This window comes from Martes martes (assembly GCF_963455335.1).
Source record: "Martes martes genome assembly, contig: scaffold_236, whole genome shotgun sequence".
NCBI classification, from domain to species: Eukaryota; Metazoa; Chordata; class Mammalia; order Carnivora; family Mustelidae; genus Martes; species Martes martes.
In genome coordinates, this window is record NW_027666273.1 from 20,038 (window position 1) to 82,772 (window position 62,735).

General features: G+C 35.6%; 1 protein-coding gene across 1 annotated transcript; it reads right to left on the reverse strand.

Moving 5' to 3' along the window:
• Positions 1 to 10,034: 10,034 nt before the first annotated feature.
• Positions 10,035 to 60,494, reverse strand: LOC308338097 (adhesion G protein-coupled receptor L3-like; the record flags this gene model as incomplete). The annotated part of the gene is made up of 3 exons (XM_080831658.1): positions 60,486 to 60,494; positions 57,510 to 58,310; positions 10,035 to 10,115 (listed from the first exon to the last, which is right to left on the reverse strand). Coding segments are annotated over exons 2-3 (763 nt in total), but the record flags the coding sequence as incomplete, so codon positions are not given.
• Positions 60,495 to 62,735: the final 2,241 nt, after the last annotated feature.

Consider the following 62,735-nt stretch of genomic DNA (forward strand, 5'->3'; position numbering starts at 1 on the left):
TACTGATCTTAGCATGTATGAGCTACACTGAGTCTTAGACTGGAACAATAAAGATTGCTGCTATATTATACTAAGCAATATTTACATAGCATTTTATATGGTAAGAAAGCACTTTCACATATAATATCATATTTAGTATTTGTTACTTAAACAAATTTGGGAAATAGGTTTTTGTTGTGGTGGCAATGAGATTTTTCCGTGATCATATAGTTAGCCACCTGGGGTGGAGTTAGCAGATTAAATGCAAGCATTAGTATTTAAACTGCATACTTTCGTGTGATTTCATCTAAGAGAATGTGGTGCCAAATTTAACAGGAGCACCTGCTCCAGTGAGGGAAATTGTTTTTTCCTGGATTCTTAAGAACTGGAAGTAACTGGGGTGCCTGGGTGGCTGTCAGAGTGGCTGTTTTCAGCTCAGGTCGTGGTCTCGGGGTCCTGGCATCAAGGCCCGCGTCGAGCTCCTCGTTCAGTGGGGAGCCTGCATTCCTCTCTCCCACTAACCCTGGTTGTGTTCTCTCTGTCAAATAAATGGGTAAAATCTTAAAAATAAAAAAAGAACTGGAAGTAATTGCTAGACCCACAGATACAACTAACAAAGAAAAAAGTGCTTCTCAGTACACATTGAGGGAGCTGAGTGCCTCTTAGTGTGAAGGTAATACCATTTGGGGTGTTATAGGATGAATAATTGCCAAAGTCAACACTTCCCATAGAGAAGAATACACTTTTTAGCCGCTGAGGAAACAAGATCCTCATTCACCAATAGTGGTGTGTAAGGGAATGTTATGTTGGTAATAGTCCCAACCCTTACTGTCCTTACTGTCAGGCATATAAATGTATCTTTAGAGAAAATAGATCTTTATCTAATCTTAGGCAATTGACTTTAAGAGTAAAAGATACTCTAAAATTTAAGGATTTATCCTATATAAATTTTATCATGCTGTCTTTTAAATCGATTACGAAGTAAGAATAATTACATTAAAGATACTCCTGAGAGGCATGGGTGTGTGCATGAGTGCACATGTGTATGAGTACAACGAAGAATTAGAACTTCACAGCTGTGACTATTCGGTAGGTGGGGATAAGGGTGATTATTCCATTTGGAAGTCAAAACCTCCTCCGTCACCCCACCCCAGGCTTTGGTAGTAGCAGTCAACACATTTATCAGCTGGCTGTCTCCTCCAGGCAATAAGATAGTTGATTTTTAGTATACTGATATAAAATTATTTTCTGGTGATTACACAAATAATAACCATTTGTGGGAGAGAATATTGAAAACTACAGAAATGGGATATTTTACCACAATGCCTGACTTCTTTTTTTATGGTGTGATTTTCCACACTTCTTTTGAGAGAAACAATAAGGTATTTTATGAAAAGAGTAAAAAGTAATAGTGTAACAGTACAACGAAGGTATTCTATTTTATGGAAGAAGATAATGGACACACAAAAAACTCATGGTTTTGGTCACTGTGTAGTAAATAGTAAAGTGTTCACACTACTTGTGCCCTATTGTTTTCTTGAGATGACTAATAGAGATGGTGAGGAATTTTCTTTAAAATACTATACTATAAAAAAAATAAAATAAGATACTATACTATGGATAGTTAGATCTCCCAATCCCTTGTTGATAATATGTTTCATTAATAATTACATGCTATAGTATATTGTTTTAGAAATTAAATATGATTCCTACTGTATAAATGAAAAAGTGACAAAGTAGAATTTTTACAGATTTCTGGGTTTGAATCCTGGGTCCAATGTGTAATACTTAATCTGACCTTTATGAAGTTAAAGAAACTTTCTACGGCTCAGTTTTTTCATTCACAAAATTATAATAATACTACCTGCTTCATGGGATTCAGGAAATTAATAAAATTAATAATCCATATCATGTACTTCAAAAAGAACCAGGCACAAATGTTAATTATAAATACTGAATGTTCATACCATGTCCACTCAAAAGTAACGTGTTTATTGGAATATCCAGAAGAATATTATGATTGGTTTCTACCATAATTGGGAGAAAAAGGATCATGTGGGTAAATTTCAGTTTGAATGTATGATTTAAAGATAAATGTTCACTATTATAATTATAATTATTATTATTATTATTATCACTAACTACCACTAGCTCACTATAAAAAGTTGTGGCATTCAAAAAATGCTAAATATTTTCTCTCTGAGCAAGATAAAGCAAATACACTCCCATCTTTCCAAATACAAATAAAAGTCACGAAAAACAAAGAGTAATCAGTCCTGGAACTTAAAGAAGCAATCTTAGGAGAGCTGAGCCAGGGAGCAATCTCTGGTGGGCAGAGGGTGCTGGGAATGGGGGGTGGGTGGGGAGGTGTGAAGTTCAAAGAACTGAACCCTGGTCAGAGGTGCTTAGACCCATCCTACTTCCAGGCTCCACGGAGGAAATGTCATACTCAAGTCAAGGATCATTATCACTGGATCTACCATCAGCCACCCTGCACCTGAAAGAGGTTGTTCAGATCACAATAGTATCAAGTCCCTATTTAATGTCCTCTAAGTACTACGAATATAATTCTGTGAGCCAATGTGGAAGTAGAATTCAAACAAACTCTATCTTCCTTCTCATTCAGGTTCATTGAGAGGCTACCAGGACAAGATGACCAAGAACCTACTGTAAAAAACTACCAGGTCAGGTTACTTTCTGGAATAATTCTTCTCAACATATGAATTATATACCACAAGGGACCTGCAGGATTGTGCTACATTGTTTTAAATGATAAATGTTGGCTTTTAAACAATGACTTTTATTTGTAAATTATATTATAATTTACAAAGCCTTCATACTTATCCCTAGCAATACTGAATAAAAAATATATTTTACCATTAAGTTTAGAATTTAATTCCAATTAAATCCAACCCAATTTCATGTATTACTATAGAGAAGTATGCCTGATGCTAGAAATACAATGATGATGACCAGTAAGTCTAAATGAAAAAGTGGTAGGATCCTTGTAAAATGAAATGAGACAATGCATATAAAATAGTTTTTCCTGTGTCTGACACAAGATATGTACTTAATGAATGGGAATGATATTTACCATTAATATTAACAAGTTCTATCTTGCAGGTGTTCTCAGTATACTTTAAACACAGTAAAAAAATGTTTGGCATTTAAAAGTGTAGAAAAAGCATGTTTATTTAACATGGTCAAAGCAATCTGTTATATGCAAGTTTCATTTTTATTCCCTTGGGTTAAGGGTGGATAAAACTAGGAAATTATGTTCTACCATATAATGTCTGCTAATAAGATAAGTTAGAAAAATACTGCCATAGATTACTAAAAAACAGGCCTAGAGACTCCTCAATAAGAATGCCAGATGTCTTGTTCTTATTTTATTTTAATCAATTTCAAATGTTTTTACATTCCACTCGATAGTGTCATGTGCTAATGTCTCTAATTTGTGATGCTAAATCTTTGGTACAGCCTATTTTTAATATAGACACACCAGGCAGGACCATCTGTTTATTTTGAACTTTAAAAAATATTTTCAATGTGGATTTGCTGAATGTAATTCAATTTGCACATGAAACTTAATGCCTGGCATTATTCTAGTTCATTGATTATGTGCCAATGGAACCATATTTATATTATTCAGTTTATTATAGCAAATAAAAAAAGACCTAAAAAAATAGATGTAATTTTTCAAATGTGCCCAAATATTTTAGCTTTTCCCCCCTGAGTATAAATTGTAACTGTTAACAAATTAGCAAAGGCATAAATTAGTATTTAGCATCAGGCTTCTAATTAAATGTAAGATCTTACCTAAAGAAAGATTATACAAAATAAATACAAACTGTTTTCACCAGCATTATTACTAGTGGTTTACTACATTGGAAGGTGGAGAGTATCGGTAACAGTTAAACTTTTTATGCAGCAGACCATCATAAATATCATTCTTAGTAATATAAATGGAGGACAGTCTTCAGAAGAGAATATATTTTTGTGGGTTATTGATAGGAATTTATTTAACTTGGAAGGATTCCTAGGTTGGGTTCCATAATTGCTAAGGCTGTCACAAAATTATACAGGAAAAAGAATGAAGCAAAACAACATCAAAAACAAAACTATATATAAAGTCTCAACTCAAGGGTATGCCTCAATTGATACACTGGAGTCTCAAATAATATATACTTCTGCTTAGGATTCTGATTCAGCTCCCAACGCAAATTCCCACCCAACCACCTTCACTGAGTCAGTCTGCCTGTAATATAGACATAACACTGGGGGAAGGGGTTTTGCATTTGAGTAGTTAGGAGGCAAAATAAAGGTCAGGGAGAAAATATAGTTGGTGAGAACACACAACCTTCAGAACTGTAACTCTTAACGAGTCTTGCTAAGAACTCCAATGTGCTTACTTACAAATCTGTTACAAAACTACCAAAAACTAGTTTCTCATTTCCCAATTATAATTTTAAAAATGGGAAATATGTCTCAAAAGCTTGTAACATATTTGCATACAGAAATATATAATCAATTCCATTAAACGAACTAGAAAATTATAGCAAACTTGTTTTAATAATGAAAGGTTTAAAAATAATGGTGGTTCAAGATGAGGGTATTTTTTTTTAAAGTTCTGATTAATGAGACATATGGCAAGAAAAATTACTATAATGGTGAATGCTGATTCAGGATCTTATTTTTATTAAGTAGTTTATAGTGAGGGCTGTGACTATTTTTCTATTTATAGTGGCAGCTCTGGTTAATTACCTTGTAATGTATTGTGACATTAATGCACCAGTAAACTATTGGAATTTATACCCCTATTCAGTAATAAAATCTGTAAATTGAAGAATGCATATAAAGCTATCACAGGCATAAATTATGTAACCAAATGCCATGTATGATCACATTAGATTTAAAGAATAGAATCTCTCAAATTTACTCATCAGTGGGTAAGTTCCACAGAATTTATAAACTGCTGCTACTTTGAAATGCAGATTACAAATTTTTTTCAAGGCTATTTGGTAAACTGCTACTACATTTTCTATATGGTTACTAAGAGCATGATGGTCTAGAATTAAAATGCACAGTACTAAAGAAGAAATATGTTATGACAAACAAATGCATCAATGTCATATGTTTACCCTAAAAAAAGAATAGAAAATGAAAGAAGTCAAGACAATAGAAAGGAGGGAGAATAGTGACATGTGGATTAAAATCAAAATGATTCATAGGTGATAAAGAATTTGAGGGGGCAAAAAAAAAGAGAAAATTTGACAAAAAATGTGATTTTTTGGAAATATGTTTGCTTAATTATTTTTCAGAATTGAGTTTTACAACACAATTCCAATGTTACCAATAATTAGTTCACTATCTCAAATACTCAAAGGATAATCAGTGTATATATGTGTGTATATATATATATACGTGTGTGTGTATGTTTAAATATATATAAAATATATATAAAATATATATAAAAGTACCAACTTTAATCCAAAATATTTCAGATTAGAACAGAATAAAATGGCAAAATATCTGAAGCAATCTGATGTGTTACTGTATGTTAGATAGTTAATATTTTCTATTGGTAAGTTCCCTGTGCTAATATTGGTAACTATATTGATAACATTTTAAATGTCGTTGTTTTGTATTGCTACTTGGATGAATGTCAGAAAATTAAATATGATTTTCCTATTAAAGTACAGGTCTATAAAATGCATGAGGAATTAATGTGTAAAGCGGTAATTCCTAAAACATTAACACACATGGAGACTAGTAGAAATTGGTACAGAAAGAGAAAGTAAGAAAATACATATAGAGAGAGAGACATAGTAATATCTAGACAAATCTTTCATATTCTCAATATGTATATAATTACAAGAGAAAAAGAAAAAGGAAAGCTGAAATGGTTAGCTAATGTTAATTCTTAGGGAGTTCAAAGTACATTGTTCTATATCTCACAAAAAAGCAATAACTGGAGCTAGAATTCCATTTTATTTAAAGAACTTGATGTATTATTTTATAAATTCATATAAAAATATAACATACATGAGAAATTCTCTGTTTATAGATATAGACATATGTAGAGTTCGTTTATACAATTTGCATATAAGTATAAGCAGCAGTATTCAGTAAAATTATAAATAGCAAATGAAGATCGAGGGTGACGGTTGAAAGTTGAAAGGAAATACTCAGTGGTTGCAAAGTAATGCTATTATTATGACAACTCTATCCCATTTCCAATATTTGTTTTTAATGAAATATTAAATAGTTTTAAGAAAAAAAAGCAAAAGATTTTTTTTCAATGTTATGGTGATTTATATAAACCTCTTTACCTTTATTTAACGGTTCTCTGAATATTTCAGAATTGTGGCACATAAGCGAGTAACTATAACTGTAATTGCATTAATCACAGAGCAGTTAAAGAAGAGTTCCGGGTCAATGTATGCAGAGGGATGCTATGAGAACTAGAAGTTACCAAGACAATCATTCTAAAGTAGAGAGCACTATCTGAAGCCGATATCAAGCAGAGATGACTGCTGGATTCTAGTAATTCATTCTTTACCAGGTCAATACCATCATTATTTTGACCAAGATAATAATCATTTTACAGTGGAGCTCTTAATAATGCCTACTTACCTTCTAACTCTTCAGGGTCTTGTTATGTTACATATTTGCCAGGAACTTGGCACTTATTGTTGTAATTATCCTAATAAACTTATTGGGGTGACATTATTATCCTTGATTTACAGAGGACAGAGAGAAGCTGCCCAAGGTCATACAGGTCTGCCTGGCTTCAAAGTCCAATTTCCTTCCCTGTGGCACAACGGTGAGCCCAAAAGTAGGGAGGGATAGCCACATTGTATCTAGGGCCTACCAGATGCCGGATTCTATTCTGTATTACTCTTAATCCTCACAAAGACACTGTGAAGTTCTTATTTCTGGTCATCTGTGTACTGGTTGGGGAGACTAATGATAAAATAGGTCTGGAACTCCCAAGTTTAAGTTAATTGGCTCTAAATTCCTTTATTATCAGCCAATTTTTGTCTCACTTCATTTTACCCTTTTTCTGACTTGCTATGATAGTTTGAAATGACCCAATTCCTCTTTTTTCTGTATTCATGGTCCTTTGGATTGTGGTCCCTCGTTCTAGCATTAAGAATCCTTTTCTCCCGGGTGCCTGGGTGGCTCAGTGGGTTAAAGCCTCTGTCTTCAGTTCAGGTCATGATCTCAGGGTCCTGGGATTGAGCCCCGCATCGGGCTCTCTGTTCCGCAGGGAACCTGCTTCCCCCTCTCTCTCTCTCTGCCTGCCTCTCTGCCTACTTGTGATTTCTGTCTGTCAAATAAATAAATAAAATCTTTAAAAAAAAAAAAAAAAGAATCCCTTTCTCCCTTTTAAGTCTGGGATTGGCTATGTGACTTGCTTTGATCAATGAGACATAGCAAACAGGATATAAGCAGAGTCTTGAAAAATAGTTGAGCTCTGGGACTTGTCTACCTATTGTTGGGAATCCTGTCATAATAGGAATGAGCCTGTGCTAGACTGCTGGATGTGACTCATATGACCATCAACCCAGATGACATTAAGGTGGCTACTAAGCATGTGGACTGAGTTTCCTCCCCTGCAAAATCAACCAGCTTGCTAGCTACTAAACATCTAAGTCAACACACATACAACTCAACCAACTCTAAGAGCTATAATAAATGTTTCTTGTTATAAGCCACTAACTTTCGAAGTGTATTGTTACACTACCCTACTACCCGTGACCTGACAGGACTCTTCTCAAATCAATCCAAGATGATGTCAGAAGAAATGAATTATATTAAAGTCACCTGTGTGCAAAAACAGACCTCCATCTTGGATAAGAACAATATTGTACCAAGGATTAAATGTCTTAAAAAACCGTCAATGTAAAATTCATCTATTCCTCATGATAAGGGATTATGTCACAAGCATCTAAGCAGATGATAGATATAGAAATCTTAGAGACATTTCTGTTCCCTCTCCCTGTTATCGGTTCAGTCAAATGCCATGTCTCTTTAAATATTTCTTAGGCCTAGAGGCCTGGGTGGCTCAGAGGGTTGGGACCCAACTCTTGATTTTGGCCCAGGTCATGATGTTGGGGTTGAGGGATTGAGCCCCAGGTCAGGCTCAATGAGCTCAGTGCAGAGTCTGCTTGAGAGCCTCTCTCCTTCTCCCTCTGCCTGCCCCTAGGCTCACACGCAATCTCTAAATAAATAAATAAATAAAATCTTTCAAAAAATATTTCTCAGACCCTGCCCTTATAGTGGACATACTTCAAACTAACTAACTAAACAAATAAAATCTTTAAAAAACAAAAAAACAAAAAAAGACTCAGACCTTGCCATTTTAGTGGACATACTTTATGCTAATTTCCCAGTCATCTTTTACCTAGATTATTGAAACAGCCTCCTTCTGTTAATCTCTCCTCATCTATACTGCCATCAGAGATATTTTTTTCTTATATCAAGAACATAATGTTACAATGAAAAATCTCACGAACTTAGAAAAACATTTTTAAAAAAGATTTATTTATTTATTTGAGAGAGAGAGAGGGGTGGGGGGAGGGGCAGCACGAGAGGAAGAGAGAAACTTAATCAGACTCCAGGCTGAATGCAGAGCCCCACCCAGGGCTCCATCTGAGGACTCTGAGATCACAAGCTGAGCCAAAACCAAAAGCTGGTCCCTTAACCAACTGTGCCTCCCACGTGCCCCTAGAAAAACAATTTTTAAAAAATTAAAATATTTCATGACCTTTTTTTCCCCCCTAGGGTAAAATACAAACCTCTTTCCATGTGCTAGAGAATCCTTCCCAATCTGCCTCATTACATCTTGTCAGTCTCGTCCTCTAGAACTGCTCTCACATTCCTGTGCACCCAGCACATTTTCTTAAAAAATGTCACAACTTTCACAGATCCATGTTTTGGTTCATTCTGCTTCCATTTCATGGATTTCATTGTCATCCCTGCTTCCTTTTTGTCTTGAAAAAGGAGGCTGCATCCTTCAGAACCTACGTGGTCACCTTTCCTTTTTGTTACTTAGAAACCACTGTATGAGTTCCTACTATGTGCCAAGCATAGACCGGTGGCTGGAGGAGAAAGGGAAATATGCAGACAGTGTCTCAAACGTTAATAACTGAGGCAAGCACGGGGGACATGTGGAGAACAGACACATGTTCTCTCCTCCTCCACAGTGCATAGGCAGGGAAGCCTTTACAGAGGAACTGAAGATAAAGCTGAGCCTTCAAACATTGGTAGAAACCCACCGGAGGAGGAAATAGCATCTACAGAAAACATGCTTATAGAAGGCAGACTAATGACTTCTATTGTATCAAGTGATTAATACTACTGGAGATATTAGAAAATATCCTGCATCACTTAACTCTTAAAAAAATAACCTTAGAATATTTGGTATTTATAAAAATAAAAAAGAAAACATGTCTATGTCACATCAGCTTTGAGCATTAAAATACATTTTGAAAATAATAAGTATTTCTTTAAAAGTGGAAAGACAAATTCTACAGATTATAAAAAAATAAATGTTACTTTTAATTTTTGTTTTGTATGACTAGTTATTTTAAAAGAATCTTTAAACAGATGGCATCAATTTAAAGTAATTTTAATTTATATATTTTTAAAACCAAATGATCATATTAATACTAAGAAGACTTTAAAAATGAAATATAAAATACCACTTTGAAAGGAAATAAATCTGTCAGTATGCCTTAGGTTAAGATATATTAATTTATTTTTAAAAAGATAGGAGAAGAAAAAAACTATAATTAAAAAGTAATGGTTATCTGCTAATCTCTGAATCTAAGTTGGTTTTCAACTAGTCCTCCACTAGTCGAATCATTATCTATCCCTATTTCTTATTTTGTTTACAAATATTTCTCAGAACAGTATTTCATATTTTAGGTTATAAATAAGATTTCCTCTTTCTGTTATCAGATTGAATTGTCTTCATCAAAAAGAATGAATAGAGTTTCTTTTTCTTTAAATAATAATGATGATAATTTTAATAATAATCAACTCACCTCTAACAGGAGGTCTTTCTAGCTCAGAGTCAAGGTGAATTGGTGGAGAGATGTAGGACACCTGCCCGTGATGCGCCTGCCCTGTGGACCCAAAAATAAATGTTAAGCAGACATTACAGTTATGTCTCTTTACACTTTTTTGTTTGTTTTTAATGATGCAATATTATCTTTCTTCACACTGAATTAATTTCCCTTATATCACGTCGACAGATGTATTCAAACACAGGAGCATTATGCATCATCCAAACATCAAGCAATTAAATCAGTCCTTCTTAAGCTATTTTTTTATTATTAAATTACACATTTATTGTGGAATGACACTTTTAAAAATACAGTGAAAATGATTTACAAGAAAGATAAAATGGAAGGAAGAAAGACAGAAACAACACAAGTCCACATTTTTTACTGTCAGATTAAACCAACAAGTAGTCTCTCAATTTGCAGTGTTTCTAAACACTTATTCTCGATTTATACACTTCTTTCATTGTCCCAGACCAGTAATATGCAGTCTGCAGACTGTCATCAATGGCAAATAACACACAAGCAGCAGCTACTTGGATAACTTTATAACTCTGGTTAATTTCTTTTTAGTTTTTAGAATTTGTTTCTATTATTTGAATAGAAAGCTACTCCTACCTGCTTAGTGTATTTTATGGAAGAACAATAAGTAGCCAGGATATAAAATGTAGGTAGATGAATTCATTTTCTATTCCTTGCAAGCCATGCTACCAGCTCACACATTATTTGTAACAGACTTTCTGTTTTGTGAGTTAAGGTGCTGATTCGAAGGCCAAGACGCTGCTTGGAAAAACTGCTAGGTTAAGAACAAACAAAAAAATTTCTTATGTTCAAAGTAGCTATGCTTTGTATACTGATGATTCAGTAAGCAATTAGAATTTCGAGACAAGAAGGCATAGTCACAGAGTCAGTTCAATTTCTAAAGCTACTTTTTAAAACTATTTCTAAAAAAAAAAAAAAAAAAAAGGTTTGGGTAGAAGCAGAGGACTCACCAATTTCTTTCTACAACGGGAATATGCAGTTATATTTTAGACATTTACTATAGCAATTTACAGGGTTGTTAATCTCTTTTCCTAAACAAGGAAAGTTAATGATACATAGATTATGATAACAGCTAGAGTAACCTTCCCGTTTCAAGTAATATTCGACTTGTAATAAACTCTGCTGATTCCTCTTATGAGGCACATTTCAAATAATTAATATGGCTCCCTGTTGATAGTAGCTGCTGTTGCTCCCAGCATTTTTCTAGCTAACAGCAGACACAGTGGAGACGTTGTAATATACAGAGCCCCTCATAATGGTAACTAAGAATATTGTGCATTCACTGGCCATGTTTCAATGGAACACTAAAAGCACTATTATAAAAGAAGTAAGACAGTGAGTGTGCACTTGCAGCAGTCCATGTGTAATGCAGCTTATTAAAAACTTTAAATTATCTTAATGATGAAAACGCCTACTGTTTACCTATGTTACATACTTGATTGCAAAATCATTTTTTGTTTTCAAGGTCCTGTGTTATTACCAATGAACTGGTTTGAAACGCTACCGATTACGTAAAGGAAAATAAAAATCTTCGACTTTATATTGGTTCAGAATAATCTCGGCATATAAAGTAATATCGAGTTCGTGTCTAATCAAGGATCGTGACTTTTACCACATATAATAATTAACATGCATTCGTGCATACATGATCTCCATTTAGACAACCATGTCACTATGGGGATTGAAAGGTAGGTACTATGCCAATATACTCATATTTTTAAATCAAAGAAACAAGCAGAGGAGACTGTAACTTGCTCGAGCACATGCAGCTAGTAAATAGCAAGGCCAGGGGCATTTTGACTCCAAATGTGAAGTGTTTTCAAGTATATCAGAATATTTTTCTCAAAGAAGTTCTCCATATACTAACGCCGGAAAAAAAAAAAAAAAGTGTATGGATTTTAGTGATTAAACTCTGACAAGTAACTGCTTGTGGAACTGTCACCCCTACATTTGGCTTGAAGTAAAAAGTCCCTTTAAATGTCACACGTGCCTCTGTTCTTGGGATAAGCACGTAACTTCAAGAGTGCTCAGTAGGGATACTTTAGGGAGCATGAGATCACAGTGTGTATGTCCCTAAGGGGGACTGGCGATAATCAAAGAGGCAGCAGAGTGGGATGAGGATATTGACAGTCAAGTCCTGAACTTGGTTTGTCAAAATGTCCATTCTCCCTCCAATGAGAACTCCAGCAAACTGCAGGACGAGGGGTGGCCGGGAGAGCTCCCGTAACAGGAGTTGACAGACTCTCAGCCTTAGAGAATGTCAGAAATGCGGTGAAAGATTTCAATTTGCTGAGATTTCCGATCCACAGAATAAAAACTAGAAATCATGGAGGCTGCTGTTGATTAAGTACATTAATCAAATACATTAAAAAAAAAGTCAGCTTCACTTTAGAGCAGTGGTACTCACACATTTGTCTCCACAAAAACACATCAGAGATAATAAAACCTATTCTAATCTGTGGTTAACTAAGGCAATGAATCTCAGGGAGATAACTGCTCTTCATCAGGGAGAGCATTATAGAACATGGAGAGTTACAGTTTGAAGAAAACCCCAGTGACTATCAAATATCCACCCCCCTCACTGAGAATTACGGCAAGATAATAGTAATAATAAACTGTGGCAAAACCCATAAATAACTTCCATGTATAATTCTTCTAGACATTACGATGTATAATACGCATCCAAAAATGTGATCCGTTCAAAAAGAGCTTAGGAAGATACAAAGTGTGGTGAATGCAGACGTTTTTATTTTATTTTTAAATTTTTATATATTTTTAAAGATTCAGGAGAGACAAAGAGAGTTGGTGGGGGGAGGGTCAGAGGAAGAGGGAGAGAGAATCTCCAGCAGACTCCTCGCTGAGGCGAAGCCTTAAGCAGGGCTCTTATCTCATGACCCTCAGATTGTTACCTGAGCCAAGATACAAGAGACGAATGCTCAATGGACGGAGCCACCAAACACATACTGTTTTCAAAGATTTGACTAGAATACTTTTAGATAGGGACCATACCTGCTCTCTCATTTATCACTTTGTCTACCATGCTCTCCTGCCTTTCCTGGTCCATATAACAGAAGTTTTATACGCCCAAGTGTGAAACGTGCTGCTCTATTTTTTCCCTTACTTTTCCAAGTTAAAAAGATACAGATTTGTTTATTTATTTCTCCTGAATTTTGTTTTCTTTTTTATTGGATTTTCTTTTTTTTTTCTTTTTGGTTTTTTTTTTTTTTTTTAAGATTTTATTTATTTGAGAGAGAGAGCAAGAAAGAGAACGGAGTGAGAGAGAGAAAGTATGAGCTGGGGGGAAGGACAGAGGGAGAAGCAGACTCTCCGCTGAGCAGGGAGCCTGATGTGGGGCTTGATCCCAGGACCCTGGGATCATGACCGAGCTGAAGGCAGGCGCTTAACTGACTGAGCCACTCACGTGCCCCTTTTTTCCGGATTTTAAAGCCAAAAAATCATACTGACATTTTGATTAGAATCGCACTAATTCTTTAAATTAATTTGGAAGATAAGCATTTAAAATATTTTGTCTTCATTTTCTTTTAAATGGATCTCTACTGTTTGTTGTTAAATAAGTTGGAATAAATTAATTTTTTAAATTGCTTATATTTTGGTTATAAGAATATTTCATTATTTATGTATTCTATTTTCCTTATTTAAATGAAATTTTAAAACTCTCTTGATAACTTTCATTGAACTTTTTTGATGGTTATTATTGGAATTATTAGTTACCAACTTTGTCTCTCTTAGCCCCTTAGAGCTAAATACATGACTGATACTAAAGTTTAGTTGTTTTCTGTGATCTTTCTTTTTTTTTTTTAAGATTTTATTTATTTATTTGACAGAGAGACATAGCGAGAGAGGGAACACAAGTGGGAGGAGTGGGAGAGGGATAAGTGGGCTTCCCCGCAGAGCAGGAGCCTGATGTGGGACTTGATCCTAGGACCCTGGGATCATGACCTGGGCCAAAGGCAGATGCTTAACAACTGACCCACTCAAGCGCCCCTGTGATGTTTATTTCTTAGATGAAATATATTCCCAAGTTAAGAGTCATCTATATACTCTTTTATTTAATTATTTTGTGCTGTAGAATTTAAATTTTAAAAATTGATTTTATAGGACATGAAATTTAGAGGACAGAGTTTCCTGCTGATGTTATTCACCTGTCAATTTGCCTTAAGTTCCTACAAAGTATTTACCAGAGGAATAAACAACACTGAATGACAGGTTTCATAAAAGAATTAAAAGAGAGAGAGAAAAAATGCTTCATGGTTTATTGTTAAAGGTTTATTGTTAAGGAATCAAGGAAAAGAATGGTAGTCGGGTAGCTTATAAGATTTCATTCATTTTTGTCTAGGGAAGATGATAACATTTGTGTGAAGATGCATTTAAGTGAAAAATTTATGCAATAAATCTATATTGACATAAAATTTGCATACCAAACAATTCACCCATTTAAAACATAGTGTTTTCAGTATATTCACAGAGTTGTGCAACCAGCATCATAATCAATTTGAGACCATTTTCATTGCTACAAAAAGAAAGCCCAGGCCCATTATCAGTCTCTCTTCATTTCCTCCCAACTCATCCCTGTCTTGGGCAACCACTCATTTACTTTCCATCTCTCTATATCTGCCTATTCTGAACATTTCATATAAATGAATTACACAAATATGTGGTCTTTTGCGATCAGCATTGTTCATTCAATATAGGTTTTCAAGGTTCACCCATGTGGTAGAATAATCAGCACTTCGTTCCTCTTTGTCGTCAAATAATATTCCATTGCATAGACATTCTACATTTGATTTAATCACTCCTCAGGTCATGGACATTTGGGTCATTTCCACTTTTCCATTATTATGAATACTACTGTTATGAACCTATGTGCACAAATTTTTGTGTGGACACGTTTGCATTTTTCTTGAATATATATATACCCAGGAGTGGAATTGGTGAGTCATAGAGTAAATCTACATGTAAATTTTTGAAGTCTGATTTCTGAAGGGGCTGTACCCTTCTAGTTCTCATTAGTAATGCATGAGGGTTCCAATATCATGGAAATGTTTTTCAGGGTTTTTTCCTATTTATTTATTTATATATTTATTTGTTTATTTGTTTATAGGTGGTAGTGTAGTTAAGTCAGAGCTGATCGTACTTAATATTAAGATAATTGTAAAACCTGGGAAGACACTAATCTCCCCAAGTGGATATAGAAAGATAAAACAGTATTTGATTCAGAAGTTGTATAGTTCACCCACATTGTGAAAGTAAGGGAAAAAATGACCCAGCATAAAAAAAAGGCGGGGGGGGGCAGCTTACATCAAACACTGAAACACTGTAAAATGAAAATGTGTGGACTATCCAGTGTCAGGTATGCCAAAGATATAGAAATTTTAAGGGTGGTGGTCAACAGAATTCCCTACTACAGCAAAAACCCAAAGACTGTTAAGTATTCTGGAAAATACATTATGAAATGTATTATGTATTATATAATAATTATGTATTATATGTATTATAAATGTATTATGAAATGAAAATACTTCACTTTTTTTTAATCTTCCATCTCTTCTTCAACTTTTATCTAATTTCTATTTTATCAAAGAACCCTGCACAGTTTCTATTAAAGGTAAAATGCAGGAAAGCCTTGACTAGCATTAGGTACAAGAAAATTTTTTTTTTCTTTCCATTGTCAATACTTTACCTGCAGAACAGAGCACAGAAATAATTTAGAAACACAGAATTTGGAGGGAGAAAGGCATTTGATAGCGTAGAGTCCCCGGTCCACATTTTAGAATGAGGAAACACATCTTGAGAAATTTGTGGCTTTCAAAAGTCAAATCAAGGTGGTAGTTGTCAAGCTGGATATCAGGGACAGTAAGAAAGGGGATGTTTTATACCTCGCCTTCAGAAAACTAACACATCCACGTTCTCTCTTAACTCTGAAGCCTTCTTTCGTTGGCCATAATTTTCAAGGTGTGTGGGACCTAATCTTTCAGGTGTGTTGAGAGGTTAAAAAGCTTGAGAACTATTTATTTATGAAATACATACGTTTTTTCCCCCATAAGGCTATGCCTAAAAACTAAAGGCAGTTTGTCATAACAGATAATATCATGCCCTGGGAACAGAACTATATGTGTTGTTATCTGGACCCCGCCACTTTCTAACCATACAACCGTTAGTCATATAGCTAATTAGCCAGCAGCCATCAAGTTGTTTAACTTCCATGTGCTTCAATTTCCTCATTTGTATAATGGAGATTATAGTAACACTTACATCATAGGGGTGTATTGAAGGTTAAATGAACTTATGCATATATAGTAATTAGAACTGTACTTGTTACATGGTAAAGTACTTAGAATTTTTAGTTATTATTATTATTATTATTATTATTACAAGTTCATTATTTAATTCATTGATTCATCAACCAGTATTAGTTGAGTACCTAATACATGACAAGTACCTTTCAAGCTACTTGGCATATATCACACAACAAAATAAATAATAATGTGCAATCTTATGTAAGGGGAGACAGACTGTAAGAAATTAACAAAATCAATAGGTCAATAATATTGCATGTACGAGATGAGAAGGCTAATGGAAATAAATTAAAACAGGCTAAAGGGGATCGGAGTGGAAGGGCAGGTTGTAATTTTAAACAGAATGATGACGGAAAGCCTCATATCATTTCCATGAATAGCATTTGAAGATTCAAGAGAAAAAAAGAGATAATATCTGATTTTGATAGGAAATTAAAAAGATTAAAGTACAGATAAGAGCACAAATCTACTTTTAATAATTAAGAATGAAAGAAACAACTTAATGTGCTGTATCAGATGCTTTTTCCTCATGCATTTATTTCACATTTTACACATATTCATAGACATATAATGCCATTACCAATGACCAATGAGTAAAAGAAGACAGAAATAAAATGAGATAATCGGGAAATGAACACAACTTTCCTCCTAAAGCAAATACACATTTACTACTGTAAAGTCCCCATTGGTTTCTCCAGTTACACCATCTTTCAGTTCAAATTTCTCTCATTTTCTATATAGTGCTGTAAACAAGTTTAATAGTTTATGGCCCTCTAGGCAGATTTCATGCCTTTCTTTTGTTTGTTTGCTTTAAACTTTCAACTGCTGATCTTGATTATTTCCTCTGGAGGTACGACATTTCTCTTCCTTAAAAACAATAAAATGGATTTCACATTTTTGCCCCTGGGGTTTTAAATAATTTTATCATTTCCCTTTTACAACGTTTAGGATGATACAAAGTTACATCTCTGAACTTCATTTTCCTACTTCAATAATGATTTCATGTAGAATGTGGGAACCTATACTAAACTACATTTAAGAATGGCATATGGAATTTTTCTAAGTTTTTCAAATACTCTGAAAGCAGCTAAGCCTCCTTTCTCAGAGGGAAAAAAAAATAAAGTTTAATTTCTTGTTGAAAATAATCTCAGCTACTGATAAAAAGATATCAGAGGTCAATATGTTGTTTGTGCTGTTGGAAAACTAGGTGTGCCTAGCATTATAACATCTTTCTTTTTGTCTTCAAATCCCAGTCTGGCTATAACCATCTGGCATTTATAAAGTCAGCTTTCAGGTAAAGATGTAAACACCAATTGAAAGTAATCATCAAAGAAAAGGGCTGTAAAGTTGCCAATTTGACACTTATCTTTTTTCACTCTGGCTTCCTTTTCCCCTTTCATATTATTACTCATACTAATTTTCAGTGAATTTAGTCAAATATGAGGTAGCAAAGAAACAACTACATGCTTGACTTATTGAAGATAAAAGTCATTGATGGAGGCACAAAGGTCACTGATGGCCTTATCTCCAGTGGATTTTACTAGCACGCAGAAAACGGAGTAATTTGAAGCAGAAGTAACTTTCCTGTTTGTGTGTATATGTGTGCATTTCATTCAGCAAATAATTTTTCAGTATTCACTCCCTTTAGTGGCCAACCTTCCCAATACCAAATAAACAAGATAAGATGCTCCCTCCACAAAGAGATTCCAGTTTAGATGCAAGATTAAACAACCACAGTGAAGAATAATATGTATTTTGACAGCGATGAGAGAGAAGAGCTTGACAATAGCATCTAACTGAACTGAGGGATGAACAGTACCTAGAGAAAACAAGTGGTAGTCTAGGAAAAGCCAACGGCGGGGATAGGGAAACAGAAGGAACATCACGAGTGGATGTTTATAGGTCATATGACTTAAAGGGATAGGAGACAGGCAACCGCAGGTAGAAGGCAGACAAAGAAGAAGATGATTAAAAAAATAATAAAAACTTTCAGAAATGTACCCCTCGAGGGGCACCTCAGTAGCCCAGTAGGTTAAGTGTGGACTCCTGGTTTTGGCTCAGTTCATGATCTCAACCTCATGAGACTGAGTCCCGTGTCAGGCTCTGAGCTCGGGGCGGAGCCTGCTTGAGATTCTCTTTCCCTCTCCCTATCCTCCTCCCACTCATTCTCTCCCGCTCTCAAATAAATAAGTAAATAAAAAGAAAAGAAATGTACTCCCCCAAAAGAATAAATAATTCATGCCCATTACCCAGCTTTAGCAATGGTCAAGTCAGGGCCTATATTGTCTCATCTCTCTCCTTCAGTGTCCTCTAAATTTAAACCCAGAATGTTTTGAGGCAAATTCTAGACAATATAATTTCACTTGTACATTATTGGAGTGTGTATCGATGAAATATAAGGGCTTTTAAAAAACCTGTAATATCATTATGATACCTAAATATTAAGAAGCTATATCATAAAAAAATCAATTTAATGTCAAATTCAGAAAAGCAATTGTCTGCAAGAAATCAACAAGTCTTAAAGAAATGAATTCTGTTAGCCTGCAAAACATCCCATTCGTTCTGGTGTGGAAATTGTGTGGGACTGAGGAATGCTTTATACTTATGATGAATTTCAGGTACTCACAGATATAAAGGGGAATGTATTTTATAAAACCAGACAAATACACTTCTCTCTTGCCCAAGCATGAAAAAACGATTTGGTAGTTAAATGACAAACACTGAATTCTAGAGGCACCACTTCAAAAATTATTCCATGAAGTCTCAAAAACCTATTGTAACAAGCATTACAACAACAAACTAAAAAAAGAAAAAGAAAAAGAAATCAGGGCATTTATCTTCTCTTAATTTCTACTTTTTTTATAATCCTCTAAAAATAAACAGGAATGAACACACTAAAAAAAAAGAAGATCATGTTAATAAAAACAGTTATTTTCTAAGAGCCTAATACTAAGAAGCTCTATGTGAGGTAAATATTGTTTCCTATTTTTAAAGTGTGAAATCTAAAGCTCAGTAAGGTTAAATGTATTTTCAAAGGTTACACAATAGTGTGTGTGGGAATCAGGTTTCAAAGCCGGAGACCATGTTCTTACTCTATAGCTCACTGCCTTCACATCCTATAAATATACCAACGGGGGTGGAGAGAGAAGGCAAATATACTATAATTTCTGAAACATTAGAAATTTTTAGTTCCCTATTTTCAGACTACCTCAAATTAAGTGTTTATATTACTAAAGGGCTAAATCATAGAATAGTCAGGATTATAAAATTCCTTTTCTCAGACAATGAGTAAAACATTACACTCTATTTAACAGGAGGGACTTAACATTCTACTTAACAAATAGCCCTCTCCTGGCTTTTTTTTTTTTTTTTTAATGGATGCCTTAAAAAAGGGTTAGGGTTCAATAAAACAGATCTCTTTGAATCACTGTGATTTCCAAAACCTGGAAAAAAGATCTGAAGCAGACTTCAACCTCCTTCCCTCCAAAATACTCACACACAACTTTCCTATTCTTTCCTAATTTTTATCACCATTGTACTGAGCTCACGTTCACATATAGTAGAGTAAGAAGAAAATCTTTAACTATCCAAGCACTTAATATTCAGGTCTACAAAATTAAGGGTATGAGTGTTCAGGGTGGGGAGCTGTGACAAGCTAGATTAGAAAAGTCAGATTTTGAGCAACATAGGCAAACCTCATCAGCAGAACTGTGATGTTAGCATGAACTCAGGGATCAATAATTCCAGCTGGTTGATTAATGAAGGACACTCAAAAGGCTGTCTGTTCCTAAGCCTGCTTCACTGCCAGAACAATTCGGATTTAATTGAGTATCTGAATTAAAGTCACCTCCGATATGTTGCTTACAACCTGTATTGGGTAGAGTAATGGTCCCCCAAAGACGCCCACTTCCTAAATCTCAGAATCTGCGACTGTTATATTATGTGGCAGAAGTGATTTTGCAGATATGATTAAGGTTGAGATGGGAGATTATCCTAGCTAACTGTGTTAGTTCTTGAAAGTGGAAAAGGGAGGCAGAGGATTAAGAGTGATACAATGCAAGAAAGACAGGTCAAGCCATGGATGACTTAGAAGAAAGAGGATGTGGACCAGAACAAAGGAATGATGGTTCCTTCTAGAAGCTTAAGCAGACAAGGATGCTTCCCAGAGTCTACAGAAAGAACTGATTTTAGCCTAGTGAGACCTGTGTTTAAATTTGTTCTAGAAAAATGTTAAGATGATAAATTTTGATAAATTTGATAAATTTAAGATTCAAAGTTTGTAGTAATTTGTTCCAATGTACAACTTAAGAACTGGTATTTACTTTAACTCTAAAAAATCCTATTATTCAATGTATTAATTACTTGAATAGATATTATATGTACATGATACATATTCAACAAAATGGTAACATCTAATCTACCTAACGACTCTCCATAGGCGAAATCTCTTACAGCACTTTGTATATCTTTCTGGAGTTATTCTCTACCTTTACCACACACACACACATGCACACACAATAATTACATATATATACTTATTTATTTGAATCATTACCCCTGTTAAAGCACACTGATGTTCTGCATTTTTGTCAAGCTTGATCTAAAAGGTATTTTAAAGATTCAATTGTTTAACCACAATTTGCTAATGCATATAGAGCCCTACACTGCATTAAGAATGCACCAATCGCATAGAGTACATGACATTTTTTTAATAAGAAATAGAACATTTCATAAGGCAATATAGTAACCTGATGACTGCAACTAAATGATAAGCATAAAACACAACTGATAATGATGAGATGGTTAATCAGACAAAACAAAAAATCAAAGTGATGGAATGGCTTCTTTAGAAATTACCTAACCTAACTGCTGTAATTTACAGAGGAGGAAATAGGCTGCGATAAGATACAGGACACAACTAAGGTCACTCTCTATTTAAGGGCAGAGGTTGATACAGGATAATAGTCAAACAACTCAGCTATGGGCTCTGTCCTCTATACTATACTGTCTCTTTATCCTTTCTTTTTTACTTTTTTCTTTTTTTAATTAAGACTTTTTTTTTTTTTTAACACTACAGTTTAAAATTCACAGCAATATTAAGAGGAAGGTACAGTGATTTGGCATATATCCCCAGCCTCCCTGTACACATAGCCATCATCAGCAACCTCCTTAAGATTGATACATTTGTTACACCGATGAACCCACATTGACAGGTCATCATTGCCCAAAGTCCATAGCTTACATTAGAGTTCATTTTTAGTGTTGTACATCCTATGGGTTTGCACAAATGAGTAATGACATATGTCCATCACTATGGTCTCATTCAGAGTATTTTCACTGACCTAAAAATGCTCTGTACGACACCCATTCATCCCTCCCCCTCCTCCTTCCTTTATCTTTTTGCTTCTACAATAGTAAAGAGAGAAAGTATAGAAACTTGCTGGGCTAACAAAATGGGGCTAGGAATGCTGCAAATAGGAAAATAAAATTTTATATAAAATAAGTCAATCTACTATTTTGAAATTATCTAGGTCATAGATTTACAGTGAGAATTTTATAAATATCTGTGTGACTGAGACTAGATATTCAATAAATACTTATTATTTCTCTTTTGTCTCTAAGGAAGACAAAAGTAACCTTGATAACCAAGAAATAAAATCTTGTGGGGTCACTCAGGAAAGGCTGGGGAAGGAATAAGCAGGAGGAGGATGTTGGCACTTGGTAAGACTGAAGTCATTTGTTATGTTTACTCTCCTAATTCTCTTGTAATATTTAGAAATATGATTCACCATATTACAAAGTGTTACTGAAGAGAGAAAAAAAGATGAGGTGTTTCTGTGGTATTTTACATATGGTAAAATTTACATTAGAGGGCACAGTCTATGAATTTCTCGAACCTATATTTTTTTTTTTTTTTTTTTTTTTTAAAGATTTTATTTATTTATTTGACAGACAGAGATCACAAGTAGGCAGAGAGGCAGGCAGAGAGAGAGGAGAAAGCAAGCTCTCCACAGAGCAGAGAGCCCGATGCGGGGCTCGATCCCAGGACACTGGGATCATGACCTGAGCCGAAGGCAGAGGCTTTAACCCACTGAGCCACCCAGGCGCCCCTCGAACCTATATTTTTAACATATTCAATTTACCTATCATACCATTTCAAAAGAAGATACCAATTATTTTCTCTTTTCAATATGCAGCCTAGATATCAAATTCCGGGAAAACAAAAAAAAGTGAAATAGGTTTCAGATTCATTTGCTTTGTTATGAAAATTTATATGATGGTTAAAACGTGTGTTCTCCAGAAACTGTGTCCTACATGGAAAAACGTAAATGGCAAGCATGTGTGTACACATATAATTGTATTTATATTCACATACATATGCACAAATGCTTTGGCCACTATCAAATTATTCCAGGATTTCTTAAACTTGTTTTAACATCTGCTATAATTTTGTAAGTAATGAAACTGAAACATCCTTTCAGTTTTCTGATCTGCTTTAATTGGAAGAGTCATCTAAATGTACACATTTAGTGAAGACTTTGTAGAGGACAATTCAGGTATAAAATTCTATGAGGCGGCCACCTGGGAGGTTCAGTCAGTTATGTAACTGACTCTCGATTTCAGCTCTGGTCATGACGTCTGGGTCCTAAGATTGAGCCCTGAGTTCGGATCTGCTCTCAGCGGAGACTACTTGAGATTCTCTCCTTCCCTCTCCCGTCGCCCCTCCCCCTGCTCATGCTCTCTTTCTCTCTGAAAATAAATAAATAAGTACAATCTTAAAAACAAACAAACAAAACAAAACAATAACAACAACAACAAAGAAAACCTCTATGAGGATTGGAGGCATATGAGGTACAGTTTCTGTGTCTTCTCTGTCACCCTGGGACCCACTCAAATGTTTTAGACATTGTAAGACTCCAGTGTATTCCTGGTGAAATGTCACGTTAATGATATGAAAGAAATTAAGATGACTATTAAAGTTGCTATACTTCAAATCACACACAAAGCAAAGAGTAAATCTCTGGGAAATTTTCTTTCAAAACTGGAGACAAATTCACAGTGCGACCAATTTTGTTTAATTGAGAAATGTTACAAAATTGATAAATACATTAACTCCCTCAGCCAGTTCATTTATTTATTTATTTATTTTTAAAAGATAATTTATTTATTTATTTGAGGGAAAGAGAGAGAGAGATCACAAGCAGGCAGAGAGGCAGGCAGAGAGGGGGGAAGCAGGCTCCCCGCCGAGCACAGAGCCCGACATGGGGCTCGATCCCAGGACCCTGAGACCATAACCCAAGCCGAAGGCGGAGACTCAACCCACTGAGCCACCCAGGCGCCCCAGCCGGTTCATTTCTAACAGAAAACATTCATGGCAGTTTTTGAAAAGGTCTTTGCCAAAGGAGATGCATACCAATTCCCCAAATATAGATTTTGTTTCAGTGTATTTATGTAAAGTAGATCTTTTAGGAAATACTCTTTTAGCAAGCATTTAAAGAAGAGTTGATATCTGTTCTACAAAACATCCACTAATGTACTTTCATTGATTTTATTTTCCCCAATAAAATTATTATGTAGATGGCAATGATGTCATTATGATAAACTGGGAAAAACCTGGATAAACTGACACCGTATTTCAATTATTTATCTGTATTTAAGAGAATTGAAAATAGTTGACGCTATTAAAGGAAAGACTGAATTTCTGTATTCAGGAGGAAGGGTTATGGTGCCTGAAAAGTGATATTAATATTACTTCAAAGGAAAACTAGCAGGTGAAAATTTGCTTCTAGACCCACTGAAGCAAGCAGCAAGAGAAAAAATATAGACCAGGGTATTTACAACAAAGAAATTTGTTCCCTAGAGTACAGAGCTGGGAAGCTGGCCTGCTGTGTTTATGTTTTTAAAGTTCTGCTTCAAAGACTATCCCAGCATGCTAAGAAAAACATAAAATGTTAAATTTTCCTGTCCTCCCTGCTGATAGATCAGAAAACATCAAGTAACACTAACTCAAAAAGAGGAATGATAACACAAGCTAAAGGTACGTGAAACAAGGCTCGTAGGTGGATAGCAACAAAATGGTAACACTTCCTCTGCAGACACCTCCCCCCTCCCCGGTCCAAGGAAGGGTACGAGATAGTAGCAGCAGCCTGGATTTAATGGAATAACTGTTATAAATGGAGACATATGATGATACAGATCTCAGATTAAAGCTGCTCACCAAAGGCTACTCTCAAATGATGCCCATCAGGCATTTTTTCTCTTAGCTACTAAGTCAGTAAAACTTAGAGAACGCAAATGTATAGGAGGATTAGAATGAGCTGGGGGAAATGGGAGGGGGAGACAAACCATGAGAGACTGTGGACTTTGAGAAACAAACTGAGGGTTTTGGAGGGGAGGGGAGTGGGCGTTGGGTGAGCCTGGTGGTGGGTATTAAGGAGGACACGTATTGCATGGAGCACTGGGTGTGGTATATAAACAATGAATTTTGGAACACTGAAAAAAAAAAAACATTGAAAAAAAAAAAGGATGATACCTGTGAATATCAGTCATAGTAAATTAAATGTGCCTCAACTTACTCTGGAGAAGACTAGAAAAATTCAAATATATTCATAGGTTCAGTGTTCAAATTTCTTTATATGTATAATGATAAAATGAGGCAAGATAATGAAAGATCTGAGGAGGTTTTTACAAGAATATATGTAAGGTTTGTGAAATTAACTGTTCTTCTAAAGAAAAGAGACAGGGATACACTTATTTTCCCCACAATTAGGTCAGAATCTGTCCTTCCTTTTTATGAATCCATGATATCTGGGAGAAAAATCTCTCAAAACACAGCCCAGCAGGACTTGCTAGTATGGTCAGTTAGTTGATTGAGATCAATATGGCCCCAAACACCTGAATTCAGAAAACTCTACACCAAAGTATCGCATGCATGTGCTCACAAACATGAGGTAAGAATGACCCAAGCATAATAAGACCAGATTGGCACACAGAGAAATAAAAGGATATGGATATTCTCTTAGGATGATGACAGTAAAATTTACCACCCAATTCTTTTTAATAAACTCAAAAATACATCGTTGCATAGAACAAAACTGCCTGTAGTGAAATTTTGACAACTCCCCTCTGTGTGCTAAAACGCCGTCAGCTGAAAAATCTGAACTCTTTGCGAAAATTGTTCATTTTTGACAGATTTATCCAACTTCCATGTTTGCAGTCTTAATCATAGGAATTTGAAAAATTAGAATTTAGCTTTACACTCAAAGAACTGGAAGCTCTATTAGCATAATTTAGAGGTACTAAGTATTTATATTAGAGTTATCTATAAAAGCCAAAAACTTGTGAAAATATTTATTAAGCAAAGTACTGAGCTGGACTGATTTTAAGATGCTGTATATATATATATATATATATATATATATATATATATATATATATATAAATATATATATATATATAAATAAATATAAAATACACAGACACACAGGCTGTTTGTTTCATTCCTTGGCTCACTGTTACTAAGTGGATAAGAAGGTTGGTCTTTGCTGGACCAGACAAGGCTTAGCTGAGATAGATGCGTTTTGCTAACTGTAATCAAAGTCATATATTTCAGGACACATGGGTGTCAGTGGTGGAGCCGTGTCGTGTCATAGTTAAGAATACAGGTTTTAGGGGCGCCTGGGTGGCTCAGTGGGTTAAAGCCTCTGCCTAGGGCTCAGGTCATGATCCCAGGGTCCTGGGATCGAGCCCTGCATCAGCAGGGAGCCTGCTTCCTCCTTTTTCTCTCTCTGCCTGCCTCTCTGCCTACTTGTGATCTCTGTCTGTCAAATAAATAAATAAAATTAAAAAAAAAAAAGAACACAGGTTTTAGAGACACAAGACCTGTGTGTTCTCATTGCAGTTGTTACATCACCCACTGTGATGCCCTTGGTCATATTCATCCAACATTGTCAGTTCCTTCATCTCTAAAAAGCAAACAATAACAATCCTATTTCACAGCATTCCGGTAAGGGTTTTCCAAAAAATAAATAAATAAATAAATAAAAGCCACACGTATGAAGCAGAGTGCCTGCCACATAACCACCTAATTGTTGAACTACCGTCATTGCCCTTGCTTATACTGTCACTATCTCACACTTGCTTCTTCTGACACAAACAAGACTACGCCAGTACAGCTAACCCAAATCCCTCTCAACACAGGGTTCCTTGGGTTGGTGGAAAGGAGATGGTATTTGGAGATGATATTCTTAGCTGAGGATCAAAGCACTGTTTTTAACTGGAGCCGGTTGGTTAACCTCTTGGAGGTTCCATTTCTCCATCCATAACCTAGGAACCGTCAGAGGGATTTCACAGAGCAAGGGCACAGTCAAACTACGGTCCATAGGCCAGATTTATCGGCTCCTGCCGGATTTTGGATGACCTGTGTTCTAGAACTGTTTCTCAATTTTTAAAAGATTAGAAGAAGAAACATGAGCAGAAGGAGGAGAAACGGAGGAGGCAGAGAAGGAGGAGGAGGAAGGTCACCACCCATAGCAGCAGTACCAGAGACCAGGTGTAACCTGCAAAATCCGAAATGTTTACTCTCTGGGCCTTTACGGAAAATGCTTGCTAATCCCTGTCTTTGAATTACTGTGAATGCTAAAGGAGCCAATATATGAAATATACCAAGTGGAGGACTCGGTATCATTGTATTCTCTTACTGGTAACATTTTAAAACTTCACCTGCACAGTAAACGAAGCAGTAATCCTCCTTGTGCCGCCTTTAACTGCTACTGCAGAAATATCTGATATTCTAAACTCGTTAGAAGGAACCTCTCAACAGGATCCCTTCTCTGGTTAAAGAAGTACGCTAAATAAGGCAGAGGCAGATGCACCGTATTATCTCTGGCAGGAATTATTTGGCAAAGATAGTTTAGACCATTTTGTTTCACGCAGCTGCATTTAATGGAAGCGAGTCCTACGTCAAAGATCTCCATTCTGAGACACACACACATGCACACACACACACACACACACACACACACGAAGTATTATGGGTGCTGCTTTGTGTGTATCTATTGTTCACTCAGTGCTATCATAGGGGAAGGTCACATACTACAGGACTCAGAAATGAGAAAAATTTCCAGTGTGATTTGGTATGATTTTAGCTCTGAGAAATTTTTAAACCTAGTAGTAGTTGACTGCCCCCGTTCTTATTTTATTATTGATCGGTATAACATAACAACAAGTGGGGGTTCGTTGCTTCAGAAAATGTATGCTCCAGATTTTGTCCATAAGATGCAAGGGTAGAAATGAAGCAGAGTGTGCAGAATAGAGATTGAGATATATTTTCTATTCATTGTTTGATCTTCTTAAACCTCCCATTTGTCAAATGTAATAGAAGAATATGCCTTCCTGTATTAATAGAGAGGGGTGATCCACTGACTTCTCTAAAGTCACAAAGAAGTCCACAGGTAGGCATAAAAATAAAATAGCTAACAAGAATGACAACACATTAAAAAAAAAAAAAAAAGAATGACAACACATTAATTACTTAACTAATGATGACATGGCTCCTGATAAGGCAAGTTGAACATGAAAGAGAAGATTAATCCACCTGTTAAAGAATTGAGAATTCAAGTACATGGTAGTCAAAAGTCATCTAAAAAGGAATATGTATTCATGTTTTTTAACCACATGAACATTTGGTTATACATGGCGACTTTTTCTTGATTTATCAATTGGTTTATATAAAGATAAAACTGTTTTAAGATGATACGAAAATGAGGAGAATGATAATGTTGAGGATATTTGTTGAATATTTAACTCTGCTAAATTGTGTTAAGTATTTTATAATCTCATCTTGATCCTCACAATAAATCAGAGGTAGTTGCTATTATTATCCCTGTTTAGCCAATGAGGAAACAAAACATACTCTACCTCAAATCTGTGGCAATTTCAGAGGAAATAAGATCCCTCAAATTAATCCTAAGGACTCTGATTTAGAAATACCCTTTTGAAGGCAACTTAATTTCCATATTCATCTAAAATTAAATGATTATTTTGAAACATTAGTCATGTGTCATAAAGTCTGAATATCCTTCTTAGATGCCAGAGTTTTAACCCAAATTCTGATTTTCTTATGTTATAAACTTACATTGCTTAACTTCTCTGTGGATGCAAAGCTATCAGAGAATCTAAAGAAGGAAAGTATCACCAAATTTCGTTTGAATTGGTCATGTAAAGAAAAAAAACATAAGGGCACCTTGGTGGCTCAGTTGGTTGAGTGTCTGCCTTTGGCTCAGGTCATGGTCTTCGAGTACCCGGATGGCACCTCCTGTCAGCGGGGAGCCTGCTTCTCCCTCTGCCCCTCACCCAGCTCATACTATCTCTCTCACTCTTTCTTTCCCAAATAAATAAATACAAACTTAAAAAAAAAAAAAAGGCAAAAGCTTCTGAGATCTCTTTCATTCTTTGGAGAAGCAAAGAGGTGTTATTCTTGAGAAGCAAAGGTAGAACCAGCTTAAGAGAAGAGAAAACAAAAGGGAAGACTGTAAATGATGAACTTGAACAAGTCTAAAGAAAAGGGGAAAACAGCTCTACCACAAAATCACAGTGTTTAATTACAAAACCTAAAACATAAAAGAGGCAAAAACTGCTCTTTTTTTTCCTGTTTTGCGTTAGATATCTGTTCCTATTTGTTAGAGTGAGACCCATTAATTTTAAACTATTCTAAGGAAAAATTTAAAATCATATGTGGCAAATAACTAACAATAAAACTAAACCACAACAAAACTAAACTAACACAGCTAACTTAAACAACAATACTAAATACAACCACAAATACAAAAAAGGGAGAGACATTCAGACCTAGCATGAAAAAATTGAGGTAAAGGAAATCAGTACTGTGCCATAAATAATTTTATTATTAGAATCGGTAACTCTTATTAATTCATCAGCAAATATTTATTAAAGGCATATAATATGCTAAACTAATGACTGTATAGCCTCATCTCCCTCAGAATCACCTTCAGGGCATTTTCGCATTTTATGAGCTCTGACTTCAGTTTCTGATTCGATCCCTCTATCTTTAATCCGGGGAGAGACAATCTTTCCATCTCCACCAAGAATTATTCTTGTAATGAGGCACAGACACTGATGAGAGCAGGAAGTCCCTCAAATACGCTGGGGTGGAAAAACACTGTGAAGAAAGTATGATGAGGATTCAGCGTGATTAGGGCATAAGAACCTGCCTTAAAAGATCCCTTCTGACGGGGGAAACAGGCAGGTACCCAGACGGTACATTCACAATGTGTTAAGTGCCACAAGAGGTAAAACAGCAACAAAAATAGGAAACAAGCATCTCTGTTTTGGGAGAAATCATCACAGAAGAGATAAGGCTCCAGATGCTGTGAAGAAATGTGACCATATGATTCTCCCGACACCTACATTCAGACTTCCTGCTTGATAGCTCCCCTTTTCCTTCTCAAGTGTCCCAACTTGGATGATAAATCTTCACTGCAATCTTTTTTTTTTTTTTTTTTAGCGAGACCATGTAGGCTCACAGGGTGGGTGGGTAGGGAGGGGGCAGAGGGAGAGGGAGAGTATCTTAAGCAAGCTCCATGCCCAGCACAGAGTCGAATATGGGGCTCGATTCCAGAACCCTGAGATGATGACTTGAGCTGAAATCAAGAGTCAGGCTCTTTACCGACTGAACCACCCAGGTGCCCGTCGTCCCTCCAATCTTAAAAGGTCCAGAGGAGTTTGCTTCCTGAGTGAGGAGAGGCAGCAACAAGGTAGCATCCTGGGGGGAGGTTCATTTGCATGAAAACCCAGAGGGACCCCAAGAGTTGAATGTGTTGAGGTGCAAACTGCTAGGAGTAAGGAGTGGGACAGGAGATAGATGCAAGCAGGATAAGGTTATCTTTGTATTTTCCAACATAGCTGCAGAGTAATTGTTTGGGGGTGTGAAATAAAAAAATAAATAAATACCCATTTTTCAAAAAAGAGTAGTTCCTTTGGGTTGCTCTCTGAATCTTCCAAGAAACAATGGAAGCTCTCATGAGTAGTTGAAAAGTGCTCCTTTGAAGAGGGTAGTTGATAAATTGGACAGGTGACTTGTCCTGTTCTTTACATATTTTGTTTTCAAAATTTGCATAATATAGGTGCCCTCCAGCCATCGTTAAACAGAGATGAGTTCAAATGAGTTCCTCAAGGTCACATATGAACCGAAGGGATGAAACTCAAGAATTCTAGCCAGTAGCCACTCCCTAATCATTCTTGATCTGTCCTTTTTTAAATCTAGGGTGAACTCTGATTTTTTTTTTCATTTTTTAAGAGAATAGTTATTATTATTTCTATTTGATTCAGAGAAAAACCCAATGGATAGCTCTTTGATTTCTCCTCAGTGTCCTGAGATAAAACTATTCGTGTAAAACGCATTTATTGCACAGGAATTTTTTGAGCTGCTTAGGCATGCAAAGAGGTTAAGAGATAAAAAGTTGTTTATGTGGAAGTAACTGTGAAAGCAACAGCAATAAGTGACTTTCTTAGAATAATTTGCAGTTAAGATCTATGCTCAAAATGGTCATTAGTTCACAAGCAAACATGACAGAAAACTGAAGGAGCCATCACCTCATGTTTCCCTCATTTGGGCTCTGCGATTTACAAATGAGCAAGTGCCTCTTACAACTCTGCTAACTTATTCTTTAAGTCAGTCAATCATTGCGAAGTATATTTGAGTTCCTCTTCACGAAGAATATCTCCACAGGCAAAGTGAACAATCACTTGTCTTTCCTTTCCAGGAACCTCAATAACAGGAAGCTTTTATTTGTTGCAAATTGGGAGAAATAGACAACCAGAAATGAATCACGGCTACTCAGATTAGCGTTATCTCTTAAACCGAACCCACGAGAAAACATCACAGTCATTATTTAAGAAGAGACAGGTGTTCTCTTTTTAGAATAACTGGTTTAAAAACCAACCAATTTGGTCTTTTCAGAAAGTATTACAAGCAGAAATTTCCTTCCTGTTTTGAATACGTTAGTAAAGGACATCACAAAGGTATAAACTCCTGCAGTAGAAAAATACTAAGGACATAATCATGCAATAATTCATCCACTTATGTCCTTACCTTGTGAAGAGAAAATTATCCCCTGACTAATGTTCAGGTATCAGTGACCTCTCTTTCCCCCAAAATTTATAAGTGAAGGAAATGGTGAAATGACATTTTGTGTGAGTATTATCAACTAAACTAGGTCACATGTTCAAGACTCTTTTAACTACAAATATCAATATGATCTTGCTGGTTCTCTTAAGGCAATAACTTTATCAAGTATGACTGTATCTGTAAGTTATGACATCATGAAGATGACCTGAGCATCTATTTTTGTAAAACAGATTTCCTATGATTCAGCATGCAGATCATAGAATATATTAGGAATTTATTCTACCTTCTCGAGCTCTTTAATGTATTTAAAATCTATTTTTAAATTTAAACTTAATGTTGTTCTTTTTCAACATTAGACAAATAGAACGCTTTCTCATTTATAGTATAAAACTAAGTGAAATTGTGACTGCACATGTTTATGGTATAGACTTTGTGTTAAGGTCATATTTCTCATGATAGATTCTTAGAGTTTATCATAAAACAATAGGGAGTCAAGAAAATAAACTATAGGATTTAAATTATTGTTCTGAGTTTAGGAACTATCTGGTAGCTGTAGGCAGGACAAACTGAGAGTGGAAAGGAAGGTGGAGAGGACTATCTGAGATTAGAAGGAGTTAAATAAATTGTTGCAAGAGGATAGGGAGTGATGCTGGGAGCCTCAAACAGCTTTCCTGCCTTTCAGCCTCCAATACTTAAAGGAAATGCACTTCCATTGGAAACAGTGACACATAACAGTCATTCTCAACAAGTGAAACTCTGGATATGTATTCAGGAAATTACAATAACTTAATCCGTCCTCTCACCCCACCTGAACAGAGAATCAGCCAGTGGAACTAATGGGAGTAGAAAAGGAGATTCCAGGATTAAGTCACTAAAAAGAAATAAATCTTGATTACTAGAATTTGAAGTGAATGGATCCAAGTGAGGTGTTATGACTGTGTCAACACTGTTCTATTTCCTGTTCTTTACTATTTTAAATGATGTGACAAATGCATTATTTCAGAATAATCAGAGTACTTTATGATTACATAAATAGATGTACAGCCAACTATTGTCAGAGGAGCTGTGCGATAGTCCCAAAGTTTAATTTGAATTGTAAACGTTTATAACAAATATATGTTCTAAGTCATGGGCACTTAATTTTCCACAAAGTCATAGCAAAAAAACAAACAAACAAAAAACAAACAAATAAACAAAAAAAACCCAAAACAAAAAACTGTTTGTTTTGAAATGGAGTATTTAAATATGAAAAATGTAGGACAGGTCCAAACCTACAATCATAATGACCTGGAGTGACTAAGAAAAAGTTAAAAGTTAAATTAAGTCGGCTTTGCCAAAGAAAAAAAGTGTCATGTAAAGATTTTAGAGAGGATCGTTCCAAAATGATTAAAATGTGTCTTAAATGTGTTAGTGCTTAAACATTCTCATTTAGATGGAAAATTCAGCTATTCAGGATGACTCATTTTCTGAGGGATTCAAATAGGAAAACTTTCATTCTATTTTTAATAATAGGTGCTGAGAAAAGGGCATGGTTCATTCATGCATTTGAAATTTACATTGTACATTCCGGTGTTAATTATGCAACACTTTTTCAGTATCTTTTTGAAACCTTCAGCAATTGAGTTATATAATGTATGTTCTAGTGTATGAACATACTTTGGAAAAATGAAACTAATTAAAAATTAATTACATCTTGCTGGTAATGAAGACTTGTTTCATTCCTTAGAGAATTCTTTGAAAGTGGACTATCAGTCATTTTTATTATGAAGTGCCAATTAAATACTTAAAGTTCAAACTTGTCAATTAAAAAGAAGCTTAGTATGCTATTATTTAGCAATGATATCTCATGCATAATTAGAAAACTTAAACAAACAATGATACATTTTAAATTATGAAGAAGCAAGTAAAGTTTTAAATGAGTAAAATTCTTGTATATAATTGCCCACATATTTGATAAACCTTAGAAAAGAATCTGAGATCTTCCTTTAGCAAACCACAAAGCAATTGCTTTCCTCAGCAAATTTGATAATTAATTGATCTGTTTTTAAGTATGTCATATAAAGCCCTCATAGGACATTTCTAATCCCTGAATTTCTTCTTTGTTAATAAAGACCAACTTATATCTATGTTTTACCTGTATTATTCAGTGTAAATTGTGCCCAGAAAATATATACTTTTCATTTCAATAATAGATCTGTTCTGAAGTTTAAGGTATCTTTATTTTAACAAAAAATATTCTGAAAATAAGTGAAAAAGTGAACAGTATAAATAGCATACCTTCAATTCATGTGTTGATGCCATAAATGCATACATTTCTAATATCATGGCTCCTATATTAATTTATTCAAATGTTTCCTATTCTCTACTTAAATTTTCAAAGTGAAGAACTGACTTCATATAAGATTCCATATTTAGAATGAATTTAAGTTTTAAAATATGGAACATATATTATTTGTCTGTGTGTATATATATGCACATACACATTTGTAGGGGGAAACATAGTTTGATATTTCATATAAAGAAGTCATGGTTTGGAAAATTCTAGTTGGTTTTCTTTTTCTTTTTTTTCAGATTTATTTATTTTGAGAAGTGGGGGGAGAGGGAGAGAAACTCAAGCAGACTCCACGATGAGCATGGAACCCAATGTGGGGCTCAATCCCATGACCTTCAGATGATGATCTGAGCCAAAATCAAGAGTAAGATGCTCAAGTGACTGAGCCACCCAGACAAGCCTCTAGTTGGTTTTCTTAACCTTAAACTTATCATAAATCAATAGAAGGATACAGATGCTTGAACTTTAACTTATTCGTTTTCTATATTAAAATAGTTTAGTATTCTATTCAAAATCAGATGTAGGTTAAAATCTTGGCCCCTAGACTTATTAGCTATGTTATCATGGAGATATAGTTAAACCTTTGCAACTCCCAGTTTATTTGTAAAATGAGAAAAATAAACAGTTTAATTGTAAAATGAGAAAAATAAAAACTCACAGTTAATTGAAAGGCTCAATAAATTTTACTGGTTACTGTTGATAAGAGTCAAACCACCTTTATTATGATTACATTGTATCTCTATGTTGTGCCTAGTTTGAGAATGGAAAGAAAAGAAAAAGGAAGTTAAGAGGTCTCGGGAACCATGTCATGAAGATACGTGGTTGAATAGGAAGGATGTTCAGACTGGAAAGGAAAAGACGAAAAAGGGACAATTATTAAATTTGTGATAGGCTATGACATATTTTTTAAACTGCTGATTTACTGCATCTTGGTCCAAAGGGAGGTGGGGTGGGAAAAACTTACTATGCTGGAATAGTAAAATCAATTCTCAGCAGCAGAATCCAATCTCAAAAACAGAACCCATGTCATACAAAGAAGAAAGAGGATAACCACAGAAATTACACAGGTATTTCAGTATAGAGAGAAAAGATATAGAGAGTATAGAGTACAGAGAGAAAAGATGGATACAATAACATCTCATTATTGTTTCAACTCTAGCACTTGTTAACTGTTTTTATATATGTATATATACATACATATATGTATATATACATATATACATATATAATTATATTGTATATAATATAATTATATTATATTTATATATGTATATATACATATATGTATGTATATATACATATATAAAAACAGTTAACAAGTGCTAGAGTTAACTGTTTATTATATTATATTATATACAATATAATTATATATAATATAATAAATATAAATATATTATATATTATATATATAAATATAAATTTTATTTATGTTTGTTTATAATATACACACACACATAATTTTTTTTAAAAATCCTGTTCTCATTTATAGAAACAGATCCTTACCATCACAATTATGACCAAATATCAGGTTATATAGTATACATTTTCAGTGTCATTACTTACTTCCCTTTATTTTCTTATTTTTTCTTAGTCTTTTTCAGTTTTAATTTAAGTGCTCTCATTCTGTTTTATGTGCCAAACAAGCCATCTTAATCTTTTTCTGGATTTTTTTGAAACTATTCTATGTCTTGATTGTGGTGGTGAATTTATGATTGCATTTTTCAAAATTGGCAGAAACCTGTGGTTTTTTTTACTACACATATTCTTCAATTAAAAAAAGAAAATATTTTTGAAATAAGGTAGAGTCCTAATAAAAGTAAAGAAAACAATGTATCTCATTAGAAATTTTGGCAATTTATAATTTTAGAATTCTTGTAAACTGTAAGAAAAATAGAATTATTTTTAATAGGTTTGTTTTGGATGTTAAGTCCCACTGGATTGTTATTTCCCTTCACAGGCATAAACTAATACTGAGATTACCCCCAAACACTATTTATGGTGTTACTTCATAATATTTTAAAGAACATACGATGAGATTTTCAAAAAACACAGTGTTAGATATGATCTGGCAAAGTATTATTTAATTCAAATTCAGTCATATATTTTTTTTAACCCATGAGTATACTTCCACATTTATTAAATGCTGGAATATTTGAAAAATAATCTAAGGGTAACTGGAAATTTTTACAAAATCCTAGGATGTCCAATAATGCCTGGATAGCATATGTAATTAGTGGAAAACAATAATTTATCTTACATGACATATTAATTAAAGAGAAATGATACTTTCCATTGTGATGTTAATGAGTTATTCACAAATTTTGTCATGTATGGCATATAACAGCAAATCCTCCTGTGTCTTTTTCCCTTGCCTCTCACAACCTCCTAGGGCACACCTAGTACAGGAAATTAAGAACTGTTAATAAATTTATTTTAATTAATGACTGGTCCAGATTGCTCTTTATCTTTTGTATATTGGTGAATGCCATCAGTATTAGCATCCTCGGTAGCATTTTCTTTTTTTTAATAATAAAGAATCTCTTAAGTAATCAGGATAAGACTTCATGAACATATAATTTTTATTATTGTTACTGTAAAAGGAGAGTTTTTGAATGTAAAATATTTGCTTTTATTAATAAATTAATCAGCCTATTTTGGATGTATATCTTAATAGAATCATGATATAAGAATTATTTTGGGGTACCACATGATGAATACCATTGCATTTTTTCAAAAAGGGGAATGGCTCTCAAAATCTAACTATCAACTAAGAAATTATATTATAATATGTGAAAGCATAATGGGCAAACATCAGAATATTTCATTTTTTTTTCTGATCAAAAACTCATTTAGGGGCACCTGGTTGGTTCAGTGGGTTAAGCCTCTGCCTTAGGCTCAGGTCATCTCAGGGTCCCGGGATCGACCCCGCAGCGGGCTCTCTGCTCAACAGGGAGCCTGCTTCCTTCCCTCTCTTCCTGCCTCTCTGCCTACTTGTGATCTCTGTCTGTCAAATTAATAAATAAAATCTTAAAAAAAAGAAACAACAACAACAACCTCATTTAGGGTAAAAAAAAAAAAATCCTCTTGGTTTATAAGGTCATCTGTGGGAAAACAAACAAACAAAAAAACTATAGTTTTTTAAATTCATTCTTTATACTGTCCATTATGATGATGTCCTTTTCAGGTAGGTGATTGGTTAAAAGGTAAAAACAAACAAAAGCTATGGGGAATGTAGTACGTTGTTGGCTAATGGCAATAATAACTAAAATAAGGGTGCCTTACCACATACCTTACATCTTTTTTTTATTTCCCTTGGTCTCTCACACCTTTTTTACCATTTTGAGTATTATTTCATCGTTTTATGAATGCTTTTCCTATTCTTTCTCCATTTGGTTTATTCATTTAAAGTCTGTGCCCTGGGGCACCTGGGGGGCTCAGCCAGTTACGCCATGGTGAAGCATCTACCTCAGGTGCTGATCCCAGGGTCTGGGATTGAGCTCTAGGTGCATTTGGGCTGCCTGCTCAGCGGTAGCCTACAAGCCTGCTTCTCACTCTCTCTCTGCCCCGTGATTGTGCTCTCTCTTCTCAAAACATATAACAAAAAGCTAAAAAAAAAAAAAAAAAAAAAAAAAAAAAAAAGTCTGTGTCCTGAAGTAGACTACGTCCATTTTTGGTTAAGAATCGCACTTCTATATATGCTAAATCCAGACACAGCACCCACCAAATAACCTCACTCAAAACAGAATGAATGAATGAATGTTTGAACTTTAGGAAAAAGAATAAGAGAACTATTTACTGAATGCTAAAAACTGTTGACTGATCGCACTCCAAACCTTACACATTTCTAATAGGGAGGAAGAGGTGTTTTTGAAAACAGCAACCAAAACAAAAATGAATGACTCTCTATTAGCATTAATGCAGATATGTATCAACGGAGACATCAAGCCAACAATTCTACAGATGAAGCTATAAATACTATCCAGCTAGTATATCTAACTATGTAACTATCCTAGGTATATAGCCTTCAAGTTTATGATGGAAAACTTCCATTGCCCAATTATATAACACTACACAGCTAATATCACTGAGCCACAGTGTCAGCAGATATGCCAACACTCGTATTTTTCTGGATTATTTATGGATGGCCTAAGAATATCATAGCTATAGCATACTGGGGCAGGGTCGGGGAGAGGGGGACAACTCCCTTTTAAGGAAGTATTTTTTTTAAATACCATTTCAAAATCTCCAGTGTTTCTTCAGGACCAGGTTTTATTCTGAAAATGCTACATTAAATTAATGTTAGCAAGAGAAGTTTCACTAAAATCATTAAAAATAATCAAGCACTATGAGAAGGATGAAGTCACTGCAGTATGACAGTTACCATAAGAAACCTCTGATCGTGTTAGTAGTAGCACTGCTACTACTGAGATTTTATTTGGGTGAGAGAAAGAGAGAAAAAGAGAGACCAGGAAAATTACTTGAATTTATTCTGAAAATCTCTGGCAGAAGAGTTCCTGGAACAGATGCCGTGACTTCTGGTTCCCACTGTAAGTCAGCTATATTATCAGTCAACAGGAAGTCATGACTCAACATGGCATGGACTCAGATTTCAAAGCGTTATTAAGAATATAATTTGTTTCCGTGTTAGGAGTTGTTAATACTTCTGAACTGTATTTAGATCTTAAAAACACTGTCACCTACTTCATGTGAAATATGTCCAGCTGCGGAGTTTTTGAGGCTGTGAACATTCTGCATCATTTTGGAAATGACCGACGTGTAGGAAGGAGGAGAGCATTGTAGAAGTAGAACTGGATGAATTATTTTAAAAAATTAAATTATATTTTATACAAGAATTTGATTTGTCCTCACCCTATGGTTTCTAACCACTTGCTAATGCTCCCTGTAGGAAGAATGAAGTATGATTTTTTTCTCAACCACAGACTTCTCTTCAGATACTTGAAGATGCCTCTTTCTTTTCCTGCTAAACCCTCTTATTCATCAATAATCTTACTCTCCATCTACTCATCTCTCTAGCCAGTTGCAGCTAACACTTGTATGTCACCATGTTCCATTCATTGTTTTAAGTATTTTAGAACCACTAACTAACTAACTCTCCTTAACAAACCTGAGATGAAGGTATTATTACAACTCCCATTTTATACATGAGGGTGCTAAGGCAAGACAGGCCAGGTAACTTGCCCAAAGTCCCACAGTTAGTAAGTGAAGAAGCCATTTTCAAACCCAGCCAATCAGATTTCATAGACTTTAGCTAAATATCCTAGTCCTTCTACCTTTCATCAAATGAATTATAGTCCCCAGAATACACAATAATGGGAGTGTCCTCTGTCAGACAAACTCTCACTTTGGCATTGCTCTTAAAATCTGGTGCCCTAAAGTCCTAAAACAAATTCTTAGGAAATGGTCTGACCAAATGGGAAAAGCATGAAATTTTATCTTTTATTCTAGATGCATTATTATTATCATCATCGTCATCCATATCATCAACACAATTGAAGACTGCATTCATCCTCCCCACCTCGTAAACAAACTACTGATACAAATTCAATCTGTGATTCCCCAAATCCCATAAGCTTGTGACTGACTGACTGACTGACTGACTGCGGGGTCTGACTATATGAGTCATTGCATCCCCAGTATATTATGCAGTGACTGGCAAAGAGTGAGTCAACTAATATGGATTTACTGGCAGAAAATGACTGAAGTTCTCCTCCCCCGCCCCATGAACAACTATCTAGCAGAATCTTCTTATTTTGGAATTATATAGTAAACAAACCTAAACAGAGGGCTTTACATTTACCTGTGTTAGATTTCAGCTTTTTCACTTTAGGTCCTTGGTAATGTCTGTCCATACCCATTTGATTCCTGATTTTATAATCTGGTCTACTAGTATATTGTTCCCCTGTAACCCGTCATCCAGCAACACAAAATGTCACATCTTCTATATCTTCATCAACGTTATTGGTTTAAAACACTCAGCAGGAGAGGGTCAGTGACAAAGCTTGTCAACATGCCCAGAAGACCACCTTCTAGGCGGATTGGTCAATCCTGTAAGATTTATTATTTTTTATTAAGATTTAGTTATATTAATTTGGTACGTTTTATTAAAAAATAATATTACACAATTTGGTTACACGCTGTGACTGGACTTTGTTCCAGTGTATTGGCTCCCTAACTTAATTTTAAGTTTCTCACCTATGGGGCTGGGGCTCTTGCTTTATCTCCCATAGCACTCAGGGAAGCATTTTGCACATTTAGACACTTGATGAATGATGAACAAATGAAATAAAATATTTTGAGCATGGTCATGACTCATCTAACAAGGAATCCTCATTGACAGGCTTTATATACAATTTCCTGGAACCATCGATTTTTAAAATATCACCTATGGCCAATCGAATTTCTCTTGGCTTTAATAACTTTTGGTACTTCTCATTCATATGAGACTCATATATGTAAGACATTTATAAATAAGAAAAAAATGCCTTTCTCTGATTAAAAGGAACCTATTCAGTCTATGGGAGTACTTAATCACCCATTCAGCTTGGCCTGGAGAGGAGACATGGCTGATGGTGGCAGATACAATAAATGGATGAATGAATGAATGAATGAATGAATGAATAACTAAAGTAAAGCAACATCACCTGCCTCGATCATAATGAATTCACAAAATAAGTCCATAGTGTCGGCTAAGTGGCTAATGACAAGCAATATAAGTTTAACCTCTACTTGGCTCTCAGGCAAAATTGATGCTGTATTAACATACTCCAATATTAGGATTTTCATATCATTATATCAAATACTACGTGACACTCTAATGCCTAACCAACATTAGTGAATTTCTGATAATACCAGGTCTAGTCGATGGAGCCTGGGAATTACTTCTCTTATCAAAATCCAGAGTTCTTAAGTGGGCTTATGATACATCAAAGTCACTTATAATTAGAGGAAAATATCAGCAGTAACTATGGGATTCTTTCCAATTATGGATTTCCTGGTGCTTGAATTAAGAATTTTTTGGCTCTAAAATGAAGCAGACTAACGCACTCAGACTACGTCTATCAATATTTCTGGACTGGAGAGCTCATATAATTCTAGGATTCTTGGTAAGCTGTCTGACCTCTTTACTGGCAGAGTGTTCTATCAGAGTGAATTTGTTATTAAAAGATAATTGCTTATTTTTTTGTTAAAGCAATCTTCCATTTTCCGCCCATGTAGTAGCTTTGTGTTATGGGAAAAGTAAAACAACAGGGGAATTACAGTCGCTGTCCTCAGTAGGTGAATGAGTATATGTTTATCTGCACTATTCTTTTGAAACTGAAAGCAAAGGAGTCTAATGTGATTTTTCTTGTAATCTGACCATTTTTCTCATCTGTCTGAGGCTTATTATGTTTATCTGTGGATGACTACTGTAATATTTTTAGCACTACTTATTAAAACTCATCTCTTGAAGTCTTGCTCAATATTGCTAATTAACTTCTTCATTACCATAAGCATGCTGCTAAGCCAACTACTGTCATCAAATGTTTTAAATGAATCAACAAAATCATGTAATATAAACAACGATACAGCTGCTCATTGTTTATACAGCTCAGCAAATAATAGCCAAGTGCTACAGACTGAATCAGTGAATATTATTCCTTCTCATTAATGGAAGAAGAAAGGAATTTAGTATAAGCTGTGCATGTCAAATAATAGGGCTCTTACAAATTCAGGAGGTAGTCAGCATTACATCTCTGCCTACAGTACTCATTTTCATCCATACTCTGCCAAAGGGTAACTCTGCCCTCCTCGTCCCATTTCGTGCAGTATATAATCAGTCCACTTGAAGGCTAAAAAGAATTGCTTCGGAATTTAAAAGGATCAATTCCATCGCATAGTCACTCTAATTCATTTAAGATCTTGAGTACAGAGCTAGATAGACACAAAATTAAGAATTCGGTATTTGTTAACAGTGAATTATGTAAAATTTTTAGCCTTATTATGTAAATTAAGGAAATCTAAAAGGCCTCCAAATTATCTCAGAGAGAATATATTTAGAATCTCAAATAAGTAATCATGATCGTTATTAGTAAAACAAGAAACCAATCCATCTTTCAGATTTTCCTTTTTCTCATAGCTTAGAAATGCCAAAAAAACTTGAAAGGTTTGTGTGAGGCTTTGCATTGTTTTATTACTTTTACTATTTCATACTCTTTTATCAGCAGAAATACCTTACATTGTAATCAGAATACAGTTTAAACAAATAAATCAAGCTTCATTCAATGAGAACGAATGACTGCATTTTCGGGTCTAAATGGAGGGGCAAGAGTTGGTGTAAAATTAATAGAATTAAAGGAAATTAAAAAAAAAAGATCTTTACAAAAACAACTACCCACCACAGTTAACTCTAGTGATACACACAAAAAATAGGTGAAGGAAAATTTAACATAAAGAAAGTTTCTCTTAAATATGGTTACTGCATTAAGTGAGACAGCACATCCATGCACAATTTCCATTTAAAAATGAAAAAAATATATATATAAAATTTTGAGTCTCCTTTAAGCATGTCAGAAGATTTAATTCAATGGATTCACATTTGAAAACGTGCTTTTGAATTTTACAATCCTATTGGGTCAAGGCTACTAGATGTTTCTGCCTTAAAGGACAACACAAAGAGCAGCAGAGGGCTGGACCAAACAAAGTTTACACATCAGCCTGGCTTAAGATGGAAGGTTCTCTGCACTCGCCCAGATCTCAGCTGGCAAAGCCGAGTGCTGTCCATGTTTAGGAAAGCCGGTGGGAATGGACAGAAGAAACCATCATGTGCCACAGACTAAGTATTAGTACATGTGGCAACTTACAAACATAAATGAAAGATTCAGAATTCTACCTACCCCTACTTTTGAGTATGAAAGAAACCTTTGCCCTAAATTAGAATCTGAGGTTCTGTTCATGGCGAGGATGGGATTCTCCTGGTTATTACATTCCTTCAAGTGTAGTGACAGGTCTAATTTGTTTTCCTACTCATCTTCCACCTTTTTTGTTTTGTTTTGTTTTCCCAACACAGGAACAGACCATGAGTGGTGGCAAAACACGGCAAGATTGCCTAGTCTCATCTCTCTTCTCACTGTGCTAATTTATTCCAGCTTTTCAAGGTGAAGACGAATGGCACCTTGCTTTGCCAGGACAAGCTTGCGAGGGGACGTGTCCGTCCTGCGCCAGACTGCTGTTCTTTTCTGTCAACCACACAGGTAGTAATTCTATGAGGACACAAGACAGGGTCATTTAATATAACAAAGTGATACACTTTGCTTCCAGAACAGCCTTAGCCCGGAGAGCGGACAGTTAGTATATACTGCTCCCCAGATTCTTAATGCATTAAGACAATATTTGAGCTAAGATATAAATCTTATTTAAACATTAGAGAATCTAGAGTGGTGATTCTTTTCCAAATCCAAAATCAACTCTAAAAAATACTATCCCTGGGCCTCACGTCATATACTGAAAACATCTTAGGGATGACCAGATGGGAAACAGACAGGGAATCTGTATCTTAACATATTTCCTCAGTAGTGAGTTATAGAGCTTCTTTGCAGTAGTTGTGAAATAGGAGAGGGGAAACATTTATTTAAAGGTGGTCAACAAAATAGTCACAGAAATTCTAAAAACAAAACAAAGAAAAACAGTTTAATGTTTTTATTATATTCTATAGTACATATGCTAGTGTTGTAGGGATTACGGATTATACAGCAATTCTCAAATTTAGCAAGCTATTAAAAATGATTAGTAGTATCCATCCCCAGAGTTTCTGATTTAATCTGGGATGGAACCTGGGAATTTGCATCTGTACCAATTTCCTTAGACCACACTTTGAGCTCCATTATCCCATATAACTTAGGCATAAGTTATTTGCAGTCAATTTGCATACACTGAAGTTTTATTACATGAAGAAAGAGGCTTCCAAAATATATAAACCCACTGATCACTAAAAAAAAGTTATTTGCTTCCTAAAAAAATTACACAAAAATTGTGATAAAATTACACAAAATTTTGATAAAACATTCTAATATGTCCTGCAAGAATGAATTATAATATTTACCATGAAAATGAACATCATTGCTTCTCTCTCATCAAAAATATTCACTGAATATCTTGTTTTAAAGGCTAATCATCAATGGTCAATGACCATACTTAACTACTCTTTCCTAAGAAATATAAACATGAACAAAAAAAGGATATGTGTGTAAATAAAAAATAATATTAACTGTTTTATTGTCAAAGCTAAAAGTTGTTTCATTTCTGATTAGAATAGTTGACTTTCTTTTCATTCATATTCAGTGTTGTCATATTTAAGCTATTAAAAAGAAACAACAGGCTCAAAACAGAGTTACTTGTGCTAAACCCACATCACCGAACCAAGGTTTAATACTTAACCTACTTCCAGTTCCAATTTTTTTAAGGAATGTTGTCTTAATCAGTTAGTCTGGAATTTTCTAGCCAGCACCAATGAGGTAATCTACCACATAGACCCTCTCCAACTCCCAAAAGAGGATGAGGTAATCTGTTCTTTCCTTAACCACCCCCACTTCCTGCCTATAAGTCTTCCATTTTTTCTTCAAGATTTTATTGACTTATTTAATGGGGGGAGGGGAAGAATGGGAGGAAGACGGACAAGCAGACTCTCACTGAATGCAGAGTCCAATGTGGGGCTCGATTCCAGGATCCTGAGATCATGACCTAAACTGAAATCAAGAGTTGGAAGCTCAGTCCTCTAGGCCACCCAGGTGCCTCTACAGCCTTACACTTTGTACAACTCCTTAGAGCTCCTTTCTAATTGTTAGATGGCTTGCTGCCTGATTCATGAATTGTTCAATAAAACCAAATAGATCCTAAAATTTTACTTGATTGAATTTTTGTTATTCAACAAAACTTATGGTTTTCTTTTTATGTTTTTACCTTTTCAATGTTCACCTTTACAAGCAACTGGTGAAAACTTATGGTTTGAACTGTTTAAGTCAAAGTCGATAGAGTACCACTAGACCAAATAATGTAATGAAACACTGGCACTATTTCTAAGTTCTCTGGAGTGAGAGATCAATCTATTCAGTTATTCCATATTTCTGTATGAGAGTAGATTCAATCTGTGTTACACACTTTTGTAGGGCTCTGTAACCAAGGAGTAGAAGCAAAGTCTCTAGGAATGCCCAACACTTTTTCTTTCCTAACATTTTTCTTTCCTAACAACGAAAAACACAAAAAAGCCAAAAAACTAAAAATAGAGTAAGTCTCCTCTCATGGTTTTATTCTCAGTAAGACTTTGGCATTTTCTTCTTCGTGGGTCCTAGTGCTAATTAACTAGTTAGTTACTGTCCTGACACAATTAGAAGGCCTTCTCATATTCCATCATAGAATTGTATCTAGATTATTGGTATTCTATCCATGTGGAATATTAGCTCAATTTTTAGAAATACATTTCACTACTTCAAAGACCGTACATATTCACTAAAGAAATTTGGTAAAATCCCCCAAAGCTCAAATCTGAACAATTAAGAGCTTAACTTTCATTAAAATTTTGAATTATCTGCCTGTTAAAATATACACTACTACTATCACTACTAAAATACTTATCCTCATAAATTTTTAAAAGCTTTTTATAGAAATCTTCAAATATAAATAAAAGCAGATAAAATATATAATGGTCTAAATTTCATTTAAACCTGCTTTAAAAAAAACCACAAAACTTTAACAATACATAATGAACATTTCTCATATCATTAAATATTCTTATACCCTATGACTTTTTTAGTTGTACTATTGAAACATTTAATAAATGATCTAAAAGAATATATTCATTGTTTGGGGGGAAAAGTTCTCACAGAAAGATTTATCCACACAGAAATAACTATGCAACTCTCTACAAAAAAGTTGTATATCACAGATACATTTACTTGACATTAATTCAAATAGTTGTGTAATCAAAACACTATAAAATTATACTTTGTAAATGTACTTTTTGGGATACAGAATATACATTGCACATAGTATATCCTACTATCTCAGCACTCTATAGGGATATGTATTTTAAAAACTCACTACATTTTATGAACTATTAAGGGAGTTTCAAAAATCATTTGATTATGTTTTAATTTTTACTTTGATACTTGAGATTCTGACCCCAATTTACAATACACTTCCACTAGATGAAAATTTTTTATATTCCTTATGTGAAGTCTGTCTTGAAATTCAACATTTTAAGGCATATATCTCTTCTGATTGGCTTATCTTTTTCATTAAATCCGAGAACTAAAACCACCACCTTCATTCATATATAAATCTTCCTGTTCACCATTAGGTTTAGACAGTTATAGCTTTCCCTGCTTACAAAACTGGGTACTTGAACTTTGTTGTGGTATGTTAAATTTCTAAGCCTGGAACATGATCAGCCAAGTCAGTAGTCCCGTTCATCGACGGACGTACTCTGCCATGTTTCTGAAAGCTTAAAAATATATGAGTATACTAAAAACTATCATGAGAATCCAGAATATATGTCAAGTTAATAGATTCACATTCAGGAGAAAATTCAGTTAAGGTGGTATAAAAATAATTTTTGAGCAATTAAATTCTCAAGAATTGTTTAATATGTTCAATAGCTGAAACACATGGTAGTTACTATGGGTCACACTCAATTAAAATTCCAGAGTAACGTTTTAATTTTCTGACAAGAGAGGGCTTCTTTTACTAAAAACATAATGATTTCCTGGAAAGAGGTAAAGGTTGTTGGTGTTCTGGGAAGCTGTAGTCCTGGCTTCTCTGAGTTATAAAGACATGTGGGGCTATATTCTTAGAAAGGGGGAATGCCACTTTAAGATTTTTTCTGATTTACCTTTTCACAGGTACCAATAGTTGATTTGATATATTATTTTCTTTCTTTTTTTTTTTAAGATTTTATTTATTCATTTGAGAGAGAGACAAAGAGAGCACAAGCAGAAGGAGGGACAGAGGGAGAGGGAAAAGCAGACTCCCCACTGAGCTGGGAACCTGGCGTGGGGCTCGATCCCAGGACACCGGGGTCATGACCTGGGCTGAAGTCAGACGCTTAACCGCCTGAGCCATCCAGGTGCCCCTGGTATATTACTTTCTAAGGGATAATGATCACATACTGTTTCTCTCTACCATCCACACTGACGGGGGCTTTTAAAATCTCTGGTGCCATGGGGGGGTGCCTGGGTGCCTCAGTGGGTTAAAGCCTCTGCCTTCGGCTCAGGTCACGATCTCAGGGTCCTGGGATCGAGCCCCGCATCGGGCTCTCTGCTCAGAGGGGAGCCTGCTTCTCCCTCTCTCTCCCTCTGCCTGCCTCTCTGCCTGCTTGTGATCTCTCTCTGTCAAATAAATAAATAGAATCTTAAAAAAATAATAAAAAAATAAAATCCCTGGTGCCAGCCAGAGGGTTGTCTCGTTCATATCTTCTCTTCCAGCTGCTTCTTATTCACGGGTGCAACCACACACAAGCTGCTCGTCTTCCTTTCCTACCACCCTGCAATCTTCCACCCACGGAGGGACAGTCCGGGGTACTCCACTTATACGTTATCTTATACAGGACGTAATAACGCCCTTGTACAAGCCTCTCTTCATATAAACGTGAGTTTCTCTAGGGAGGAAACCTAGAAGTAGATACGCTAGTTCACAAAATAGGTCTATCACGTAGAGAAGGCTATTCTCAGCTATTGCCAAGATATTTATGATAATTCGCATTCACACCATCAAGGTATAAGCGTTCCACACTGTGCCCTTAATTTTTTCTTTACCCACTTAAGGCAATTAAATCAATCTTGGAAAATGACTTTTTAACACTTTTAAATGCACCTTCCCTTGAAAAAAGAGAACTCATTCATTTCTTGTCCATTTATTTTTACACAACAAAACACATTTATTTCCCTTTTATTTCTCTCGTCCCTAACTCCTTTCTTCCTTCATTTTGCTTTTCCATCATGTTGTCAATCTTGCCCATAGAAGCTGAACATAGAAGTTGTGCTAGCAAAACATCTGAATTACAAAAAAAAGAAGAAATAATAATATAGATTAACTAGAATTAAATTTAATAATGAGCCATATCCATGCACTGTAACATCAAATTCTACTGTATGCTTGTGTGCATTATAATTCTTCCTATTGGAAACAGAAAATGCTGTGACTTCATGATGCAGTCAAATATAGTCAAATACACCTGAGTTTCTTTGAAACTCACATTGACATCACAGGTTTTTGTGGGCAAGCGATTGAGTTTCTCGGTCTTAGTTTCCTCATCTGTCCTCATAGCATTTTCTTAAGGGTGAAAGTGTGTGTGTGAAATCTGGTGCAATTGGGAGGAGATGGTGGTGCTCTACAGTACCAGGTGCTGTTTGCTCGTCCTTACTCTAACTCAAGGTCGATGCCTCCTTGCTGCCTTTCGTTTCTACTTCAGCTTAGCGGCTTTACTTGTGTTCTAGTAGCATCTACATTGCCTTCCTGCCTTCCCTGCTCCTTGGCTGTGGTAACTGTATTCCTTTTAACCACTGACAAATGCCAACCGACGAATTCCTTTTAAAAACTGACGAATCAGAAAGCCCGACATACTAGGAGTCTAACTGCAAATCTGGACTGTTTGCATTCTTGACCTTTTCTGACTCTCGATTTCTTCATCTGGAGGATAATGTTTTCTTTGCACGATATTTGTAAGGGTTAAATTTGGTAATCTGTGTAAATGGCAAGAAAAGAGAAAATTCAGTAAGTAGCAGGTGATACTACTATTTTTTGACAACCCCCTTTCTGTTTCTTTTTATTTATTCTCACTATTTTTTATTTTAAGATTTATTTATTTATTTGAGAGAGAGAGAGAGGGTATGTACACCAGTTGGAAGGGCAGAGGGAGAAGGAGACAGACTCTCAGGCAGACTATACACTGAGCATGGAGACCAGCTTGGGCTCAATCTCATGACCCTGAGATCACCACCTGGGTGAAAACCTAGAGTCAGGGCTAAACCAACTAGGCCATCCATGGTGCCCCGGTTTTCACTGTTCTGTAAGCCCTGTGAGGATAGGGTCAATACCCGCCCTGCTCATAAGTATAGCCATTGAGCATCCCACAGTGCCTGGCCTTAGCTGTACTTAAAAGACAGGGTTACGGGGCACCTGGGTGGTTCAGTTGGTTAAGCATCTGCCTTCAGCTCAGGTCATGGTCCCAGGGTCCTGGGATCGAGCTCTGCATCAGGATCCCTGCTCAGCGGGGAGTCTGTTTCTCCCTCTCCCTCCAGCTCCCCCTGCTTGTGCTTGCTCTCCCCCCACCCCCGAGTCAAATAAATAAATAAAATCTTAAAAAATAAATAAATAAAAGATAAGAGTACCGAGGGGAGGAAGGGAGGAGCAGAGAAGGGAGGTGGGAAAAAAGGAAGGAAGGAAGGAGGGAGGGAAGGAAGAACTGGGGGGGGAGTGGGGGGGGGGACCAGTCAATTACTGGGCTTCTGACTTAAAGCCAATTTGACTTTCTGCTTCTGCTTTCTACAGCAATTTTGATTATGTGCCTGAATGTCACTTTTAAATCTTTGACTTTTTCTTAGTATTTCCAATTCCACTTTCAAGCTTCCTCTCACTAAATCATTACCACTTACATCTCTTGGTGGACTCCTCTATAAAATATAAAGGTTTACATTTTTAGTTTAATATGTGAATTTGTAGCTATATAGCAATATTAGTATAGATTTTTGGGAAAGTTTACTGTTTTTTTAAAAATCACAGTCCATTTTATATTTTTTATTGAATAGGATATTTCTAAGTAAAATGCCATTATCTTTTTTTAAAGGCAAAAGTTTCTTCAAAGACATTTCTTATATTTAAAAAAATTATTGTAAGAGATCATTCTGAATCATGAAATCAACAAATACCTATCAATTCACTCCTTTTTGTATATTTTTGGTAGAATCATTTTTCCTAACATTATTTTTAAAAATCTAAATTTTAAAGCTAAAATATTTCAGTCATTAGACGTTTCAGAAACAAAGGACGGGATCATTTTACTTTGTATCTTAAGTGGGGTAAGCAGATGCAAAAAGTTTGACCATGAATTGTACTATTGAAGAGCATAAAGAGAAAGAGGCAGAGTTCTTATTTAAGCAAATAAAAAGGAAATGTTCTCCACTTGTTTTTAAGGAAATCTGATAGGTCTCTCCCCCAAAACTGTCTAACACAGATTTTACCTGTCATTTATGTATCTGAAATTATTTGGTCATGAATCATTGCAATTTGAGAATTTAGCTTCCTGATGGAAAAGTACTTAAGAGAGAAATACCTTTGTCCTTAAAGTCATACTTTGGATTGCCAACCCTATTCTAAGCTACTTGACCACTACCTAAAACTTGAAGCGGGCGGGGAGGGGGGGGGCCCACAAAGAAATAAAGCAAATGTCAGGTTTTGCTATATAATAAAATCAATTCTCATTTATCTGTGCTAATGTGGACATACACAGAGTATTCCAAAGTGGAACAGTTTAGATAATCAGAAATCTCATTTTAGTCATTTTAGCCACTATTGCCAACCCTGAGGAGAGGCACTAATAATGAGCCGCAAAACCATTTCAGTTCTACTGGCCTGCCCTCTGGTGGACGTGCTAATGAGCAGGGAAATGACTATGGAAAGGACAGCTGGTGTGAGTGGGAAGCTTATTCACAAGTAAGTCATCTTTTTATGACTGTGTGTTGCATGTAGAAACAATTTTGATTACATTTCTAATAATTACACATTTATCAGGGACATCGCTCTGTAGGGGAAAAAAAAAAAACATAGCAAGTTATATCATTTGTGAACCTCTTTATCCTTTGCATCTTGTCTCCTACATGTCAGGTGAATGGCTAGCACTGGGCTTGGCTCTAAAAAGGCGGGTGGAGCTTTGCTCTGTCCAGGCCCGTGATTTGATATTCCGAGCCTGAAGAGCAGAAGGTGTCATTCTGAAGAGGTTTCACCTTCAATTACGATGAAGGGAAAATACAAGGGAGGTAAAAACAAACAGAGGAGACTTCAGCTGATGTTGAGCTGCGGTGCACCAGCGAGGGCGCATTTCGCAAGTTCTGGCTGGGCTCCCTGAAAAATCACCAGCAGCAACTCCCCTCCGGTGACAGCTGGCACTCCCGGCGGTGAAGCCGCACCGGGAGGAAGACAGGGGCTCCTCTGCACACAGGGAAACAGCTGATGCACAAAAATACAGACCGGGATGAAATTAGCAACAAGTAGCTGACTATTTTTTTCTCTTTGTAAAGTTCACTCAGTTACTAAGACGGATGTAAATTCAACCCTAGAGACAATGAGGCCTCTCACGTGGAACTGGGAAGCAATCCTCACCCCTAGGCTCAGGGACAAACCCTGATTTAAGATCCCGTTCCTTGCAGGCTCTATCCTGCGAGCAGGGTGCACCATCTTTAACTAAACCGTTCGGGAAGCAGATTCAGCTACCTATTAAACACGTGACAGTTTCAAAATGTTCAGGATTCTCTGCCCAGCGCTCACATTACTCAGCTGTCAAAGTAAAGGGCTCAGATATATGATGTGAAAATTACATTTTAACGAGGTGTCATGTGTGTTTAAAGTTCTTATTCATCACTACATAGTCACAGCCTGTACTGGAGACACAAATGCACTTAATTAGCATATTATAAGGACAGAAGGTTCACCTTATCTGCATTGTTAAACTGTTATGTGTAGGCTTTTTGTTGTAGTTTTTAGGATCTGTTATCTTCAGCATATAAGGAAGGATACATTTACATAATCTCAAACGGCTTTCACTTTCAAGAAAATATGGATTGTATTCAGGAAGCAGAACCGTCGTAAGAGACAGTAACTGCCTGTCTTCATTGTTTTGTTGTTCATCCTGATTGCCTGATGTGTTTCATTAAATCACAACCCATAGATTTTTAGATCTGGTAGACATGTTAACTTTAAGAAATCTTTGGAAGTGGGCTTCTCTGACTATTCTTATCACCAACCTAAATCTACTTCCTCTTCCTTCAGTAGCAAATACTGGAAAACTTTGTATATTTGACAAGGAAAGTTTTGATTGTTCTATAGACAGTTGAGAAGCAAACTGAAGAGTCCAAGAAAATACCTCACATGCCCGTGCCATTTATTAATGAATAACGGACTCAGCATAAGGCAGTTTGAGACAAAGAACTTAAGGGTGAAAGTCAGTCCGTAACCAGTAATAGCTAAGGGGAGATGATGCAACTGACTGGCTAACACCAGCTGGAGCGGATATAAGGTAGTTCTAGAATTACAGTGCCAACCTGAGAATCACTCAAATGACATGTGAAATAGCCAAGTATTATTTGGAGGGTTTTAACATCTACCTTACAAGAGCCAGCTAATGGCAATGATGAAAATATAGTTCATGGGGCACCGGGGTGGCTTAGTTGGTTAAGCGTCTGCCGTTGGCTCAGGTTATGGTTCCAGAGTCCTGGGATCAAGCCCCGCATTGGGCTCCCTGCTCAGTGGAGAACCCCGCTTCTCCTTCTCGCTCTGCTGCTCCCCCTGCTGGTGCTCACCCTCTCTCCCACTATCTCTGTCAAATAAATGAATAAAATCTTTAAAAAAAATACAGTTCATATCCTATTTTATAAGATAGGATATAGGCTCAGTTAAAAGTACATTTGAAAAAAATTCTAGATCTGGTAGTTCTAGTATGATTTTCTGGTCGGAAAAAAAGAGAAGAAGCGCTTTTACATTTACTTTATACTAAGATGCTAACGCTTGCAAGCATTTCGGATACAGGTGTTGCAAACTGAATCCCCTGTTCTGCAGACAAAATGTGTTTTCAACAGAATACGATTATTATTCATTTCTGAATATAAAATACGTTCTGTTTTTTCAGACTTGAAGAAAATCCTAAAATTCGTCAACTGAAAAATTTGAGAATATGTTCTGAATATAAAATTCATTGAACAGTTGCTCACTTCCTTCCCTATTATAAGACTACCGACTCCAATGTCTTCTAATTACTTCTGAAAGAAAGCGCATCAGGTGTTAATGTGCTTTGGCACGTCTCCCTAACACCTGCTAAACTTGCTTAAGGTTACCAAAGCTCTTTACAATCTGAGTGAAGAAGAGAAGAAGCTGGATGTAGGGGTTGGGGGTGGGGAACAGCTGGCATGAATCCTAAAACTTCCAGAGTAGGAAGTGTGAGGTCAACAGTGACAGCGACGGGGGCATACGCGTCATCTTCATAAAACAAATTTTAGGACTAATACTCTTATTCTCATAATATTCTGAATATTAATATATACGATAATTCATTCTTTGATGTATCAAATCGTCCAACAAATCTTGAAGAGCACCCACTATATATTAGGCACTCCACAGGGACCAGTAAGCAAAAATGACTGAAGCTGAAGCCATATCAACAAGATTATTTCTATGTGAATCAAAATCTCATTTAGCTCTGGAGCAAAAGCTTTTTATAAATTGGAAATTCTTTGCATTCGTATGTTCTTTACCATGTGAGATAGAACTATATTATTAAAAACTGTTTTTGCACAATTTGCAAACATAAATTATTATGTGACTAGCAATACTGCATAAATACAGATTCATTTTCCATTACTTTCATGCTGGAAAACTACAGAAAACGCTGGCAAACTTCCATTTAATCTAATGCAAAATATATGATGACAGTTCCGAAAATGTTTTTAGACAAAAAATGAGAACAAATTTTAAGCTTTTTAAAACTTGGCCCAGAAGAGCAGGCCCATTAAAGCACTTTTCAAGGAGAAACTTCACTTAAAATTAACAATGAACATTTGGAAAACAAGTTTAAAAAAATCATATTAATATTAATTGATTTATACGGCTATTGTTGAAAACAACGTGTTTCACGGACTGTACCAGTCCCAGGATGATTTCCTTTGAAAAAGAATATAAACCAATGTCCTGTAGCGGAGCCGACCCAACAAAGGCAGGGCAATTAGCAGTCTGAAAATGGGTGTTGGGAAAAGTAAGGGACTGAAGCTCAATGATTTCTGCGGCTACTTTTAGGAGACACTGTTTTCCTTGTTATTCTTCTTAAAGTTCGCCGTTTCAGAAGTTAAAATGGACTCTTGCTAAGAAGAGAAAATATGTCCGATTTCACGGCTGAAGAACAGACACAACTTTTTAGAGCACAAATCTACGGTAATCTTATCGCGAGAACTACAGATTCGATTTGCAGCTACAGAGTGCCTGGCATACGGGGAGACTGAGACCACTTCCAGCAAATGAACGAATCTAGAGGCACAGCCTCCATAAACACTTGCCATGACCAGTGCCCTAGGAGGGAACATGAATCTGGAGTTGGGATGCCCTTCAATAGCTGTGGGGTATTTGAGTCATACGAGCTATGGTGTCTTAGGTTCCTCATTTAGAAACTGTGGATGAGAACTTTTGCAGGGTTGGAGTGTGGCTATTTGGTTAAATTTGCTATCCCTTCCGCAAATATCATCTCATTAAAATTTAACAACATTTTCGGAGATCAGGGTTATTTTTTCCATTTTGTAGACCAAGCAATGGAGGCAGAATTCAAACCCAAGCCCTATGGACTCCCAAGCTCACATTCAGAGCTGCATGCTACCTGTGCGTACGCTTCCCCAAAGGATTTTTACGTGTACAAGAGAAAGAGATTTGCTCCCTAACTTCCAGCTCCCAGATCCTTTAATGGGTCGAAAAGTGATATTCAGTACAAGCATGACACAGATACCCCCTTGCATAAGAACTTCAGAAGTGTGAGTTTTCATTGATTAGAACTCAGTTAAAATCAGAGCAAAAAAGCTTGCTTCCAACAGATGGCAACAGCAAATACACTTTAGATCTACAGACTCAGAATTAGCCTTTTTGACCCTAACATATTTATAGTAAGTTGTTTCTGTACATAAACACATAAGAAGATCCATAATAAGAATTCACTAAAGGCAATTTCTTTGAAAAATGTCAACCTAATTTACTAAAGAAAAACATCCAGCTGAAACCGTTTGCAAGGAATAAGATGAACAGCTTCTATTAATGCTAATTGAAATTCTCATATCCACATGTACAATGCAGAAAATTTACTTCTACACTTACTCTTCCTGCCTCGAAACTGCAGTAAGTCCACACGAAAATGCTGGCTTTTAAATCTGAGCATTAATGCATGAAAATTGATCATTTTTCTTATGATTATATTTACAAATTTACAAATTACAGATGGAATCTTACTCTTTACAAAACAGACAAGGTCTTCATTGTTATTTAAAGAAGGAAAACCTGAATCTCCAGGCAAAGTTAGGAATTTGTTTCAAAAGCTGAACTTTCCCATTTCTCAGTGCCACTTTAGTAATATCCTTTCCACAAACACGAAAGCTAGTATATTTGGGCAAGACGGTTTAATATTATAACTCCCATAAACAAACACATAAAAGTAAATGAGTGGTGTACTTTTTCTTATGTCCACAATGACCGGTCATATAAATATATTCACATACGTAAGTTTACTAATATCTACTGAAAATATCTTTGTATCAAGTCTCTAAATACTTGGGACCATGGTATGGTCTTGTTCTTTCAGGTTAATTTAAAAAACTAAACTCAGGATTTGCATCAATTCATCAAGTCAAGCCCTGGAATGCTAATTAACCTTAATCTATTTATTATTAGAGATAAAAATAATGTATAATATTTTCAATAAATAAAACTTGAAACATGTTACTCTCTCTTCTTCACCGATTAACCACAAAAGATGAGTTGTTACCTGCAGGCAATTAGAAATTATGTCCTATTGCAATTTAAAAGTTGGAAGAGGTGTGGGGGGTTGGGAGGGCCTGGTGGTGCATATTAAGGAGGGCAGGTATTGCATGGAGCGCTGGGCGTGGTGCATGAACAATGAATCTTGGAACACTGAAAAAATAAAATAAAATTAAAAAAAAAAAAAAGTCAGAAGAGGCTAAGAACCACACACACACAGAGTTTTCATGGCCAAAATATAAATTTTAGTTTAGGGGTATCACAGTTATGAAAAAAAAAATGTCTTCCCAGAATACTCCAGATGGTTGATTCTTGCTTAGGTTTTGAACTGAAGGGTGTATCAGATTGAAAGAGCTTACCTGTACAGTGCTGAGTCAGGTACTGTACTTGAGCTAGGAGAGTTTCTGAAGATTTAGTAAGGAGAAGTTGCTTTTGCTGCTGTTGCATACTTAGGCATAATATTAGCATTGCTGGCCATGGAAAGAATTGCTGACACTCTGACTAAGGCCTCTTGGAGATTAGAGAAAACGCCAACTCATTTCTCATTCTATCAGAGTTAAGAAGCGGAAAGCTACTCCCTCATTCATTCAACAAAAAGTTACTGAGCCTTTATTTTATATATGCCATATATTATACTGGTATCCATGTGGAACTTAGAATCTGGTTGTGTAAGAAGACGTGTGTGTAATGAACTAAGTCAGGAATCAGAACAGCATGGTAGTACATGCAGGGTAAGAGCGGGGCAGGAAACAAGTTGTATTAACATGTAAGTACTGGAAGACACACAGCGTAATCTTTGAATCGCTATATTACTGTCAAGATTCAAACACCTGTATCTTAGTTTGCCATTACACTTTATCACGAAGAACAGCATTACTGCTAGTTAAAATAACCGAACCTCTCAACTTAGATAATTCTATTCAGTTATGTAAACAAAAATTTAAAATAATAAAGCAATTTATGACTATCTGTAAATAACATTAAAAGGAAATGGTATGTCCTAGAGAGGAAAAAGACAATTTTAAAGAATTGGGGGGGGGGGCACTTGGGTGGCTCAGTGGGTTGAGTGTCTGCCTTCAGCTCAGGTCATGATTCCAGGTTGCTAGGAATCAAGCCCCACGTCAGGCTGGGAAGTCTGCTTCTCCCTCTGCTCCCCCTACCCCACTTGTGCTCTCTCTCTCTCTCTCAAATAAATAAATAAAATATTTTTTAAAAAAAGAATTGGAATTAAAGATAATCTCTGGTTTACTCAAAGCAGTGTTTTGTATTGTTTTTTTTTCTTAGAAAATTGAGGTCTATTTGTTTGTTGTTGTTTATCACTTATAAACATTTTTCTATATGCATCAATTAGGTATACTCGGACGTGCGTACACTCAAACCAACAAGGTTCCCAATAGGGGTGATCATATGTGACACTCTCTGCAAAGTGAATATATTGTCGCAGGGGTCCTGAAGCATTATATCAAGGGAGCCCTTGACATTTTTCCAAGTGGAGGGCACTTCTGAGGGCATGTCACAATTAATTAGACAGGATGGCATTCTATTTTAGTAAAGGTTTTGTGTACTTCACTACACAAAGAACTAACCAGCTGATAATAAAAATGCCCTTCAGAGAAGGGCTTAAGACTGGAGACTAGCTGCACAAAGGAGAAAAAGTTTCTCACACGTTTTTTGTTCTTAGAGCTTAAAGTGCTTAATGACAACATTTTGTAGACGAAAAGATAATGAACAGTTTTCAGCTACACAGGCCAGAAGGAAGACAACAAGGGAAGTCTAATCATATAATTAAAAAACTTATCAAAAACAAACTGCAAACATCTCCCCCTCCAGTATCATCAAAAAGCCAAACTCACCTGATCTACCATCCAGAGGTCCAAAATCCAAGGAGTATTTCACAACGTGATAGTTATTCCATACGTACAGAAGGTTGTCCCTGGGGTTGTAATCCACAGCTGCTATGTACTGGTATGAATTGGGAAAGGGGACATCCACCAAACTATCCTTACTTTGGTCGGTGTTGTAAATGTAGTCAATCTTATTCCCTGTGGCCTCATTGTCATCATCCTCGTAGACCGATTTGACCACATACAGAATCCCGCAAATCATAAATGCGTTGGAAGCTGATCTTTTATCGTAGGCGGTATCCCATGTCCCTTCAATCCGTAGGGTATAAGGGTTCAACTGGCTAATGACAATTTTACCATTATTTTGTTCTGTTGCATAGATCACCCAGAGCCCATTTTCATCCACTGCCAGGTCTATGTCAGATTTGCCTCCCCATCGGTAAGGGGAGGTATCATGGTAATTGGCGTTTGCTATGATCGCCTCTCCGCTCTTTATCCTAGTCCGCAAATCAAACTTTACTATGTTCCTGGTGCGCTCTTTGTTGAAAAACAGAGCTCCGTCATACACTACAAACCCTGTGCCGTCCACCCTGTGAGGAAGCTTGTAGGTTGTAGTAGGTCTTCCGGCGATGAAGTCATCCTTGGAGGAGTACTCAGTGAGGGTGTCGGTTCTGTAGGGCGTCCAGGGCATATAATAAATCTTGTCAGAAGCCTGCAGAGGGTCTTTGCACCATGCCCCAGATTGGTGGTCGGATTCAAACAAGTGTTCACTCTGGTATACTCCTTTCAGTAGTCCAGGACAAAGAAAAACTGTTGAAAGGGAAAGAGTTAAAATGATAAACATATTAATTTTAATATTTTGTTAGAGATTTTTATTTTTCATCAAATGGAATGTAACTCTAACAAGTTATACCCACCACCACTTAATTCTTTCGTTGCATTCTTCTGAGTACACATATTAATTCTGACTTTTGCTCAAAATCATTTTGATTTCATTTGCTGAAAAATGTGGCCTCTCTAGGAATACTTGTGTTTTCCTTTGATTTTTACCTTTGTAAACATGTGATACTATATTTTTGGATATATATATATATATATATATATATATATATATATATACAGGTGTGATGTATGTCTATGTATTCCATAGACATAAAATAAATACAAATGTTTTTACATAATATTTTATGTATCTTATTTGAAATTAAATATATATATTGTTTTCACTCTGATGTTAGCCACTCAATAACTTATCATTAAGAAATAAATAGAAATCCAATACTAATTAAGTATAATAATAAAGGAAAAGAAAAGCCCTATAATACAGGCCACTGAATCTTCTAGCAAAAAAATAAACAAACAAAACAAAACCAAAAACCTCTTAAAGCTACTATAGCACACACAGAGCATGCAACCCACACAATTAAAAATGGGTGATGGATGGATACTGGGAGGAAAAAGAGAAAGGAAGAAAAAGAAAGGAAAGAAGGAATAAGGAAAGAAGAAAGGTGAAAGGTTACAGAGAAAAGAACCCAAGATCTAGATTTTAATCAGTTAAAAATGTCCTGTTAAATACAGTAGTATTGGAACTTAAAAACATGTACCTTTTACTGTTACATGAGAAGAACATTAAAAAACAAGATTACTTGCTACAATATTTTGCTGCTCATACTTCAGATTGAAAATGGGCAGGAATTATCTGATTCACTTCATTTTTAGTACGATTCAGTAGCGCACTGTGTGAATAGTGGCAAGCAACCCTGGCCGGCTTGTAATGCAGGGGCTACAAAGCAATGTTTCCCAAAGAGTGGTCCTTGAAGCACCTGTTTCAAGTGGTATAACTAGATGTTACAAAGACAGAAAACAGGTATCCTCAGCCGTGTTTAAGAAATAGCATATTAAATAGAATTGTGGCAGAGATTCTAATAGCTTTGGTATATCCGTGAATCTCCCAGGCAGGAGGGACGAAGATGAACAAATTTCACAATCTAATTTAATCACGGAACCTTTTCTACAGAGCCTGTTTGAAGTGTAGTGTTCTGTTGAACCTGCTATGGGAAACACCGCTCTAGTATTTTTGTGAAGCAAATACACTGAAAAATAATCATGCAGTGCCATGTTATATTTGAGATGATTAGAAGGGTACGGGGTGGAGAAATTAAGAAATCATAAGGAATTCGGATGTTGAACCATATTTTAATGATTCAAGTATTATTCTCTTAATATTAGTCATTAGTTGCTCTTTAACAGCAACTATAAGCCTAGATCCAAAGGAAAATGAGCGAAGATAAAACTCAGCTAGGATGTGCAGGTTATTAAAAAGGAGAGTGCATTATTAAAATGTCCGAAGTTTTACTTTTGTAGAAATGAAAAGTTCAAGGGCCAAGCTGACCACCAAAATCTTCCGTAGCAAGGACAGAGGGCTTTCACCAATTCGTACTCAAAAATAAAATCGGTGATTAGAAGAATTTCTAATATGATGGCTATAATTACAAAGAATGGAGAGGCATTGTTGTCAAAATTGCATATAAAATTTAAGTCGGTTAATAATGAGCCCATGATTACTAAAGTAATTTATTAGAAGGTATTTCAGAAAACTGTCTCCCCTTTTCCCCCAACAGTTAAAAATTAATGGAATGGGGAGACCACACCAGAGCTATGGAAAATTATCTAGTCTAGAAATGAAAACAAATTTAAAGCAGTCATATCCACCACCATTTACTGGATTTTCTAACTACTTATTTAAAAGTAAAGAGGAAGAAAATGCACAGTTGAAAATTTTACATGATTAAACTCTTTTAGGATAAAAGGATCAAACCAGCACTGGTCATCACAACAGATTAAAGTGAAGTTGAGCAGCAGAAGTAGTAAATAAATTTTCATAAAATAGATAAGAATTAATACAAAATTATTTTAACTAAATGTTAAACTGTTAAATAACTTAGCCTATAAATAGTATATAATTTATGAAAGGTATTTAATTACCTTTTTGTTCCACTTCTATTGGAGAGAGAGAAGTACAGAGAGAAAGGAGAAAAGAGAATAGATTAATGGTACGGTATTGGCCAAGCACTTTTTATTCACCTCTTCCAAACTGAAAGTAAATAATTTATTTCACTCATACTTGCTTTTTGAACATAGGTTTTTTTCTTAAACATTCCCCTAGTAAAATTATTTTTTTAAAAAAGCAATCATATTATAAACTTAAAAACACAGTACAGACTTAGAAAACATAAGGCAAAGGTTATTCAAGCTAAGATTGAAAAAAACATACAATTTCAAACTATAGGCATAGGACATACAATATTCATAATAAGAACACCAGTATCTCCCTTGAAAGTTAGGAAGGTAATTATACGCATAAAGCTTTCAAATAGCTTGACTTGTCTCATTTATAAAATATTATAGTCTATAACACTATTTAACATAATAGTTTTGATTTTGACCCATCTCAAGGATTCAGAAGAAATCACTCTGAACTCGTTTCCTAAGGCCATGTCAGTCTTAATGAGAAATAAACCTCATGAGGCTACACATTTACAGGGAATGCTCTCATCCTAAGTAAAGAGATTCAGAATCTTTATAGGAGAAACTTCTCTCCCTCCCACTTTCCAATATTTGATATTGTGGTAAAATATCTTTCAGAAAAATCCGTTATCAGAAGGTTGACATAAATAATGAGTCACCTATTCTGGCCTTTTCTGAAATTCTTAACGGAGTCAATATACCTTTGTAAGAATAAATTGAAATCCTCAGCCATGTTATGGCTATGCATCTCTCAAATTAGATTCCATTTTTATTTTTAAGATACTGATCAATACAAGTCAGGAAATATTCTGGGAAATTGTAACATATCCATGCATCTCACCAAGCACCATCTTGTTTCTCTTATATGCATTTGTCTCATCGGAGACAATTTGCCTAAATCATAAGAAAGAACAGGGACCAACAAAAAGCAAGGGGAAGAGCTGGGGAAAAATGGGTTCATAACATAAACTTAAAAATTACAGATTGCAGTTGATATAAATCTAAAAAAAAATTCAATGGGATAGATGAACTGAAATATTACTGCACAGTAAGTCAAACTCTAGGGAAGTTTCAAAATAAGGGAGAAATACTGTTTTGGTAATTATATTTGGGTGAGTTTTTTTGTGTTTCGATCTAAGCTCTTGTGTCTTCTGTTGTCAAAATCACACTCATTTCTCTCCACTGACTTTTTTGAAAGCCCAGTATTACAAGTGTTCGGAGATCAAACTAGCCTACATCAGACGTTATGCTTGGGGCGCCTGGGGGGCTCAGTCAGTTGCGCCTCCGACTCTTGATTTCAGCTCGGGTCATGATCCCAGCATCCTGAGACTGAGGCCCATGTCCTCGGGCCCCATGCTCCGTGGGAAGTCTGCTTGAGTGTCTCTCGCTCTCCCACTGCCCATCCCTCTCACTCACTCTCTCTCTCTAAAATAAATAAATCTGAAAAAAAAAGAAGTGATGCTCAAGAAGTTGCAAATGGGTTATTTTTTTAAAGATGTCTCATCTCATTAATATACAAATCTTATTTTAATAGTATTCCTAGGATTCTTAACAACTCTATTTATACTATTGTAATTGATCATCTTTTTCAGTCTTTATCGAGCGACTGCAGTATTCACTGGATGATATGCCTCATTACAGGTCAGTTAAACGCTTTACTTAGGAGATGCACTTCATTTTGTGACTAGAATACTCACAATCTGAATACTCACAGCCTGAGTTCAGACTGACAATTAAAGGAAGCAGAAGAAACCACATTAAGAAATTATTTAATCGGGGCGTCTGGGTGGCTCAGTCGGTTAAAGCCTCTGCCTTCAGCTCAGGTCATGATCCCAGGGTCCTGGGATTGAGCCCCGCATCGGGCTCTCTGCTCAGAGAGCCTGATGCCTCCCCGCCGCCGACCCCACCTGCCTCTCTGCCTACTTGCAATCTGTCTGTCAAACAAATAAACAAAATGTTTAAAAAATATATATTTAATCAATGGCCTCGAAAGTTTGGACTCCAGACACATTACAGTGAAAGTGGAGATTGAGAGTGGGAAGTCATAGGGAAGCTGACATTTTTCAGCAACTAGACTATAAAAATATAGATAGAACTAATTTTGTTCCTTGAAATACTTCTAAATATATATCCTTTTGAGAATTGTATGCAGAGGATTTGTAGTCTTTTTTTTTTTTTTTTAAAGATTATTTATTTATTTGTTTGACA